Below are 72,089 nucleotides of genomic sequence, written 5' to 3' on the forward strand. Positions count from 1 at the left end.
CTGACTCACAGATATACCTGGGACATTCCCCTTATGCTGCCTTGTGCGAGGACATAGGCAATCTCTCATTACTTCATAACCTTGCCTTTGTTGGTCTGCCACTGAATGGCCAGACTACATCAGTATTCCATACTACACAGACAACTAATGTGCTGCTAACCTGTATGCACAATTCAAAAGGTGTGTGCAGTTGACAGCTACATTTTATGTACTCTGTCTAGGGTACTTTCACCTGTGTACTGTGTGTATGTCTGGGCCCATATTCATGGCATATCCATCTTTCAGATGGTGACAGATATTGACATCTGGACAGTGAGTATGGATGACTGCTGACATAGGTATTGCTGAGAAGCATTGTGGTTGGCAATGCAGTTGTCAGAACATGGCCCTGTCAACCACAGTACTGCACATACGGACACCTGCATATTGTACACATGCAACAATCTATCCTGTAAATTGGGCCAGCTCAGGTAATCTGCACTCCACTGTTATTAAACCCACATGTACATGTTACTCCATTTCTACATAGGATTGTGGGGGAGGGGGCACACCTGATGACTTTAAACATTTTCTATGACTGTACTGGTATTTCAGGTACTCTTTTGGCTTCCATTTTGTTTTGTATTCTGACCTATCATGCAGACTAGAGACATATCAATTGAGTACAGATCTTAGGTTTTATTGACCTACATTTCAGGTTCAGACTTCTTACCCTTCTGAACTAACATACAACTGCCGGACCTGTTGTAGTCTGTTTGTGTAGGTCTGGGGGGGCTGTTCACCATTGCCATCAACCGGAGGCCTTAGCACAGCCTTTCGTTATGGTCATCTACACCTGTCCTGCTGGCTGAGGCTGGTGTTGGGTATGTGAGACTCACTGACATGCATGTGTGTGTCCTATGGACACACATTTGGGCCACCACATGTACTGCAGTGGGATTTGTCACCTTGTCTAGTGCTGCCTACTTTGTTGACACCAGTATTTGTTATGGATTTCATGCTGCCCATATAGATGTCCACTATCTGCTGCCATCCCATTCAGCCACCCGATTCCCTTGCATGTTCACATCCATACCATAGATACAACTAGCAAAACATACGACTCCATTCAGCAATTGATAGGAAGAGTGAATTATGTCATGGCTGTGCCAGTATTGAGGATGGTGCTGGAGGGCTGACTATGTCGGATGCCCATAGTACACTCCCTATACATGGTAAAGCAAAGGGAGTGTCATGTTTAGCATCCCTTTTACTGTGTGTCCAAGTCAGCGAGAGGTGTCATCCCTGGGTCCCTACCATGTCAGTGTATATGCTATGCGTTGCCTCTTTGCCAAAGCCTGGGCATACCGGGCATGCCTCCTTCTGCCTACATGGGCAGGCTCAGGTTGTTCCTCCTCTAAGTCCCTCTGTGCCTGTGATGGCCTTGGCAATAGTGGGGGCTGTGTGGCCTTGCCCCGTGCTGTTCCTGCTGCAGCTGTTTCTGCAGGATTGTATTGTGTAGCATGGCACATACAATGAACATTTGTGTACATGTAGATGGAGAGTACTGCAAGGCTCCACTGGATATGTCCAGGCAGCAGAACCGTGGCTTGAGTTTCCAAAACACGCGCTCTGTTATGATTCTGGTTTGTGTGTGTGCCTCATTATGGAGTTCTTGTTTGGGCGTGGGTGCATTTTTGATGGGTATCATCAGCCACGGCTCCAGTGTGTAACCAGCATCCCCCACTAGCTGGCCATATGGGATGTCCCCACTGGCAAATGTCTGGTACAGCTATGTCATATTTCAGATGTGCAAGTCATGACAGCTTTCATGCCTGTCAGCACACAGATTCAAGATAATACCCTGGCCATCGCACATGACCTGGCAGTTGATGGAGGGGAAGCCCTTCCGGTTTATGTAGACGCTACCCAGCTCGCTGGGTAGTGCTTTGATGTGTATGTGCGTGCAGTCTATAGCACCCACTACCTCAGGGTATTCTGCTATTTGTTGGAAGAGATGCATATTGCTGGTCAATGCCTCATGGGTGTTGAGGAAATATATGTGCTCACTGGCATGTGCTGACATGGCAGCCAGGAACTGGTGGAGTACCCTAGATGCTGATGCCTTTGAGATCCCCATGATATCCTCATTTGGCCTTTGGAAGGTACCTGTGGCTGGTATTCTTAAGCCTACACATACCTTGGTATCCACTGGGATGGGTTCCCCTCTGTTGGTTCTGTGTGTGAGGCGTGGCCGGCACAGCTCAACAATTTGCTGTAGAATGTCCCTGTCCAACCTATAGCACTCCACTATCTCCAGTTCATGTAGCCCCTGGTAGGTTACTCTGGGTCTATAAATTCTTCCCCTTCTCCTCACTGTGGGTTGGTCATCAGCATTCACATCCTCAACACCCTTAGTCTCTTCCACATATTGATGTATGAGAGCAACATCAGCCCCTAACATTTTGTTAGTTTTGTCAGGTAAACATTCCCTGTCTGTGTACACTGGTGGTGTAGAGTTTGTGGGAAAAAAAACAGAGTGAAAGTTGTTTGCATAGTTTATAGTAGTGTGCTGGGCTGGGCTGCTGCCTGTGTAATTAGCTGATTCTGATAAATTTCACCTCCCAGCTATGCTAGTTCTCCTTGATTGCCTTCCACCTGCTGTTTTCCCTTCCCGTTGCCTTCCTGTTTAAGCCCCTATTCGTGGCGTGCATACCCAGTGCTCAGATGTGAACAGAGGTGCTATTTCTTGTTTTTTTTTTTTTTTTTTTTTTTTTTAAAACCTGGTGAGTCACCCGCAAACCAATTTAAGCAATGTAAACACTGCTAGGCACACTCAGACACACCCCCTTCCTTAGCTGTGCTTAGCTAAGAGCAAACACGGGCCACAGAGCTCCAATAAGCTTACAGTATGCATGACACTCCCCCTTATGAAGTCATTTACCTCTTATACCATGGTGCTGCTGCACTTATATTGTTGGGTGCAAGCTAACACTGAGAGGAATTCTGTGATTCAGTATCAGTCCCCTCACTTGCATAAAACAGAATGCTAATTCATAGTTACCACAGTCACACTGAGCCTTACCCCTTAGCAACCACTATTCCCTGGTATTGTCTTATGCATGCCCTTGACTATCATGACAAAATGCTGATTTGGGTTTAAAAGCTTATTTCCAACTTTTTTTCTTATTTTCAGGCCGATCCCATTTGCGCACCACTTCCCTATGATTAAATGGCCGAAATTGCCGCCCCCCAAAAAAATCAAAGTTATTTTTTTAGAATTTTGCAACTATGGCCCATGCCAATGGCCATATATTTGGCCATTGGCATGCCTACTACATTGAATACATGCTTTCTTTGGAGATGTCATGCCTCCATTTTGTAATTTGCAGAAATGTATTCAGTTAGTAACCGAATACATTTCTACAGGTTACACTGTTCCTGCACAGATGCCTGCCTGCTTTCTGGATCACTAATTCACCTCATTTGCATGGTTTTCACCAGAAAAATGGGGTACTTAGCATATAGCAGTGGTGTCCATGCAGGAATAATGTAGGAGCGCTCGTGCATGTCCAGGGAGCTTGTTCCTGGATCGCTCGTCAGCCATAATGCCTGCAGTAGCTCTTGCACTATTCCTGCACTCTGTGCAGAGCTTGCTGAGAGAGGAGAAGCAGGTGAGGTAATTCAAGCCAGTTTAAGTATTTTAGGGAGAGACAGTGGTGGGATTTATAAGTTTGTTTAGCTGCAAATCTAGCTATCTGGTAGGTTGACTCAAGCTTAGTAAGTACGGAGGAGTTAAGATTAGTGAGAATTTGGGAGCAGTAGGTTAAGCAGGGTAGAATGTAAGCATGTTTGAGAGTAATCCTAGCTTCTGTGGTGAGAATTTTTTTTTTGTTTCTATACAGAAGTCCTAGTTTCTGATGTTTTTTTTTTCTGGATACAATTATTTATGTGAAGGTCGAATTTTAGCTGATCGTCAATGGTGACCCCAAGGAGTTTTGTGCTGGATTCGACTTCAATAGGGGTATAGTTAAGGGAAATTATGGAGAAGGAAGATTTGATGTGGTTGACTGTTTTGGGGAGAAAGCGTAGCAGTTTTTTTTTTTTTTTTTTTAGGGTTGAGGATAAGTTGATTATTGGAGAGCCATGTCTCAAATGAGTTAATGGATGACTGGGTAGCAGATAAGAGTTCAAAGGGAGAGTTGGCAATGATGATGACTGTAGAGTCATCATCATATTGGACTATGGAAGACTGTTGGCTGGAGGGATATAACTGGTTAGTGAAGATATTAAAAAGTAGTGGCCCAAGTATGGATCCTTGGGGGACACCCATTTTGACTGGATTGGGAGTATATAGTGCAGAGTGCCATCTCACTGATTGCAGTCTGTCGGTGAGATAGCTAGAGAACCATGCAACTGTATCTTAGGAGAAGTTGAGGTCAAACAGTTTGTTCAATAGCAGGGAGTGAGAAACTGTGTCAAAAGCCTTTGAGAGGTCAAGGAATAGGCAGGAGATAAATTTATGATCATCTCTGTCTAGAGGAATAGTGTTGAGGAAGGTTAGTTCAGCTGTTGTTTAAGTCAAAAACCATGCTGTGTAGGAGTGAGTAGCTTTTCCTGTATGAGATATTGCATAACTTGTTTGTATATACATTTCTCCAAGACTTTAGAGAGAGGTGAAAGGATAGCAATACGTCGAAAACTGGAGACTTCTGAGGAGTTACCTCCTTTATGAATAGGTAGGGTGTAGAATTTATTTATTTTATTTATTTATTTTACATTTGTTGACCAGGCTAGTCTAACTGTATATATGTCCATTTTCAGTAGAGGCCCGGGGAGAAAAGCTCCTGCAAGTTACAAAGACAAGTATACAATATAACAGTAGACAAGTTTACAGAAAAATCATTAGATACAATAAAAAAATGACATGAAATAAAAAAATAAAAACACTTAGTAACAATTTTAGTAAGGGGTACTCATAAAAAAGAAGACCTTTTTTTTTTTTTTTTTTTTTTGTTATGAGGTTAGAAGATAGGGAAAGAGCAATAGTTATCAGATGAGAGTAGAAGTTCACTTTTATCAGGGAAGTATACACTATAGTAGAATGAGCAATAGGAACCAAGTTTAGTTATGAAATTTTTGTATATTGGGTATAATCAGTCAGGGTTGGAGCAGGGACAAAGCCAATGATTCTTCAGATATTCTTTAAGATGCTTTTTGAATAGATGTGTGGAGGCAAGTGAAGACAGTTCAGTTGGAAGTTGATTCCAGCTTTTACCTACTGTGTTGGAAAAGAGCAAGTCCCCTGCTTTGTTGTTTGATTTGACATTAGAAACTAGAGGTTTGCTTGCTGAGCGAAGTGTAGGGAGATTTTTGTATGGGGCGATTAGATTAGTGAGGATTGGTGTATTATTGGGGTGATAGAGGATTTTTTGGGTTATCACAAGTTGCTGATAGAGTAGCTTATTATGCAGTTCAAACCATCCCAATTGTTTGAGGTTATGACAGTGGTGAGTTCTATAGGGGGAACAGGTAGCAAATCTAGCTATGTTATTATGACAGGTGGAAAGTTTATTAATGTTATTTCTAGATAGATTAGTATAAATTGCAGAAGCATAGAAGAGGGTAGAGGAAAGGTGGGTCTGCGCAAGAGTAATTCTGGCTGGAGGGGTAAGGAAGGGCTTGATTCTATAGAGAGCGCCTAATTTTTTGTTGCCAGTTTTTATTGTTGAATTAATGTGTTCATCAAAGCTAAGGGAGTTGTCAATTGTAACTCCCAGTAAGCGGGTAGAGGTATCAGGGACTATATTAGTGCCATTGCTAGAGGTTACTATGAAGTTAGGGATAGATGACTTAGGAGTAGGAGCAAAGAGTAGTAGTTTTGTTTTTTTGGGGTTCAGAAGGAGGCAGTGTTGCATGAACCCTTTTTCAACAGTGTTTAATACTAATTGGGTTTGGAGTTGAAGAGAGTTTATGGATTTGGCAGAACAAATTAATGTTGAGTCATCTGCATATTGGATGCAAGTGGCTTGTGGAATATTGGTATGTAGATTGTTAATAAATAATGAGAAGAGAAGAGGACCTAAAATCGAGCCTTGAGGTACACCAATTTTCACTGGGAGGGAAGAAGAAAGGGTATTATTCCAAAAGACAGCCTGCTGTCTGTTTTCAAGATAGGATTTAAACCAAAGAAGTGATTGTGAGTCAAGTGATTGGGCTTTTAGGATTTCAATGAGTAAGTTGTGATTCACCATGTTGAAGGCCTTTGAGAGGTCTATAAATAGGGCAGAAGAGAAAGTATTGTTGTTGTGATTTTCATTAATAGAGTTGGCGAAGGATAGTAGAGCAGTAGTAGTGCTGTGGAATGGTCTAAAGCCATGTTGACAATTGGCAAGCAGATTATTGTGGATAAGGTGGTCAAGTAGCTGTCTATGTATGCATTACTCCATTATTATAGCAATGGGTGAGAGTAAGGCTATAGGCCTAAAATTTGATAGCTCAGTAGATGTGCCACCTTTGTGTAGGGGGGTGATGTGGGAAACTTTCCATATGGATGGGATTTTGCTTTCAGAGATAGTTCTATTTATAAGGATGGAGATGGGGTAGGCAATGGCTTTAGCTGCTATTTGTAGGTATTCTGCTGGAAGGCAATCAGCAGAAGGGGTGCAGGGTTTGAGTTTTTGAAGGAATTTAGAAATGAGGGATGTAGGAGCAGGTTGTAAATGAAAAGTAGGAGTTGTAGGATTAGGGGTGTTTAGAGGCAATGTGGTGCTTGGTGGTATAGAATATGCAAGGTTTAGAATGGCTTCAGTAAAATAGTTATTGAAAGCATCTGGGATCTGGTTGGAGTTATTTTGGAATCCAGAAGGTGAAGGAGTTTTAGAGTGTCCTGGTTGAAGTAGTTTGTTAATGCCTGACCAGAATGTTTGAGGTTGTGCTTTTTGGGATTGAAGGAGTTTAGAGTAGTAGTCTTTTTTTATCTCTGAGAATGTCTTCTTGGTGGCATTTCTTAATTGTTTGAAATAAAGGTGATCTGATGGACTTTTAGAAGCTCTCCAGAACTGTTTCCAGATAGATGGGACTTTAGATTCAGAGATGGAGTGATTGATTATGATAGATACAGGCAGAGCAAAAGAGTGAGCTGCTATCTGGAGAAAGTATGATGGAATGTTATCAGCAGATACAGAGCATGGTTTTAGCATAGAGAGTAGAGTTTAGATGTAGGTTGTAGGACCAGGTTTAAGGAAGAATGTGTTTATAGAATTAGTAGCTGACGAAGGTTCAGAGCAGTTGGAATCATTGGTGTTGGAGAGGTTAGGGTTTGGGTTAAATAGCTTGGAAATTGATTCTAGAAAGTATGTGTTGAAGGTATTGGTTGTGTCTTCTGGTGATTTGTCTGGGCATGGGTTGGGAGAAGTAGGATTGCCTCGGTGTAGTATTTGGTTTAGAGCATTCCAGAATTTTTTGGATCAGCTTTTAGAGTTGTTGGGGGGGTTGCAGTAGAAATCTTTTTTGTCTTTACTGATGAGCAGTTTAGTCTGATTTCTTAGTTCTCTACACTTTTGCAGATCTGCAGCATGCTTTGTTGTAGCCATGTTTTCCAGGCTCTATCTCTAGTTTTCATATGGATGCGGGTAGTTTTAGATAGCCAGGGGGATATATTGGCTTTTATCCTTACTTTCCGGAGAGGGGCTAATGAGTATAAAATGTTGAGGAAAGTTGAGATGAAGGCTTGGACTGCTTCTTCGAGTGGGAGCAAGGTTAGGAAGTTCCACTTCACTCTGGAGATGAGGGTTTTAAAAGTTTCTCAGTTGAAGTTGGAAAGTTTATGACAGGTGATAAATCTGTGTGGTTTGCTGAGATGGTAAGTATATATGAGCACTTTTATGGGTGAGTGATCACTCAAGGAGTCACGGAGTACTTCAGGATTATGGTATTCGGAGGGGTTTGAAACAAGTATCCACCACTCTATCAAGGTGCAAGGAGAGCCAGAGTTATTTGTATGGGTTGGTTGACAGATTAGTTGTGTGAATCCGTATAGGTTTATATGATGTGAAGAGTTTGGATTACTGAGGGTTTGCCAATTAATATTTACATCCCCAAGGAGAATAGTTTCATTAGGGATGCTTTCAGAGAAATATGAGAGAATGTTTTCCAGCAGGGGGATGTTATCACCTGGTGGAATATAGATGGCTACAACAGTTTGCTTCCCTGATGTCACAGTCTCACATTTGCCATGTTGCACTGTTCTTTTCTCCTGCAGATGCTTCGAGCGCCGAGGAGATAAAAAAGGCTTGGAAAATCTGCTACTTTCTTGATGGTGAAAGTCTCTATTCTCTCTAACAGCTTCTTCCTTTCCTCTTGCAACGTTCTGTGGTGACGTCAGCTCACCGGAGGTGTTGCTTGCTGATTCTGCCAGTTTTTAGGTGGAATAGCATTTCCTTTCTTTGTACAGCCTGCTATCTCTGTCTACTTTCTTCTTTTGCCTCAAAGAATTGTGTGAGGCGTCAACTTTAGACTGTATTCACCTTATAACATCATCAATTTCTTTTGGTAAGACAGCTAAATTAAGTTTGTCTATAAGTCCATCGATCCACTTAGCAAGCTTGCTCTCTTCTTCTTCGTGGTGTTCCTTAAGCACTTTTAGGAACGCCAAACCTGTGTCCTCACAGATCTTATGCCATTTCTTAAGAAAAGTGTTGAAAAGAAAAGCTTATTATAACAAATGTAAATAGTTTATATGTTTGTTACAAATGTATGTTTTATTTAAAATGCATTTTTATTTCAACACATTTTAAATAGTTTTTACATTAAGTTTAAGTAAAATGAGATTTGATTGGTGTGATGTGTATTGATGATGGTATAAAAATGAGACAGTTTTTTAACACTTTGTTCTGATGAAGGCCGAATTCTTGGGCTGAAAGCGCTAAACCAGAGGATTAAAGCTCATTTTGTGTGATATAGTGCTCCATCATCACTTGTGGTTTTCTTTTTATTTTAGTAATTGTAGTGCAGTCATTGAGCTTGAGATACATATATAAGACACACACACACACACACACACACACACACACACACACACACACTACATGTCTATGAAACTTTCAGTGACTTTAAGACTTTAATAACTTTCTGCGATGTATTATTTGTTTGGATTTTTTTCTGGAAATGTTGGCACTAGGTGCTAGACATACACCAGTGTTGACTCCATGTGTTGAGTTCCATGTTGCCTGCTTATGCATCTTCTTTCACAATATATGTTAGGGCACCAACATTACAAATGCTTATACTTTCATATACTTGTAACCATTTTCACTTCTATCTCAATTTTCAGCATCTCCTGATTATGCCAATTTGCTACCATGAGCAGTGTCTTCTCTGTACTCAGTTTCATGTGACTTCACATTTGCATTCTACTCCCCTATCATTTGATAAAGTTCCTTTTGCAGTGTGACATCATTTACATACAGCAGCATTGCTGTTCTGTCTCTTGAGATCTATTTGCTAACGCAGTCAATCACTAGTATGAGCAGCACTGAGCTCACAGTTGAACAATGATGCTCAAACCCATATGTGAGTGTAATCAGTGTTTTTACTACTGTCATTCAACCCTTCTACATATCCTGCATTCATTCTACTAATGTTTCCAGAACTTAATCTTCACAGAATTGCTCAAATAAACTTACTTTTGACACTATAATATGCTTTCTTTATGTTTGGAATTTGCTCACTTCGACTTTTCCCTCCTCACCAGCTTCTTCTTCACAGTCTGTTTCACTGCAAACATCATGTCAGTTGTACTGCATCCTGGTACTAGAATGCTTATTTTCTGGTCATACTGGATGCCTTTTTCTCCATACTGTGACAAGTACACTCAGGAGCCATTTATCCCCTAACACACCCGACAGCTTGATCATATCTACTGTTTCTTCATCTCAGCATGTAACTCAGTTATCTGCTTTTTCCTTCTCTCATTGTCTTGCATCCTGCTAGATCTTGTTCCATCTTCTGATTCTCTTTCCAGAAGCTAGTACAATTTATCTGGTGCCATGTACTTTGCCTTTGCGAATGCTTCCTTAGCCACTTTGTTAGCCAACAACTAGTTCTTCATAGGCTGGTCCATCTTTTCTATCTCCCAAATCTTCTTCTACTCCTTCTTTCTTTTAAAGACTTTTTGAACTTCTTAGCTTAGCATAGCTCTAAGTCTACCCTTTTTGATATTCCCAGTTCTGGCATATTTAATTACCTAGGCCGCAAATTCATTTTATCTAGGATCTTGCTGTGAATGGATAAGTCCTCAAGGAGAGGAAGTGTTTGCCAAGAATATTTTTGCTTTAGTTCAATTGTGGGCTATGCCACTAAGTAAATACAGCACCACAGTTTGTTTCTGTTGGCATCCAGGAGGTCCTGCAGTCTGGCCATAGCCTTGTTTTACTGTTGAGACCAGAACTTGCTCTGTTGGCATTATTTTGACTACAGCAGCATGGAGGATAATTTCTGATGCTCACACAGGCTCTGCTTCTGAAGTACTTAGAACTTTTTTTTTTCTCTTTAGGAGATTTTTACTTATTGTCTACCAAGTATGTCTGTTGACCATTGAGCTCTTTGGTGTTGAAAAGTTTATCCATGCTTTTCTTACCTTTCTAGTTGATCCACCTGTTTTGACTTGCCTGTCTATTTGGTCTGCAGGTAGCAAAATGTGAAGGTAATGCTACTCAATGCTAGAAGTCTAAACCTCAAAATGCACTCTCTCGAGGCACTCCTAAAAATGGAGAACATCGATATCTGTGCAGTAACTGAGACCTGGTTCAAGGCTCCAGAGAGCACCCCTGCAATACCAGGCTACAACTCTTACCACACTTTTCGGCCACCAAACCAGGACCGAAACACTAAAGGTGGAGGAGTGTCAATATTCACCAAGGATATTCACACCACCAGGCTAGTTGGCCAACACAATGTGTCTGAAATTCTCCAAGTGCAACTAACACTAGGTAAGACTGCAATCCAAATTGTAGCTTGCTACAGATCCCCACCATACCCCAAGATTCTCACTACACCTTTCTAAACATACTGGAAAATATTAAGATAGAACCAAACACCCTAATACTGGGTGATTTTAACTACCCTGCCATTAACTGGGAAAACTACTCATGTCCCAACACCTTTGCACAACGGTTCTTGGAATTCATAAATTCCAACGCCCTGGATCAACTAATCCATAGTCCCACCAGGGGCTCCAATATCCTAGGCCTGGTCATTACCAACATGGGAAATCAATGCTCCATACCTATGGTCACCCCCTTGTTAGTCAGGTCTGACCATAAGCTAATCACCCTTAACATCCACATCCCACCCCCACCCCCAGTAAAGAAACCACCATAAAAAACTTCTCTAAAGCCAAACTCATGCTACTCAAGTCAGAAGTGACAAACTTCATGACACCCATGCAGACGGGAACTGAAAGTTCAACTGCTGAATCCTACACTACGGCACTGTACGAGCACATCCACTCATGCATGAATCGTGCCATCCCAAATAGAACCAAAATGCTCTCATCCAAAAAGGAAGCCAATCTGGTGGTCCCCTGCCATAAACAAACTTTACAACAAAAAGGAAGAAACTTTTGCAGAAAAGAGGAAAATCCCAGGATGCAAAAAACACCCTTACTAGCCTCAGTAAAAAACTGAGATGCCTCATAAAATCCTCCAAAGCTAGTTACGAAATAAAATTGCCAAAGATTCCAAAGACAACCACAAAGCATTCTATAATTATGTCAAGAATCTAAATGGCAATGCTCAGATCTGCTCTGAGCTAAAACAGAATGGCATTAAATATACTGATCTGAAGGATATTGCCAATATCCTGGCAGATCGATTCAGTGCCAACTTCACCCCACTCTCACCCCTAAATGGCCCATCTCAATACCGGAAGATTGCCAAATTCCAGTAATAACGGCCACACAGGTACAAAACGCACTCTAAAGCCAAGAATACAGCATCCATGGGACCAGATGACATCCCGGGCTGTGTACTACATGAACTACAATATGAACTGGCACCTCACCTAAGTGTCATGTTTAATCATAGCCTCACCTCAGGTTTCGTCTCCACTGAGTGGGGCAGATCTATAGTTATCCCGAATCACAAGGGGGGATCCACCTTGGATCCCGGAAACTACCGTCCCATCAGTCTGACAAGCCTTATCTGCAAGGCCATGGAGCGTATTATCATGGAACTTATAAACAAAGACATTGGCAACCTTCAAACACTGGACCCCACCCAGTTTGGGTTTGTGAAGGGCCGATCTTGTCTCCTGAACCTGATTGACTTCTTTGAATCAGTCTCCAGAGCCATGGACAAGGGTAAGGTGGTCCACACAGCCTATCTAGACCTTGCCAAGGCCTTTGACACCATCCCCCACTCTGGAATCATAGATAAACTTACTAAGTTGGGCATTAATCCCTATGTCACCCAATGGGTTGCTAAATGGCTTACTGATAGAACCCACACTGTAAAAGTAGCCGACTCCAAATCCAGCTCCAGACAAGTGACAAGTGGAGTACCTCAGGGTTCAGTCCTGGGGCCACTCTTGTTTGGCATCTACTTCTCTGAAGTACAGGTCAACACTAAGGAACTCTGGCTAACAAAGTTTGTAAATGACTGCAAACTGGGAGCCTTTACTGAATCCCCAAATGATGTGGATACTCTACAAAGGGCCTTACAGAAACAGATGCTTGGTGCCAGAGCCATGGGCTCAAGCTCAATGCCAAGAAATGTATTGTTATCCCTTTGGGAAAAACATGTATCCATGAATTACCATATAGGTGACAGTACACTAAACACAGAAAGTGTGATAAGAGACTTAGGGACACAGGTGGACAGTGGTCTCACCTTCGATAACCACATCGCCACAACAGTCAGGAAATCCTTCTATGTGGCACACCTCATCACGAAGGGCTTTTCATCCAGAAAAAGGAGGTCATTGTCCCACTGTACTCATCCCTCATTAGACCCATTATAGAATACAATGCCCCATTTGGTATGTACCTCTCAAGACATCTGCAACAACTGGAAAGGCCTCAGAAATACTTCACTAAAAGAATCACAGGCCTAAAGCAGATGCCCTATGCTGACCGCCTTAAAAACTCCAGCTATACTCTGTCGCATATCGTCTACTCAGAGGCGATCTCTGCTTAACATACAAGGCCATGTCAAACCCAGAGCTGTTGGACATGCTACACTTAAAGAAATCCCAATCCCTCAGAGCTACACGCTCCAGGGATCTAAACCTTGTCATCACAATAAACAAAACATGTTGGAGGGATAGGTTCCTGACCCAGAGACTCCCCAGACTCTGGAATAGATTGCCCATACATGTCAAGCAGAGTGCCTCTTTGGACGTCTTCAAGAGGAACCTTGACGATTGGATGGGAGAATGGAAATTCACCCCAGGGATCACGTCAGTCGCCCTGCTAGACAGGGGTCCAGGAAAGTAAATAATGTGGGAAGAAATATTCAGGGAATTGTTATGGCTAGGCTTGTATAGGCCCTAGGGCTGATAGCCTAGTATTAACCTATGAACCTATGAACCTATGATTGCCTCAATATTCTCTCTGTAAACTTCTCTTCCTTCAGATGAGGTGTTCTTCATCCCTCCATACGTCCTTCTTTGCCTAATTCCTGATAGGGGTATGAGCCTACGTCCTTCTTTGCCTAATTCCTGATAGGGGTATGAGCAAGTTGCAGTGCCCCGCAGTCTTTGAATAGGGGTCTTCATTATAACTGTCCTGATGAGGATGTATTAGTTCCTGGCTCTAATCAGCTTTGGAACATTATTCTTGACCATTGTCAAGTCCAGTCTCTTTTAGAATTGCTAATTCTAGTGTTTATTTGATTTGGCTTTAACAAATTTGACCAATGAGTATTTGGCAGAACAGGATATTCCCTTCCTATTATTCTTTTCCAACAGTGGTTCAGAATCAGAACTTTTGGCCACATGCTTTCCAGTACTCAGCATTCACATGTGTCTTAAAGTATCTATCTGGCTTCTTTTCAAGAGTGTTATCTTGCTTGGGATTCAGCCTGTTCATGAGACTCATCGAGGATGATCCTTGATGTTAGACATAATAGATATGTTCTTACCATATCAGGTAATTCCTGGAGAGGACAACACATGTTAGGTCAGGGATAAACATCATCGGTCTTTCTGTGGATGAGCAGTCCTCCCAAAACACAATGAATTATACATTTCCCTATATTTATTTACTGTAATTGTTCTCAATCTGATAAAAAGTTAAGTAGGCTGGTATTCATTCTATCCACATGGCTCATTATGGAAGATCCTTGATGTTATATATAACAGATATGTTCTTACTCCTGGAGAGGGACATTATTGATGGGTCAGGGTAAACATCCTCTGTCCACTTATAAGTGAGCAGTCTTCCCGGTCAACCATGAATGATACATTTTCCTGCACTTATTTTATTTTATTTTAATAATTTGTTAAGTAGGCTGGTTGACAGGGACTTTTCATCTACAACCCAGACCAAAATGGCAAACAATATACATTAAATGTTGGTATAGGATATAAACAAAGTACAGCATTATAAGATAATTGTAATTATATGCTAAAATAAAACAGTGATTTGAGAGACAAAGTACACTAAAATAGTGATATACAAGCCATATATACAGCATAGGTGGTATGATATTTGAAATGTTTGCAATATTTACTATTGACATGAAGTGCACTGTTTATGGAATTTGACATTTACAGTAATCACAACTTTATGTGCATTGCTTACAAAAATTACATGGTTGGCACTTATAAGTCATAGGAACTACAGTGCTATTATGCTTACTGGGAAACATATACATGTATTTCCCTTTTTAGCAATATGGTTTTGAATATGATACAAACTCAAAATTTTTCATGCATTATTCTTTACAATCTATATAATATATTTTTTATCTAATGTTCTCATCATTATATCTTCTGTGTTTACTTGAAATTGTTTTCTGTTTCAAAAATGGATTATTATTTATATAATTTTAATTTTGTTATAGTTTTATATATGAAGTACTTTTATATTTTTGTTTTTTCGGAGCTTTTCTCCCAGGACTCCATTGACTCCAATATTTGCCCATTGGACTATCCTGTGGTGACAACCAACTGCAAATAAATAAATAAATAAATAAATAAGTATTCACCATTATTCATTATTTGTAGGAAAATGTCACTAGTGGCAAGAGGGTGAACATGCAAGCATTAAGAATCACCACACTTATGTTGTCAGACTGTCATGTCACATAACCATTGACATGAGATTGCATCTGACACAGAATAAGGCAACTTCTAGTGAACTGTGTTTACTGGAAAGAATAAACACAAAGACTCATCAAGCAAATTTTTATTTGTAGATCAATTAATATGGTAAGAACCTACCTGTTATACCTCTGTAAAGTGTATGTGTTGTTCAAAAAGTATTAACAGCAAAATTATACGTGACAAAAGAAGTTTGGACACAGTCGGCTGCGGCCTGTCTTTTCCTTCTTTAATGAGAGTGCAGACCTGTTTAAGCTGCTTTAATTGGCAAGTAAAGAGAGTAAGGGACTGTCTTTGAGCAGCAGGAAGGGATGAGTGAGTTGTTCAGAGTTGGTACAGCTGGAGAGATCAGTAAGCTAAGTATGTAAAATAGGAAGATCAAGAGCACTTAAGACTTTTTTACTACACACAGTAATATATATATATATATATATATATATATATATATATATATATATATATATAGCTAGATAGATATACAAAAGGTGGCTAAACATTGTACAAGGACATGTACTTCCACAGGCAGATATCTTTCATTGAAATCTGTACTTGAGTTAACATTCTTGTTGTATCTTTCGGATTTTCCCGGTTAGGGGTTGCCACAGCGGAACTCCAGTCTGCTAATGATTGGCAGTAGATTATTACATACTGAGTTGCCAGCCCTGACGTACAACCTTCAATGTTGGTACGCCCACTCATGCATGTCTCCCACACACAAGACGCTTTAGCTGTGAATTGGACAGGACAACATCTTACTGTGAGGCGACAACACTACCGCAGCACCACCAGCGCAGTATCCACTTGAGTTAACATTCTGAAATGCACAAAAAGGAGCAACATTTCTGTAATCAGACATCCACCTTTTGAAGAAAGTGAAAAAATAGTAGTATGTGTTAACAGGTTACAGTAACAAATAGAAATGTCAGTAAAGAATATGAAAATAATCTGTATAGGTAACTCAGCAAATCTATTAGTAATGTTCAAATATGAGTAATGCTGACTGCATAAAATACAGTTATGAAATAAAAGTTGAAATTCACAAACACCAACAACAAACTGTAAAATATACAATAAAAAGTGTCAGGACCCAGAAACGGCAACTAGTTCAACTTTATTCACTAAAACAACTATGATTAGTCCTTTTGTCTGTGATAAACAGACTTCACCAGATGAAATACACTTGAATACTCCACCATATTTTTAAGTGGTTCTGTTAGTATTATGTAATGCATTACTCACTGCTTATAATTGTGCTTGGGCTCTTTAAATATGATACATTGGAAGTCACATGATGATGGGAAGTGTTTTAAATATGGTGGAGTATTCAAGTGTATTTCATCTGATGAACTCTGTTTATTACAGACAAAAGCACTAATTGTGGTTGTTTTACTGAATAAAGTTGGGCTAGTTGCCGTTTCTGGGTCCTGCCGCTTTTTATTGTGGATGAAATAAAATGTGCAGTTACAGATGTAAAGAATTGTGTAGCATTGCAGGGAAAAAGCTGTAAGATATAAATATTATGTGAAGACAGTTTTTAGGTTCATAGGTAAGTACTAGGCTATCTGCCCATGTGGCATTTATAAGTCTAGCCACAGAGTGATGGCTTTCGCCTCCCCATTAGATTAGTAACCTGGGCCTCTGTCAACAGGGCTCCTGAAGTGATCCCAGGCTAGAACTTACGATTACCCATCCACTCATCAAGATTTCTCTTGAAAAGGGTCAGAGAGGAGCTCTGTTGAATATGGATTGGGATTCTATTCCAGAGTGAGGGGAGTCGCTGGGACAGGAATCTATCCCTCCAGCATGTCCTGTTTATTGCTGTACATAGGTTCAAGTCACTAGAACGAGTGGTTCTGAGGGATCTCATTTTTTTGAAGTGAAGCATGTCCATTAGTTCAGGGTTTGACATGGCCCTATAGGTCAGGCATATGTCACCTCTGAGCAGACGGTAAGCAACTGAGAAGAGCTGGAGATTTTTCAGATAGTTCATCGGGTAATTGTTTAAGGCCCTTAATCCTCTTAGTGAGGTACTTCTGTGGTCTTTCTAGTTGTTGCAGGTGTCTAGTGAGGTACATCTCAAATGGGGCATTGTACTCCATTATGGGCCTAATGAGTGAGGAGTAAAGGGGCACAATCACTTCCTTGGATCTGGATGGGAAAACCTTTGTGATCAGGTGTGCCACATAGAAGGATTTCCTGACCATTTTGGCTATGTGGTTATCAAAGGAGAGCATGCTATCTACTTGGGTACCCAGGTCCCTAATTACTTCTTCTGTACTTAGTGGATTCCCATCTATGTGGTAGTTTGTAGGTACTTTGTTTTTCCTAAATGGGATTACTAAGCATTTTTTGGCATTTAGCTTGAGGCTGTGACTTTGACACCAGGTGTTTGTCTCTGTGAGACCCTTTTGCAGGATGTCTGTGTCAGCTGGAGAGTCAATTATTGCACCCAATTTACAGTAATCTGCGAACTTGGTTAGCCACAGTCCCTCCACCTTTGCCTTTTGTGAGAGATACCTAAATATAAGTAAAGACAATTGCTTAACATAATTGTTCATAAGTTTTTCTAGGTGCACGTACGACATGGCTGAAATGACACTCACTACACCCCAGTTAGACTGCCTACTTGGAGAGGGAGTGGGGGTTACTTTGGTGAAAGACTGAGCAGTACACACGCTTTCAGAGAACATGCTGTTTTACTTCAATATTATTTACTATACTTCAGACAATGTTATACAGGAAAGGAAATTCAGACTTCATTGACTTGATAAATTTCAGGCTTTGCAGTTTACCTATTCCACAGAGTGTTACATACATTTTTTTAAAGCAAAGAACAAGACTCATTTCATATTTCTGTACTGTAGGTTCATAGATAAATACTGGGCTAACTGTCCAGAAGAACCATTTTAAGCCATGTCAATAACCTGAGGCTAGAATCAGACCCTGTACCTTTAGTCTATGAGTTGAAGACCTTAGACAATATGCCAAACCCACTCTGTATGCCATCTTACACAACTCAATATAATAGTTAAGTACATTATTGTAATAATACACACATGTATGCATAGAACAACTAAAATGAGAAAGAAAAAGAGAAATAAGAAATGCTCACAGAGAATATAAGACTTGTATGTGCATTCTCCTATTAACCTGGTGAACTTGGGCATCCTGAGGCAATGTAGCAACTGCCTCATGTACACTTACAACCCTCTCATCTTACCTCCCAACACTCAGAATTGCGAGAGATGCACTTATATCTCCAAAATGTAAGCCACACACTCTCCAGCCAAGACTGGAATAGCTAGTCAAGTGGAGAAGGTCAACACTTGCACCACACCACATGGAACACATAGCCCTCCAGAACACACACCAACACTGCCTTCACATAAAAACACTAACTGCACACCCACCTTCGCAGAGGCTCTCAATAAAAATCTACCCAAGCAACAGAGACCTCCAAGGCAGAAATGCATTCGACCACCACAACACAACACTAATCATGAGACACATAACTCTCCTAAACAGTGTGCCACTCAACCAAAGCCCCTAAGGCAAAACAGCATTCTCAACAGATTAATCATAGGTGACTTGATAGTGAGGCACACTGATGTCTCACTCACTATGCTGAATAAGGAGAAAGTAACAGTATGCTGCCTGTCAGGTGCCAGGATCCACCATATAATGCACGCACTCAGGTCCCTCAACAACAGGTACAAATATGACTCTGTCATTGTACATTTGGGTGTGAATGACCTGAGATGTACCTCCCTGGACTACATGAAAAGAGACATGGAGGAGCTCTCAGATTATGAAGACCAGGTGGGTATGACCCTAGCCCTGAGCAGCATCCTACCATCACCCAGAGTGATACCACAGTACAAGCAGAAAATGATTGATTTCAACAATTGGATACTTGTCTGGTGTCATTCTAAGGGGATCCAGTATCTGTCTGCCTGGGATGACATGTGTGACACCCATGCACTGGCCCAGCAATCAAGGAGCCTCAATCCTCACCACTAACACCAGTGAGGGGCGTCCATATAGGGAAAGGATAATAAATACACACACAGTAAAGTACAATTTCCCCTTAAGAGCACATAGAGATCACTGTCAGTCTGAGGCTGGTTTCTCCCTTTCTTTCCAGATCCCCAATAAGACTCTCCACTGGCACAGCTATAGGGTCCAGATCTCAGCCTAGTGGGCAAGCTAAACCTCCAGCACCCTCTCTGTCCAACCAGTGCTTCATGTCCCTGCCCAAGTAGCTGACACACACACACTTTGAGATAAGAGTTATATATGACCACACAGACACTCCTGGGGAAGGCTGGCACAGGTTCTACATCTGTGCCTGTTTTACCCAGACTATATGATAGTACCACTTGCCACCACCCACTAATATTTATCAGCTACTAAAAAGGACCTTAACAAAGGGTGTCCAATTATTAATGTGCAATATTATTATCCAAACGGTAAGTGCAACTGAACAATCAAGGCATATTGCAGTGGCTTGGGCAATATCACTAAATACATGCAATGTACTCATAGAGGTTAATATTATTTCTACACAAAACAGCCACCATTGAAAGGTTTAAAAATATTTAATATTAAATAATAAAAACACAAGACAATACTTTTTACTACACAGTGCTAGTCAAGAGTTCAGAGATCACGGAGAAATCGTTAAAATAATACAGTAGAACATTCTGACATCAATACAGAAAAAACAAATCTAATCTTTCTAGTTCCTAGCTATATCTAAGAGAAAACAGAGTTCTAAAATAAACTTACATATAGAGCAAGACAGTGCTGGTGATGTTGGATGTTCTCAAGACAAATGCAAAATGCCCTCATTCTTTCTGCCCTTAAATTGATAACACAGTACCACCGATTCATTTCAGATTACGTCATTTCTTTCTGGTTCCCAGGCTAACAGAAACTCAGAGGTTAATAGCCCTTTTGATCTTGCAGCTTATCAGGAAGCCAGAGCAATAAAAGAAATTATACATGTAAATTCTAGCCATTAACTCTGGCCTCAAAACAATAGGCAGAATGCCTCCCTCTAGACATCTCGGCTCTGTGTTTTAGATCAAAGAATTTCACAATGCTTGACTTATCAGCTTTCTTACAGCAGAGTGCACTGTTGTTACATTTTTTTCAGTTCAACATCCAATACAGTCTTTACACATTTAAGACAACAAGCCTGGAGTTTAGATTAATATTTACAAATGACAGAATTATGTACAAAACTATATCTAGCTAGACTGGCAGCCTTCACCTATCTTCACAACTTGACTGATAGACCATGATGCTTTGCCAGAGATGGTCTGCATCTGTCACCCCTGGGCTTCCGGATACTGGCCAAGACTCTTGCCAATCCTATAGTGCCTTTTCAGGTGGTGTTCTAAAGACCAAATTACCAACATAACAGCTACAAACAAATGCAATCTGAGGGTCATGCTGCTTAATGCTAGAAGTCTAAATCTCAAAATGGACTCACTCAAAGCACTTCTTAAAATGGAAAACATCGACATTTGTGCCATAACAGAGACCTGGTTCGAGGCAGCAGAAAGCACCCCTGCATTACCAGGCTATAACTCATTCCACAACCTTCGGCCCCAGAACTTGGACCGAAGCTCCAAAGGCGGTTGTGTTTCTATATTCATAAAGGATGTGCACATCTCCAGTCTAGTAGCCCAACATAATGCATCTGAGATACTTCAGGTGCAGCTAACATTGGGTAAGACAGCGATTCAGGTCGTAGCCTCCTATAGGTCCCCAACCATGTCCCAAGACTTACAATTCATGCTCCTAAGCACCCTGGATAATATTAGGGTCCAACCTAACACTCTCATACTATCAGCACCATGACCCACAGATTGCATTTGTTTGTAGCTGTTACGGTGGTAATTTGGTGCTTGGAACACCACTGAAAAAGGCACTAGAGGGGTGGCAAGAGCCTTGGGGAGTATCCAGAAGCCCAGGGGTGACAGATGCAGGCCATCTCTGGCAAAGCATCGAGGTCTGTCAATTATGTCATCCCAGGCAGACATACTGGATCCTCTTAGAATGCACCAGAAATGTAACCGATTGTTGAATTCTATGTACATATGGCATCCTTGTGACTTGTGTTATCAGTAAGTATTGTTATATGAGACCACCATTTGCCCTCACAAGGAATGGAATCAGTAACAGAGGAAGCTGGTCTAGTGTAGCTTTATAGGAGTATATGCTCAGTATTAAAATTAACTGCTACACTGAGTTTTCCTTCTAGATCTATTGTTGTAGGCAATTGCCTCATACAGCTGTATTTTATTCTGCCTGAATGAACATAAAAATTATCCATTAGTCTTGTAATGTGTGGAACCATTATAGACACATGTTTCTGACATGATTTAATAGTTTCATAGTTTCAGAGTTCATAGTATAGTACTAGGCTATCTGCCCTGGGGCATTTGTAAGCCTAGCCATAGTGATGTGGCTTTTGCCACCCCATGAAATGGTATAAAAATGTACAGAATAAATCTAGAATACTGTGCCTCTGTCTAGTAGTGACACAATGAAGGTCCCCTTATATAATAGAATTAGTTTACTGTGCCCAAGTCTAGCAGTGATACAGATGTGACCCCTGGGGTAAACTTACGATCTCCCATCCACTCATCAAGATTTCTCTTGAAGAGAGTCAGTGAGGGGCTCTGCCTAATACGAACTGGGATCCTGTTCCAAAGCATGGGAAGCCTCTGAGTTATGAATATATCCCTCCAGCATGTCCTATTCATACTTGTGCCGAGGTTTAAGTCTTTAGCTCTCGTGGTCCTGACGGATTTGGATTTTTTGAGGTGGAGCATGTCCATCAGATCCTGATTGGACATGGCCTTGTAAGTCAGGCAGAGATCACCTCTGAGCAGGCAGTATGCTACTGAATAGAGCTGAAGTTTCTTTAGTCTGGCAGAATAAGACATATGTTGGAGACCCTTGATCCTTTTGGTGGGGTACTTTTGTGGTCTCTCCAGCTGTTGCAAATGCCGGGTGAGGAACATACCAAATGGGGCATTGTACTCAATCATGGGTCTGATGAGGGAGGAATATAGGGGTACAATGACATCCTTGGATCTGGATGTGAATCCCTTCATGATGAGGTGTGCAAGGTAGAATGTTTTTCTAACCACTTTGGCAATGTGGGTGTCAAATGAGAGGTCGCTGTCTACTTGGGTCCCTAGGTCTCTGATTACTTTTTCCATACTCAGTGGGTTGCTGTCTATGTGATAATTTGTGGGTACTTTGTTTTTCAAAAGGGATGACTATACATTTTTGGCATTTAGTTTACCAGTTGTCCTTTTCAGTGAGGCCTTTTTGTAGGATGTGTGTGTCTGCTGGTGTATCGACTATCCTCCCATGTTTGCTTTAACATCTGAGAAATAAATGCCGAACAAGAGGGGTCCCAGGACAGATGGGACACCACTTGTGACTGGCTTTGAGTCTGACATTGCTCCAGCGATTTTAACTTTATGGGTTCTGTCCTTTAGCCAGTTTGCAACCCATCTAGTGACATAAGGGTTTACTTTTAAGCTGTTTAGCTTATCTATGATGCCTGAGTGGGTATTGTGTCAGGTATGCTGTATGGACTGCTTTGCCCTCATCAATGGCTCTAGTGACTGTTTAAAAGTCAACCAGGTTTCTATGTCTCTGTTTATGAGTTCCATAATGATTCTTTCCATAGCTTTGCAGACCAGACTAGTTGGGACCACTGTTGCTGTACACCAGTGTTCAGGTACATATCCGTTAAATAGCATTTTTATGTGTGGGTTTAGCTCCTCTTGTCCCATTGATGCTGTGTTTTTGCTTTGTTTAGGCGGTTCTCACTTGGACATCTGAGATGACAGGAGATTACATTCAGCTGGGATAAGTAGGGGTGAAGGAGGGAGAAATTTGCATTGAACCTGTCAGCCAGAATGTTAGCAATATCTGTGGGTTCAGTGTATTTTTGTTGTTGTGAACCAACTCTGAGCATATCTGAGGGTTTCCCCAGGTTTCTAACATAGCTGAAGAAGGCTTTGTGGTTATCTTTAGTGTCCTTAGCGATTTTTCTCTCAAAGTTTGCCTTGGATGTTTTTTTCTGCTAATGTTGATCAGAGATGTCTTCCCTTCATGGGATTGCAGTAGCTTTTTGTTATACAATTTGTTTATGGCTGAGGTCCACCAGACAGGACGCTTACATTTGGTGGAGAGGGACTTGGATTTGTTTGGGATTGCATGATCCATGCATTCTTGGAGATGTCCATAGAAAGCATTTGTGAAGGATTCGGCATTGTGGGATGTGGTATCCACTGGCACAGTGGGCTTAAAGGATACCATCTCAGTCTTAAAAAGAGTGAAGTCTGCTTTTGAGAAGTTTTTCACTGTGGTCTTTTGTGCTGGGGTGGAGGTGGGATATGTATATCCAGGGTGATTAGTTTGTGGTCAGATCTCACTAGTGAGGGGTATACGTGGAGCATTTTGTCCCCATCTTTGTGATGATCAGGTCTAGTATATTATCTCCCCTAGTGGGAGAGGTGACTAGTTGTTCCAGTGCATTTGAATTTATGAATTCCAGCAACCTTTGGGCTAGGGTATTAGGGCTAGAATAATGTACCCAATCTATGTTTGGGTAGTTGAAGTCTCCCAGTATGATGGTATTTTGTGATACCTTCATATCCTCCAATGTCTTCAGGAAGGTTGAGTGGGGTTCTTGAGATTGGGAGGGTGGTCTGTAACATGCTACCAGTTGTATAGCAGTTTTGCCTATGGTTAGTTGCACCTGTATGGTCTCTGATGCTTCATGTGTTGCTACTAACCTGGAGGTGTGGGTGTCCTTTATGAATATGGACACTATATAGCCTGGTAGCGGTGCTCTTAGGAGCCTTGAACCAGGTTTCAGTTACTGCACAGACGTCGATGTTCTCCATGCTGAGGAGTGCATCAAGTGCCTGCATCTTGAGATTTAGACTTCTGGCATTGAGCAGCATTACCCTTAGTTTTTTCCATTTTTGTTTCCTAAGGAGGTGGGTTTGTCTTTTGAACCTTGCCTAAAAAGCCACTATGGGGCTCGCAACCGCCTTAGCCAACATCAGGAAGCCCAGTGCTGCCCGGTGCAACCCATCCCTTGCCAAGGTGGCTTGTCCAACATATCATCCCAGGCAGACAGACATTGGATCCCCTTAGAATGACACCAGTACTTGAGCCAATTGTTAAAGCTGATCATCTTGTCTTTGTATTGTGGTATCATTCTTGGTGAGGGCAAGATGCTGCTCAGGGTCAGGGTCATACCAGCCTGGGCTACATAATCAGAGAGCTCCTCTATGTCTCTTTTCATGTAGTCCACAGGTCAGTCACACCAGCATGGACAATGACGGAGTCATATTTGTACTTGCTTTGGAGTGACCTGAGTGCGTGTGTTATATGGCGGATCCTAGCTCCCGATAGACAGCTCCCAGTCACCTTCTCCTTGTTCAGCCTGGTCAGTGGGACATCAGTGTGTCTGACTATGGAGTCACCTATTACTAGTGTATCAGGCAAGATGTTTGGCCTTTGGTCTACACACTGATTTATTGAAGTATGTGTTGCATGTGTTTTGTTTTGAGGTGGTGGATTTTGGATGTCTGCTTTGGGAGCCTCTGTTGTTTTGGTAAGTTTTTATTAGAGCCTCCGAGTATGTCTTTGTGTTTTTATGTGTTTGGTTTGCAGTTGTGGTAGGTCTATGTGGGACTGGGATTGTTGTGTGTGTGGTTGCCATCTCCTCCTGTCTGGTCATGCCAGCCCTGAGTTGAGAGAGTTCAGCCTCCAGTTTGGCTATATAGTTGCATCTCTCACATGTATTTGTGTTTGTTGGGAGGAGGAGAGGGTTGTTTGTGTACATGAGACAATTGTAGCATTGTCTCAAGATACCCAGATTGACCAGCTGAACTGGAGACGACACCAGTAATCTACCACTCGACATGCTAGAACAGTATAAGGGAGTGGTATACCTTTAAGGGAAGTGGATATTCACAGGGGTGGTAAGTAGATGTAGTGCTTTACTTAGTGCTTACTTAGTAGAGAAGTATTGAGAACAAGTGCTAGGCTTATAATAAAGTGAGTAGTCTGGTTATACTAAGAGTAGAGCTTCCTTAAGGGAAAATTTGAAGAGCAGACTTGACGGAGCCAGAAAAGTTTAACCTTGTTTAACTTTAAACAGTGAACTACAAAAGAGCTAAAAATGGTCCCAAACAACCAATAACTACAGCTTCTTGTGCTGAGGTCACTTCCCCCAAGGACAGGTAGGCTGCTCAAGGCTCCCCACTCCCACTGGTGAGCAAAGAAACTTCCTTCTATCCAAGTAAGGTAATGGACAACACAGGAACTACACCACAGCCCAGAATACAGCAATGCCTGTAAACTGGTCTAAACTAGTCAAGGAAGGCGGGAAAACAAGGATTTTTTTTGTTTTTTTGGTAGAAACACACAGAAAATGCAGAAACAGTGATAAATTAGTTACACAGGCTAGCACACTTTAGTGGGCAGCCTCCACAGTTAAATTAAATAAACAAACAAGCAAACTTTCGATCAAATTCGACTAAAATGTAACTTTAAGTGCAGATTTTAAAATAATGCAGCAATCAGTTAAAAAAACAGTTCAGGCTAGTTCAAGGTAAGCTACAGAAGCTATTTCAAGTGAAAAAAAAGCAAAGATACTTAAATCCAGAAGACAGTCGCTTTTCTGAGTTCCCTGCTGCTAGGACCACTCTGTAAACCCACGTGGAACTTGTCTGAGCAGTATACCCTGAAAAAAACGCCCAGAGGCGGATTTTAAACAGTGAACTACAAAAGAGCTAGAAATGGTCCCAAACAACCAATTACTACAGCTTCTTGTGCTGAGGTCACTTCCCCCAAGGACAGGTAGGCTGCTCAAGGCTCCCCACTCCCACTGGTGTGCAAAGAAACTTCCTTCTATCCAAGTAAGGTAATGGACAACACAGGAACTACACCACAGCCCAGAATACAGCAATGCCTGTAAACTGAATTTCACGCATTATCAAACTGAATTTCATGCATTATGAAGCCCTATTGCAACTGGATAATAGATTAAAAATAACATAGTTCTTCTATGATAGTAGATGTTATGATTTTTGCTTGACTAGCACTGTATCCAAGTTATGGAATACCCTACCCATTAATGCAAAAGCAAGCTGCCTTTAATTCTCTAGTCTGCAACTAACTTCTCTCAGATTGGCCATGTAAGTGCATTTAAACTGGAATATGAATCAGCAGAAGTTGGCACTTTATGCAACAGACTCATCTGGACTTCTTCCCATCTAAAAGTAATCTCAGTGGTTACTATATGATGACAGCTTGTGAAATGTCATGCATTTTAAAAACAGTTGGAAGGTTTGCAGCCTTACATCATTTATATATAGCTTATAAACTGTCTGTTGTGGATTTTTAGTTTGGTGCACCAATGATATGATCCAAATCACTTAAGTAAGTTTTCATAAGCTGTCAAAAGTTTTTCAATATTTTGCACGCCATGTATATTAGCATCTGGGGCAAATGCTTTGGTCATGTCACTCATGTAGAATAACTAATTAAACTAATGGTCTATCATCCATTCAACCTCAAACGTAAACAAGCAAGCTCAACCTTATAAAAACTACTCTGTTGGTTTGCAAACCTAGCAATTTCACCCTCTTGCCCTATTTCCCCAAATATAACATAACAGATCTTCAGCATCCCACAACAGCCTCATATAAATGCCACTTACCCCCACACCCCATATACTGTGTTAACTATAACCCCTTATCATGTAAATGAATAACTCCTAACAACTGCATGAAAACATCTGTACATATGCAATACATGCTGACCTGCCCTTTTTATGTTTTCTTTCTTCTTTTAACTAGCTTTGCACTGAGTTATTTACCTAATCTGTAAATACTTGTGTAAAGTGATAATATAACTTAAATGTAAATATTTAAATATTTTCTCACAGCCTTGTCATTAAATATAAATATTTCCTCACAGCCTTGACATAATATGTTAACAATAGTACAAACTTTGAATAGCTGAATTTTAAAAACAAATATATAAATAATTGTCAGGCATTATTCTGAAGCATTTGTCCCTGAACTCTGATGTAAAAGGTTCTTTCCTAGTCAGGACATGTTGGTAAACAATAAATAAATAAATAAATACATAAATAAATCAAAAATAATAATTCTCAAAACTGGCAATGATATATAATATTTTTAAACATTATGAAATTAGTCAACACATCATGAATAATCTTTACTTCTCAGCTCTACAATTATTGAACAGCAGGCCAGACACTCATAAAATACGTGACTGTCATTACAAAAAATTATTTTATAGCTGCCTCTCAGACAAAAAAACATATTCCATATTGCATATCATAGGTTACCTAGGTATTTTAATAAATATTTCAAAATTATTCCCTCTCTCTCTCTCTATATATATATATACATATACATATCTAGATATAAATGTATCTATTTCTCCCCACACACACACACACACACACATATATATATATGTGTGTGTGTGTGTGTGTGTGTGTGTGTGTGTGTGTGTGTGTATATATATATATATATATATATATATATATATATATATATATATATATATATAGAGAGAGAGAGAGAGAGATTTACATGTCATCATTGCTTATTTTCATATATGAACTGTGTTTGCCCGCTCCATGCTTCAGACTTTAGGTAAGGCAAGAATAAGCTGTCATTTTGTAGAAATAAAGAAATGTATTTCCTAGTTTATTAATGGCTGTGTTTTCTGCCTATGTGTATAGTGCAATTAAAACACAGTCAGTTCAATGCAAATGTTGTATTCATTTGTAAGGATAATTGGTATTATTCGGCTAGTGAACGTCTTTCAGAACAATGTCAAAAGATTTTTGTAAAACAGTATCTTTTAATCTTGCTCTCTTTTTCAATTACTCCCAGACCCAATTGTGGTTTCCTGCTTAAAATGATATCCTTAAGCACACTGATACACCCTTTATAATACAAACAGGGAAAAAGAGCAGTAATTTGAGACAAGGAGCTTTGCATGTACCTCTAAATATTGCCAAGAGACTTTCAATTATTTTATCTCCATTCACTAAACACATTTTCAGGTGCTACAGAGTAAATAAATAATATTTTTGTATCATTGTTTAGCCTTCATTTTGAACTTTATGTGCACTAGTTGAACTCTAATTGCATCTTTGATTTTTTCAGTGCATGTTTTTTATTCAAAGTGAAAAACTTCCATTTAATTATTGCATGTAAGTAATTCCATTTTTAGACAAATAAATCAACCAAGGGAAAAAAAAGGCCAGACTAATTGCTATGTGTATTCTGGGTTTACTGCTCATGGACCACACCAGTGCTAAAGGGCTTCCTGATAATCTGTATAATGTATATAAGCTGGAAAAATGTTACCCTGCCTTGTGAACTCGAGAGACTCCAACCTTAGATAATGTGTTATACAGAGTAATGAACGGTAAGGAAGTTCTAAAGTGATGGCACATTATGTCTGACAGCAGTGCTTCCTCTAAGCTAATTAGACCTGCTTAAGTGTAATTTTCTTTTTTTTTTTTCATTTTGTACTACTTACAGGACTTCCTCTAGGTGGTGACTACCCTAATTCTTTGCAGTCCAGACCTTGTTACCTCCTGTTGACCCCCTTTACCATAGCCCCCACTCTGAGTTTTTCCATCCCTTTTACAGTTGCCCTTTTGCAACTGTGAACATAAATTATGTGCAATATACAAAGCAAAAGCTCCCAGATGAAAACAGTAGACCCATATTTAGGGAAATATATGCAGTAATTATGACAGTTATGTTAGGTTTTGGGACATTATGGTTGTATTCTTTTTGTTCAATCACTTTTGTCACTTAAAACCTTGAAAAATATGTAACATTTATCATTTCAGAACTATTTTATTTTATTTTTTTTTTCTGATTGATCAACTGATATTAAAATTATGTTACTAATATGTACACTTGAAAAGTTTATCTAACAGTTGTTGTTGTGGTTCTGGTAATTCTTGTCTCAGTTTTTGTTGCTTATGCTTCACTACTGACCTGCAGTAGATTTCGTAGCCATGAGTATAATAATTCCTTACATAATCTCTTGCATCAGACTTGTTCAGTATAATTGCTTGTTCTCTGTCATAGAGGGACTGATTCCTGACTACAATTCAAATGATCCAGGTTTGAGTAGTGACATAGTTACAGAAGGAGAAGGAGGAAGTGCAGGGACTGCTCACCTCTTCTGTTGCATATGCCCCCTTTCAAATGCTCACATGACACACTGAGACAACATAGGACAAAGCATCAACATTTCTCTAATGGACACCTGGGTGATGGTTTCAGTGAGATTAGTTCATTTGGGGAATACATTTGCAGAATCCTTGCAATTGCCTAAATAGTCAGAGGTGTGGGGAGGGGAAGTTTACAGTCAAATTTCAAACACATATTGCCAAAAATGAATGTGAATGTGATGTTGTGGTTAGACTGTAATAATGGTTGTTAAAGCTATGAGATAATGAATTCCACCCTGAATTTTGTAAAAAAAAAAACACACTGAACAAATGGAGAAACAGTCACCATCCACATTTACTGTGTTCCTGGTACTCCAGCATCAAGCCTTCCAGGGAATAAGCATGCACAAGAATGGTGTACTTTATATACATTTCACTACATTCATTATTCAGTTCAATTATACAATAATTGATCAATTAATTAGTGAGTCAATAAAATTAAAATCTAAAGTGCATCCTGAGCAGTAAAGTGCTTCAGAAACATTCAAAGTGTATCAAAACATATAAAGTGCAACCCCTTACATTCCTATTGCATTTAAGATTATGATTTAATACAACCTAGGCCTCTATATCTTGTTACTTTTTTTTTTTTCATAGTAAGAGGATAAATTATAAATACTTTACTCTGTTGTGCAATACCTGTTTTGTTTTACTTAGTTTAACTTTTAGCATAATGTCTATCCTATAATTTTATTACTATATTATTTCTTTTAACCAATGCTACCACTGTACTGTTGTTCATACATGTCTTTCTTATATGTTGTTAACTATGTTTTATTGTGCATGCTGGAGCTTTTCTCCCCGGGCCTCTACTGAAAATGGACAAATATTCAGTTAGACTAGCCTGGTCAACAAATATAAAATAAATAAATAAATTTAAGAAGTTAATATAAAAGCACTTCTGTATATCTAGGTTAACAAATACCAAAACATTTTACCCTGCAATGGTGGATCAATTAATCAGTGAGTCAAGAAGGTTTAAATCTAAAGTGCATCCTGAGCAATTAAAGTGCATCAAAAAACTTATAAAATGCAACCCCCTTACATTCCTATTGCATTTAACTTAATAGTTTAAGAAGTTCATGCCAATGCACCTATACATCTTTAGATTAACAAATGCTTAAATATTAAAATATTTTACCCTATAAATATAAATCATTCATCCTATATATCTATGCATTTATAAAATAATGCATACTAAAACATTTCATCCTATACATGTAAATCTAACTCCATATTAAGCCCATGGGGCCACAAAGTTCCAAAATGAATAATATATCTATCTACTTTCCATCCTTAACAAAATGTGCCCATATTCCATGCCTTGTACTGTGTAAGGTTTGTTTAAAACAGATCAACTATTGTAGGGAAAAATGTTGTAGTATTTGTTAATCTAGAGATGCATAAGTGCTTTTGTATCAACTTCTTAAATCATAATGTTAAATGCAATAGGAATGTAAGGGGGTTGCACTTTATATGTTTTGATGCACTTTGTTTCTGAAGCACTTTACTGCTCAGGATGCACTTTAGATTTTAATTTTCTTGACTCACTGATTAATTGATCAATTATTGTATAATTGAATTGAATAATGAATATAGTGAAATGTATATAAAGTACACCATTCTTGTGCATGATTATTCCCTGGAAGGCATGATGCTGAAGTACTAGGAACACAGTAAAAGTGGATGGTGACCATTTCTCCGGTTGTTCAGTGTGTTTTTTTTTTCTTTGGTGAGTTGGTTCGTGGAGTGGTGTTTTTGGCATGTGTGTGTTTTGCCTGCATGTTTAGGTGGATCTCTCAATGGAATTACACTCCACTGAAGATCAGGTTAACTATCTTCCACTTATTGAGTTACTGAATGCCTAAAAATTCTCTAGCTTCCTTGATTCCATTAACTGGATTAAGGGGGTTACTACAGAATGAAAGAATGTGTGTGTGTGTGTGTGTGTGTGTGTGTGTGTGTGTGTGTGTGTGTGTGTGTGTGTGTGTGTGTGTGTGTGTGTGTGTGTGTGTGTGTGTGTGTGTGTGTGTGTGTGTGTGTGTGTGTGTGTGTGTGTGTGTGTGTGTGTTTTGTGAAAGTGTGTGTGTGTTTTGTGAAAGTGTGTGTGTGTTTTGTGAAAGTGTGTGTGTGTGTGTGTGTGTGTGTGTGTGCGTGTGTGTGTGTGTGTGTGTGTGTGTGTGTGTGTGTGTGTGTGTGTGTGTGTGTGTGAGAGAGACTGTGAGGATATTTGCCTTTGCAGGTGTGTATATGTGTGTGCTCATGTATGCACATTGTGGGGATATGTGTCTTTGTGGGTGTGTATATGTGTGTGTGCATGTATGTACATTTGTGTATATGTACATGTTAGCATGCATCCTGCAGTGGGTAGGCACTTCACGGAAGGTCAGTTTCATTATTTTGCATTTACTGACCACCTGATTATGCTTTAACTTCCATGAAACCAAGCACTGGATTAAGGATATTATCAGAGAATGACTGAATTCATGCACTGTGTCTGTCTGCGTTTGTGTGTATGTGTGCACACGTGTGTTTGTAGGCATGCATACACATTTGTGTGCTTCCTGCAATGAGTTCACACTCCACGTAGGAAGATCAGTTTTACTCTTTTGTACTTGCGGAGTGCCTGCATGTGCTCTGACTTCCCTGAGAACATGAACTAGATTAAGGGATTTATCAGCAAATAAAGTAATTCATAGATCACATATGTGTTTATGTATGTGTGTATGTGCATGCACATACATTTATGTGTCTCCTCCAGTGGCATTAAGGGAATTTATTTTATTTGTATTTTTAACCAGGGTAGAGAGCTGAGCTCTGTTGACCTTTTTCAGAGTCACCTTGGGAATGCTGTCTAGTTAGGTGAACTGCTCAAAGTCACACAGTTAGGCAATGGTGGCAGATGGAATCAATCCCTGGTCCATTGTACCAGAGGAAACATCTCATTAACAGCTCCTTAATCTTCTAGACCAACTGTCAAACATGGGAGAAAGGGTGAATTAATTCATGGTCTGTGCTAGATTATCTTTTTTCTGTATGATTGTTATTGACCTAAAAGGTTATTCAAGACATACACTGTTGTGCCAAAATCTGTCCACATATGAAGAGTAATGTATGTATGCAGTCAGAATCATCATTCAAAGATTCAAACTTGACTTTCAAAGTTTGTACATGGCAGTGCAAGTTATAACCAAGATTAAGGGTAATGCAGAAAGTAAACCCACTCACAGTATAAAACAAAGCATACAGTGAATTAATGATACAAAACACCCATGATATAGCCAAGAAAACTATGCAGCTAAATAAATGACATACCCTTCCCCATGCATCAAGTGAAAAGCCTCTTCTTTGTCAGACATTTCCCTTGATTATTCCAGCCATTTTCAAATACTTCATATCTTCCACATTATCTTTTTCAACTTATCACCCCAGAGCAGCTATTCTTTATTAGTTAATCATATCTACTCTCTCATGACATTTTCCATTCATTCTTGCCTTTCTTCTCTCTCTCTCATTTCTGTTGGTGGTAATTTCCAACTTTGGATAACATTTGTCTGTCTACTATGCCCCTTCCCATATATTGCTTGACCATAACTCTAATGTTCTGTTGCTATCTCCTCATTCATCACATCACTACATACACTTTTATACCCAAACTCTTCCTTAATTCAGTTCCCCAAGTTCCTTTTAATAATCCTCTACCTACCTTCCTCAGCCATAGCTGGAAGTCTTTCTTACATAAAACCTGGAATACCTTCAATTTCTGGAATTTTGCATTCTCTTTTCACCCAACGTACTACTAACTGCAATTTTTCCCTCTCATCCATAATCCACCTGTTTCCCTTCCTTAATGCCAACCAAACAAAATCCCATCTTTCTTTGGTATTCCTCCCATATGCCACAGGCCACTAAGTAAGAATTTCTGCTGATAATTGCCATAACTTATCATGATAGTATGACATATGGAGATTTCTACTCTTTCTTCCACAAACTAGCTCATCCCATCACCCCTTCTTTATCATTTTGGGTGTTGTATACCAGAGGTACAGAATTCATAGTTGTATGTTGTACAGCAGCCTGTCCCTTAAAGTGTCTTCACTGTCTGTCAAATTTCCTCCGGTAACTTATCCCTATCCCATAAATCAGTTTATACAATCCAAAATCTTTGTTTTGTCAAATCATTTCTAATGCATTTTTCATAGGTCTCAACAGATCACAGTCATTCTACCTTTTTGTTTGCAAATCATCCTTCTTTATTTACGTTCTTTACTTTTGATTATTTATTCACCCAGCGCTTTTCACTAATTATCCTTAACTTACTTACCAAGACTTTGTACTATATAGCCAGTCTCCCACATCCAAATCAAATCTATGTCATGCTGTCTGAGAAATGCAGAAAATCCTCTGTTTCCCAAAATCAGTTTCTCAATTTCCCTGATAACTTTCTTAGCCACTTCCCTTACTTTGCCCAATAACACTTCAGAAACAATTTCTCGCCAGACAGTGCATATGCCACCCTTAAAAATGAGTCTCAACACCCAACTCTCCATGCACCCAGCTACCTACCTCTCTAATCATAGTCTTCTTCACTTCCAGAAAGACCTTTCTGCCTCATTGGGTTCTTTCCAAGCATCTTAAGCTGTTGTCTTCCATTCCTATCATTCTTTTTGCCATGATAACGGCAACTGCATAATGACAAAAATCTGACATTCCACATCCTTTTAATATCTTCCAACCCCCTCATGCTACCCTTAGTGAAGCTAATCTTTTTCTCCTGACAGCAAACTAGATGCAAAAATGTTGCAAGTCACCTATAATTCTGTCCAGGAGGCTTATGCATACATTCTGCAAAAAATACAACATCAATGACAATGTCATAACCTTAACCACTTCTGTTCCACCCCATAATGTACTGAACTTTTTAGACCATCTGGACCATCTGTCTGATATATTAATTTTTTTTAATACATTTGCTAATTGGATAACCCTAGTGGACACCTAATGGATGACCTCAGACTACTCCCTGGTTTAGTGACTTCCTCAGAGTCGCACAGCAGGCAAATGAAAAGGAATGAAATCAAATCCTGTACCATGGGTACAGAAAGCAATTCACAGCCTTAATTCTCTACATTATCTGCCAGATTCAGTTCTCACTTAGCTCAGACCAGATTCTTTCCCTAAGGAAAAATATACCTTTATCTCCACATATTTATCTCCTCCTATAAATAGGTTAGCCTTCGTTTCCTTACTTCATTCTTTTCTACTGTGGATTCCAATGACTTTTTCAGTGAAATTAAAGACCATCCCCCAGAATTACTATTCCCCTGTGCAGCTTGCCATGCATAGTAATGAGGGGCACTGCCTGAGCACCTAATCTTGCATGGAATGTGTAAGAGTGCAGGGGGTGTGTTTGAGAGCAGAGCTCTCGGAATACACATGCCCCTGCAATGAAGAACAGCAGAAAGGGGTAAGAAATGAGCAAGACCACTCATAGGTGTCCGCATATCCCCACCAACAGTCCCCCTCATGTACAACAGCAAAAGTATACAGAAATAAAATGACCAAACCCGTTTATTTTTTTTTTAAATCTGATTAAAGCTAACCGTAGGTGCGTGGGTGTACCTATCTCTTAGCTACGGTTAATGCAGCTTAAATGGCTGAAGAGGATAACAAGGAATATATAAGCAAATGAAGCATTATAGCAATAGTGTAGTGGGCAGAGCATTTGCCTTACGAGTAAGCATTCCTGGTTCAAGTCCCACTGCAGCACATTCCATTTTCCAGGCAACGCATGTTATGACTAATATTTATGTTGCATATCCCACTAAATAACATATATTTATGAACTGGAGTACTGCAGTAAATGCACATGTGAGGTGTCAGTATCATTATGAATAAAGCACTAGTAAGCAGGTTTAAGCACCAATAAGCAGTAGTAAGCATATTTAAGCACTAGTAAGTGGGGTTAAGCCATTTTGCACAGGGGTAAGCAATGCACACACAGGTTAAACAATTCTGAGGCTAACACTCTGTAAGCATATGTAACCACAGGTTAGCATTGCTTACCCTTGCGCAAACCTGTGCAAACCCGGGTACAAATGCTCAAAAGTGACTTAATCACTCTGTATCCAACGGCCCTTGTTCTGTCCATAAACAAAATAAACAGCCACACAGGTCTTGAACCCAGGACCCTATACACCATAGTCACAGTAGTTAACCACCAAGCCATCATAGAAGTGCAGAAGAATGAGGTATCAACAAACAAATCTTCACCATAGTAAAATCAAACTGAACCTGTGAAGGGAATCAGCATACAGACATATGTGCCTTAACCCACTTGTTGTTGTGTCTTTTGGCTTTTCCCGGTTAGGGGTCGCCACAGCGGAACTCTGGTCCACTAATGATTGACAGATTTTTACGTGCCGAGTTGCCGGCCCCGATACACAACCTTCAACGAAGGTACGCCCATTCACGCATGTCTCCACACAGAAGATGCTCTAGCTGAGAATCGAACAGGACACCGTCTTACTGTGAGGTGACAATGCTACCGCAGCACCACCACCGCATTCTTTAACCCACTACATAACATAAATATGTGAATTGGAATACAGCAGTAAGCCCAGAAGGCATGTGTAATTGTAATAGAGTGTTGAAATCCCCAATAAAACAGAAGGACCCTATACAGTGTACGTACACATGAATCATGGACACCAGGCATACATATAAGGTGTAATGAATAATAAAGCAATGCCAAAAAGGAATTATAATGCAAAGTCTAATGTAAGCAATGCTAAGCACTGCACAGGGCAGCTTAGGTGGTTTAAGCAATGTGTAGACTAGCTAACTCAGTGTGCGCAGAGGTATACCCCTTTAAACAATGTCGACCCTAGGTAAGCCAGTTTGTCCATAGCCTAGCCTTTTCAAAACCAGCCAATCATGGAAAAGTGTGGGAAATTGCCCCTATGTAAACCCAAGAGGTGGGAATACATCTCATAACTGGTTGTAGCTTCACCTTGCAGGCACCATGTCAGGAAGGGGAGAAGGTGTGTGCTTTGGGTGCAGCGCTGGTGCATCCAGGAGTCCAGAGTCATGGCAGAACTCCTTGTCAAAGACCATGATCAGAGACTGCAGCAGGGCCAGTACCAGGGCTCCCAATATAAGGCAGAGGCCTGGGACCATCTTGCCCGTGACCTCACCAGTGCCACTGCCATACCCCAAACTGGTCAGCAGGTCAGGCATCACTATGCTGACCTGAAGCGGCATAAGGGGGACCTCTTGGAGCAGTGGATCCAAGAGGTTAGAGCAGCAGCGGATGTTCCAGTTGAGTGTAAGTATCACTCCACTATGTGTGTAATAATTGCCAGCTCATGCATATCATGGATAGGTATGGCTAAATATTCCTCTTATGTCCCCCACAGCTGCAATGGAGTGGGCCATGAACCAGGAGGCCCATGTCAGTCGCCTGGCAAGGTTGTGACACGAGGCAGGTCAGTAATACTCATGCATTTGCTGTCATAGAAAATAAAACTAAAAGTAATAATAAATCAGTTGCCTATATAAAACCTGTATTGTTCAAGGCAAGTATTGCATACACCGGAGAATATGGCAGGAAGAGTCTCATATACTTTGTATATAAATAAAAGTGTAACAGCCTGACAATAAAGGTCTAACTGCTGGACTGCATGTGCATACTCTAGTATCATATGGTAATGTAGATTTGCAATCGTGTAATAGTACTGTTGTATTAAACACTGTTACCCACTCCATGCACCATAAATTGAATGTGTAGGAATGCCTGTATATGACTGGTGTAATCCCCAGAGGCCATTTAGTACAACTGAGAAACACATAGACAGAAAACAGGGAAAAGGCAGACAACAAAACCCAAATAGCACATGCAACTGAGATGTGAGCTGTTGTTTTTTTAGCACACACAGCTATGGTCATGGTCCGAATCCTGGCAGTGGTAGTAGTCTGCATACAGAATCATACCCCACAACTGTACAGATATTCCAGAATGTCCAGTAAAGTGCCCCATATCTGTTGCCTATCAACCTGTCCCCCTGGGAAATCAGTAGGTTGATCCCAGACATATAGGCAGCAAACAGGAAATACAACTGATTGACACACATCCATGAGAACAAAGCTGGCACACTAGCAGCTCCCTAAAACCTTATGAGACTAAGAAGTTACGTATGTCCCATTTACACTCCAACTTGTCAAGCTGTGGCCAGAGTGTGTACAGTAACAGAGTGAGATGTATGTGCATAATAGTAATGTGGACACTGGTACTGTGTGTGGGAACATTCAGGTAGTGCTAACAAACATTTCAACCACAGGTCTGCTAGATATCAACACTGTGCCCAGAAATACAAGAATGATACCCTGTACTGGAACTGTTTACATTGGTATTGTATGGCATTGCAACTGATGCAGTTGCTCTGAATAATGAGGTATTACACATCACTGCCCCCCACACTGTCCTACAAAATATTACAGTCTAGGAGATCAGTATAAGAGTGTTGTAATACAAGGTCAGAATGCAAAAGCACAGGGGATTAATCAGATAGAAAGCAGATAGGAGATATACAACAATATCTATATAGCAGACACAACTGTGATGGACAGTGTTTAAGTTGTAGCAGACACAGCCATGGTCTGAATCCTGAGAGTGGATGGAGGCTGCATACAGAATCATATCCCACAACTGTACAGATGAAGCCAGAATGTCCAGTATATGGGCCCATATCTGCTGCCTGTCCCCCTGATCCCCTGTCTCACTGGTAAGTCTGTGGGATGATTCCAAATGTTTAGCCAGCAAACAGGGGAATACAAGTGATTGTCAAACATCTATGAGAACAAACCTGTCACTGTATCAACCCCTGAAACCGATAGGAGAGTAATATGCCAAGTATGTCCTATCTACATCCCCATGTTGTCAAGCTGTGACCAGACTGTGTACAGTAACAGAATGAGATGTATGTGCATAATTCTAATGTGTAATCTAGAAGTGTGTGTGGCAACAGTCAGGTAGTGCTAACAAACATTGCTCCCACAAATACATCAGATGCAAACACTGTGCTGAGAAATAAAGACCATTATAACCTGTACTGGTACAGCTCACTCTGGTATTGTAGGGAATTGTGAGTGTTGCTGTTTATCTGAATAATAAAGTATCACTGATCACTGTCACCCACACTGTGCTACATAATATAACTGTGTAGAAAAGCATGTATATGTGTGTGTCAGGTCACTAAAGGTTGAAGAGGGCAATATTCTAAATATGTCCCGGCACACCTGCATCTGGTCAACTCATGGCCAGAGTCTGTGCAGAAAGAGTTGGATAGCTATGTGCACAACATCAACCTGAAATCTAGGAGTATGTGTAGAAACAGTTAGTTAGTGTTAACAAACATTCCCTCCACAGGTACACCAGGTAAGAGGTGTATACTTCTGGTAAAACCAGTTCATGTCTAATGATGATGACAGCTATATCACTGTCCAAACTAAGGCTATAGGGTAGTGTAGTAAGACTTGTAAGGTACAGATAGCACTGACTAGGAAAGTAATGTGGACTACAGGAATATACTAATTGTTAATTGACATCTTTCTCTCCCCCCACCATATCTCCAACAATAATCAACATACCCACCCCAACTGGTATGTAATGACACCTATGTTCTGATAATGTCCATTTGTCTGATAAATATTTTAATTGTTCCCATGCATGTGCTATATTGAATTATTCCAACAATGGAGGCATGTTGCCATCAATGTACATGCATGCTGTTCTTATTACCACTGGGGTCCCATATATGCATGTGTTCTGTTTGCTATGCAACTGTTCCGTATCAGGTGTCTGGGTTAATGGGAATATCTATGCATGCTGTTATACCTAACCCTGGAATGTATTGACTATTCCTAACCCACATATGATGATGAAATCTAAACACTATAGCACATTTTGGAAGGCTGGTCCCAGCGGACCCACCTGTCCCACCTCAGCTGGCCGTAGCATCGGGCACCAGCATGTCCGGGACCCAACCCGAGACCTCCTGTCTGTTGGTCCTGCATCACCTTCGGATGGAGCCACCTCAGGGGATGGGACTTACCTCCCCTGGGAGTGGACAGGTACCCATCACCCATCACCAGGTCAGGGTTATGGTGCATAGAGAGATCAACCAGCAGCTTGATGATCAGCTCGAGGGCCACATGTCACAACTAGAGTGTCAGTCTGGCTCTGTGACTCAGCCCCCAGCGCAGCTACCATTGGGGCTGTGAAGGTGCAGTGATGACTGCACATAGGTGGGGACCTCAGTCCCATTGTTTCCACTAATGGGCTCATGGGCTTCTGATTTCTCAGCAACCCTCCCCATCAAGGTGTTTACCTCCCACATGTGTCATATACCACCCCTGTATGCGTCTTGTTTGTCTTGTCTGTTAACCTACCCAACCTACCTCCCCAAATATACCTACTACCCCTCCCGAGCATTCCACTTTCACCTGAAAAAAAAGGGCAATCTGTTCCCAAAAAAAAATCTCGCCCCATACATAGCTGTCCATTTCACACAAGTGTCCACTGGACACATGTAATTCGGTCTTATTGGCAACGCAACTTATTATTGTTGCCTCACCCTCTCCCATGGGTTTGAGTGTCCAAATCTACCTCCATATTCAGTGTATATGCACAGCTGTTGCTGTAGTAGAAATGGGCAACTATGGACCTCCTAACCAAATGCTCGCAAGTAAGGCAGCCAACAGCGAAGACAAAAGCCTGACACTCCAACCAAACACTTGCAAGTAAGGCAAATGCCCTTTATTTTGTTTTCTCAGCTATGGACCTTCCCTACACCCTTCTTGCACATCCCTGTCTATTTTCCCTACTGTCTTTCCCTCATTGTGCCCCTTTTTCATCACTTTCCTATCAACCTATTTGTCTTTTTTTTTAAGAAATAAGCACATGGGTAGGAGGAGTAAGCATTTTTAAGCAGCAGTAAGTGGGTTTAAGCCTGTTTGCACAGGAGTAAGCAATGCCTACACTGGTTAAGCAAATTAGAAGCTGAGTATAAGAAATTGTAAGTGGACGCTAGCATTGCTTACCTTCACGCAAACCTGCGCATATCCACTTACAACTGCTCAAAAGTACCTTAGTCACTCTGTATCCAATGGTCCTTGTTCTGCCCAGCAACAAAATAAACAGCATCTACAAGGCTTGAACCCAGTACCCTACACACCACAGCCAAACTGATTTACCACTAAGCCATGTCAGATATACAGAACCCTCATATATTCACAAACATATCATCTAGCCCAGTCATTCAACAGTACAGGGAATGTATTCCAACATGTAGATGTATCGTGTGTGCATATATCTAAACAGATAACACCATATCTATACATGTATATATATATATATATATATATATATATATATAAACATATATACAAACAAATGCATACATCTATAGATATATACGTCTACATCTATATGCCTAAATATATAAGTATATATATATATATATATATATATATATATATATATATATATATATACACGGACATACATCTGTAGATAATGGAAACATAACAAAAACATATATGCTCACATGCACCATTAATGTGGTTGAGGGGCCCCAAACAACATATGTCTTGTACGAATAGGTATACCTCCCCCACAGCCAAACATGTCCACCTTGCAATACACTACCAAGTTTTACAGATACCATAACCAGGACCTGACACAACATGGGCACAAGATGTTAACAGTACTCCATCCCACCTGTATGATGTCAGTCTGGTATCGGTAACATATCATGCAGTACAGTCTGGCTCCCATAGGTAATGTACAATGTGGAAGCTATCAACACCCCTAGGATACATATACATCGACACATATATGCAGATATATATATATATATATATATATATATATATATATATATATACGTGACTACACGTACACATGCAGAGATATGTATAGTAAGATACATATGTAAAAGGTGCACACAATATGCAGCAGCCACTATGCCTACAGTTAACACCTTAACAGATGGACACTGTATGAGCCACCCATACAAATGACAGTCTTTGCCTGCAACATATACCCACAGAGAGGTCATAGGATATAACACCACACAGAGGTTTGCTTAAATGGGAGACTTTTATTTGTGTATTATTACAGTTGTATATGCCATGTCATATAGCTGTTTAGACACTGACATCCATATAAACAGAGTAATGCAGCTATGAAACAGTTATACTAATACAGTAGTCTGGAAAGGTTTAGAAATGTTGCTGTCCAGGCTGAGCCCTCCAAATAGTACTATAGTAAAGACAGACTGGGCCACAGGATACCAAGCAATCAACAGTAAGTAATGCAGATGTATAGTTCAGCAGCCTCAATCTACACTCTGTACACAATCACTAGGTGGTAAAGACCTCAGCTGACACAATGGGATGCAACTGTTGCATAACAAGGCATAAATGACACCATCACAAGCACACTGACAAACAGAATAGTCTGTATGGCAGGAGGCTGTAGACCTGCATTAATCCAATGTATGTAATTAATGTCATATAGGTGAATTATATGGTAATGTACATTAAGATACCTTAAGGCTGCTCACCCCTGATACACCCAAATGTTGTAACAGCCTAGTTTAGTTATGGTGCATCCCCCCTAGACTCAATAATACAGTGTCATATTCCACTGTTACATACACTGGCCTCTGGAGTGCATAAGGGCACACAAGTATTGTGTAGGTGAAGCCCACACATATTTGGCCCCAGCCCCACCATATGTGTGGGGCATACAACAGCAGTGGACTGATGGCAGGAATGGCAGTGTGACATACTCACAGCCCACTACAGAACAACCCCTGACAGCATGTCATATGTGCAAAGCTTGGTATGTAGGTTGAAGACAGAGGATGGAACACAGGCCCATATGTGGAAAACTGTTGTCATACACTAAGCAAGTCACTGGTGTCACAGGATAGTCTGCAACATACCCTTAGTCAGGGATTTGAGAATGCTGGATGTGCAGCAATCCCAGAGCAGCCATACCACTGGCATATATGGAACCATAGTGGCCCTGACAATGGCATGCAGGGGAATAGTCTGTAATAGGCCAGCAATGATAGTGCCTACACAGGGAACATGGCTACAATCACTTAGAAAGTGTGGTACAATACACTATCTGTCCCACTGGTAGGTAAGCTGTAGCCATACCTAATGAGTTGTGTGTACAGTTTGTTGAAGCTGATATGGTTGGGTGTGTGACAGAGATGTGTAATATGAACTGTGGTAACCATGCTGTATGAGTTGCTCAGACCTGTTTCCATCTTTATGTCTTTCAGCTAAGATGTCACATGCACGCTTGCCCAGCTATTCAACAGCAGAAAATAATGTGCTTATATCACACCTGATCCAGACCAGCACTAACCAGCGCTGTTTGGCAGGGCTGCCCATGAACAGCAGGAGTGGACCACCCTGTGCAATGACCTAGTCCACAGGATCAATGATGTCAGACTGCACAACCGCAGTTATGAGCATGTCCGGCATCATTATACTGACCTGCTTCGCAATGCCTGTCAGCATCTTGCTGCAGTCTGGGGGGATCACCTCGCCATGGGGGGGCCATGTCATCCACCCCCCAACACATGTGGAGGAGCTCCTGGCCAGCCTAGAGGCACCTGCCCAACCAGCCAGACACCAACTGCTGGACACCTTTGTGCAAGTGGGTGGCACCCACACACCAGCTGAGGAGCGTGCAGGTAAGAACACAGGGCACATCATTAGACCACTGTTGTGTATACATCTCCATCGGTACAGGTAGATCATGCATATCTGATATGTCATAGACATATTGTGTTGCTGCACTGTAGTGATAAACAGATGTCCAGAAGTGGTAGTATTGTGGAAATGTACCATTGATGCATTGTAATACTACACCCACCCTGTAGCACTGCCAATGGTGTGGCCACTGACATTACATCTCTCACTCTTATGTAGGTCCCTCCGAGGATACCACTAAGGCAGCAACCTGTATCTGGTGAGTATGGTTTATGTAGATGCTTGCCAACACACCGGGCATATAATGGTGTTGTTATATTCCATGCACACATCTAACACACCTACCCTGAATGCATGCTGTACATGTGCACATATTGTTGCTATGAAACACACGGCATCACAGGGGTGACCATGATGGGGTATTGGAAAGGTATGTCAGATACCTGCATGATAACTAACATCCTGTCATTGCAGAATGTGTCCACAGGGAGTAACATAATGGTGGGTGACATGGCCTATAGTAGGAACATATTTGGACCAACACCCATATACAGTGCAACACCAGTATATATGCCTGTAGGACAATGGCAACTGCTGCAGAGATACACTATGGCATAAGGCATTACAGTAGTCCACATTATCAGCTGAGTCTAGGCTGTAATATGTGGTGTTCAGTGTGTGGGACACTGCAAAGTGACACACATGTGTAGGGCTCACTTGTCATGCATCTGTATAAAGGCTGAAGGAGGGGAGTGGTGTCAGCATGACACACCAGTGCACTGCAGAAGGGACCCTAAGGATGCTATGAATGGCTCTATCTGCACATAGTCAGGTTCAGGACCCATGGCAGCCATAACCCTACCCCCACAGCAATAGTGACGGCAATGTGTGAACACCATGGGATGTGCACATGAGTAGACCTTGCAATCATGCAGAATAGGGGGATTTGTGTAGGGCAGACTGAACATACACTGGCAAATGCAGATGGCCCATGCTGGTATACCACTGTCGGGAGTAGTGACTGCTGTAGTACACACAAGAGGTGCGATAAACCATCATGGTAAGGGTGTGCACACATATGCCCACACGGTGTGTATACATAGCGGTCAGCAGCCACATGCCTAACACAATCTGTACACACTGCATGTGAAAGAACAGGACATATGTCACATATCAGGCTTGTGTACTGCTAAGATATGTGGTGATGTGGTCCCATGGCAGATCAAGGATGGGTGCGTCAACTCAATAAAGGTGTGTATACCCCCCATAGCCATGGTATGCTCTGATGGTTGTCAGTGTAAGAGTGTTGGATTGGTCATAGATGGTCCAGTGATGTTGAGAGCTGTAAATCAGGCATCAGGCATTCACCAATGACAACTGTCCACATATCATTCCAGGTATGTGTTGCTGAAAAACATAGGGGCTGAGAGCATTAAAACTGACATAACTGATACAGTACTACACATTCTGTAATGGGTTGTACACCTGTGAGGTATGGTGCACAGTACATGGCAGGGTGCAGAACAGGTGCACAGCAATACTGTGTACATTGGTGCAGTGGTATCCAGGGGAAGAGGCATCCCCTAGTGACACAGGACATGCATCACACACATGTATACTGTTGCTAACATGGATTGACTATAGCTGAACTGCAGGCTGTTCTATACCCTATGTTCTGCATGTATCCCAGCTGGATATCCCTTCCATCTGCACATCTGTACAGGGACTGACAGTCATCAGCTTGGCAAGTAGCTATGCAGTAACATGAGTGTGTTGACAGACAGACATCTGACAACAATATGTATGCCATAACTACATGTCGGATGCCCTCACTAACATGTGCTGTACAGACGGCAGTCTACAGTTACATTCCACACAATAGATCATTACACAGTAAGGGGTATATACTGTGACACAGCTCACACACCATGGATACAACGGGGAGGCTTCAGTGTCCAGCCATGCCCGCAGGTGTGCCTGTTGCCAGTACTACATTATGCATTCTGATCTTGCCTGGGTTAGCACTGTCAACAGTAGTACTGCCATGATACACTAAACGCCAGTGTGACAGCACGTACCCTGGGCTACTATGCCTGTATGTAACACATTCACATAGATAACAGTGCTGTGCAGGCCTCATATATGTCTGTGTCCCACACATAACACTCACACCTCTTGCTACTGTAAAGAAAGCATATAGGTGCATGTATTGTGCATGGCATTACATACACTTATTGCAGGTTATCAGAATGGGTGGTGTGTTCTGGTTACCAGGGCTAAGCTATGCTTAGCAAGTAACAACATTGCTACAATATAACAGCTAAGCTAATTTATGCACTGGTAAGCGCTGCCTACACTGTGTAAGTGCCCGTACATTTACCCATAGCTCAGTACTGCTTAGCTTTGTGCAAACCCATGCAAACCTGCTTAAAGCAGAATTAAACTGCCTTAACCACTCTGTATCTGACAGCCCTTGTTCTGCCCAGCCAAAAAAATGAACAGCCCTTTCAGGTCTTGACTCCAGGACCCTGTACACTGAAGTCACAGCACTTAACCACTACACCATGACCACTGTGAAGAGAGCTATTGTTTTACCAATATAACTGTCAATACACATATTGAGTAGTATTGAACAATTGCCTTTAGTTCCTAAATTGTGAAGTCCTTGTTATTAATATGACTGTTGCATCATATATGTTGTTTTATCATAATGTGCACATAGCAGATACATACAGTGAAATACATCTGGGAGGGTATACACAACCGTGATGTTTACTCATGTCCGGAATATGGTCGGATACATATAATAGGTCTATAAATGTCTACATGTACATACACATGGCCATGTGTACATCTCTTCTTATGTATATACATACACACACACACATATATATATATATATATATATATATATATATATATACATATACTTATATATATATATATATATATACATATATATATATATATATATATAAGTATATGTATATATAGATATATGTCTATATAGCTATATATGTATGCACATCCTACGTGTGCAGATATGCCTAGTTTTGTTGATATGTATGATATCTATAACTATATGTGCATACATATCTATTCTGATATACCTACTACTATCAATATATGTGTAGATATCCATGCATATATGTGCATATGTATCTCTAGCTGTATTTGTGTAGACATATATTGCTCAGTATATGTATATATATATATATATATATATATATATATATATATATATATATATATGTATATATATGGGTGTTTATATGTATCTATATGTATATATACATATCCATCTATATATGTTGATATGTATATGTGTATATAGATATATCTATATGGATAGCTGGATAATTATATAAACATATATTTTCACCATATGTCCTGAACATGTAGAGTAGACCTCCTCAGGCCCTATAGACCCCCAACTCTGTAGTGCAAGGGGATGTCAGGTGTGTATAGCAGGTATATTTGTAAACTATTGCTACTGTAATAGGGATTGTCTTCAAAGACATGGTGTGTGTGGGAGGTCACATCTGCTTTTAACATGTGCGCCATTGGCTACTGACAGGCATCCTAAGGACATCATAGTACAGTACCGCTGCTAGCATACAATGCTCCTGTGGACTACAACACAGATATTGGCTAATATATGTGGACATTCTGACACACTCTGGACAGTCCAGAGGTGTAAACAGAACCCTATAGTGCAAGACATGTGGACCAAGCCTGACAATGTGGAAGTTAGCCATGTAGATGGGTGTAACATGTAACGACTGGTATACATTTGCCCCGATAGGTTATGCATTCACTCACCCCTGTCTGTCCTGACACATACTAACCACTGGTTCAGAGGTGCCATGGCCACATACTAACCACTAGATATTGACATACATCTGCACAGCATCCCACTGCTGTATATGACATACATGGCTGTTAAGGGAGGACCGGCAGCAGTACATCTGGCAAGTATATGGACATGACAACTCACTGGGTACGTACACTAAGCTGCTAGGCATGTAACAAAGCACTGTGCAGGCTACAGGCAGCCTGGCTCAACACTGGCCTACATTTCCTATGGGGGACTGCACATGTACCTGCATATATAGCAGGCTCTACTGCATAACCACAGTCAATGTGAACACAGCCACAGGCACATATGGTAAGCTAGCTTTATATTACAGTATATGGACTATTTTTTCATCACCATCCTCATATGTGCAACTCACACTCTAACCCTACATATACTGAGCTGCTACGCAGTGTGGTCCATTGCCTGTCTGTGGTATCGGACATGTGTGTTTATGGCCCTACAAATATGTAAGCCAATAGGGTAACATACAGTGGAGCAGCATGTAATATCAAATAGAATTGGACCAAGAACAATGACATCTACCACAGTCTGTTTACAGGCCAAAGTACATATTATCAATACATACACTGTCAACATTCACCTTACATATACAGACCTCAGTACTGTACACTCAACCACAGAATGTCCAGGTGATGTCATCAAATATAACCCCATACTATGCATAACATGTGTAGTAGTCTGATATCTCACAGGCTTGTTATCAGTTATGATGTCACTAATTATGGTGTACAGCACATATGCACCTCTTACTGCATAACATATGTACAAAGGTTGACAGAGTTGCAGCTGGAGGCACATACACAGGACCAGTATTGATGTGCTGCTGTGATAACCTCATAAATTTACTGTTGTCACAGGGTTTGTTGCAACATATGTCCTATGAGGGAGATGAAGTCAGTAACTCTCATGGCTGTCACCATCTCCAGACTGCAATCCTCACACTACCTTCTGCAGTCCAGAGATAGGTGCTCTGTGGTAACACATTAAACAAAAGGCACCACACACTGCCCAGTCTGCAGATGACCCTACAGATGGGGTTCCCTCATAAACATAGCTCTGACATGGCCATTATTAAAACATGTAGGACAGCCATATCCACACACACACCCTGTTAAACCAACATTACTCCAAATGCAGTATAGCAGCACTTACAGTCTGTAGTCAGGTCAGGCACATCCACCTTCTGTGTGTTGCCCTGTTTCCACAGTGTATGTTGTTAGAGATAAATCCCCAATCCATCTGAGATGCTGTTTGCCAAACAAAAGAACGAGTTCCTGCTCACAGTGAAAGAAAAGGCCCAACACCAACATGATGTTCCTAGATATTGGAGTGTGTTTCCAGGCAATTGGCAATGGGAATGTTACCACAGCTGTTCCACATGCAATTAGCTAAAGGAGGGCTGCAATTCATGCAGAGGCCATCAGCTGATCATGAGCATCAATTAAAATACACATGCTGCTGCCTAAGCAAAGTATGTGTAGGTCACCGCATCCATCAGAGAGGGAGTTAGAGAGGCAGACAGAGGCAAAGTAAAGTCAGGGAGGGGTGGGAGAGTAAAACTTAAGCATGTTTGTGTCACACACCTACCAGCACAGTGTATCAAACCCCTGATGACTATGTAGTGCTATCACATTTCTATGCAGTTATTGGATGCTCCACATAGGGTACATGTTAAGGAGCCCTCAAAACATATATGTGATGGTGAGTGGCATCTGCAACAGGGATATGGTAGCTATGCAGTAGGTGTAGTACAAGTGCCTGTCCGCATGCACATGTGCCAGTATCAACACAGCCGCACTCTCACAGGGAAGCACACACATTGACACACTTGCAGAGCCAGGAGTACAACTCATCACTACTGAGATTGCCACAACATATTACTGTGCAGGTATCACATGCACCACAGGGATCATACAGAGGTTATATGGGCAAAGGGTATGTGGAGGTGTCTGACATTATACAGCATGCTTCAGTATGCCAATAGGGGTTGTAGTGAGTTTGAATGTGATCATACTCATCATACAACGCACACACACAGAGTGACAGTACTGACATGCATGGGTGCATTGCTTCACGGGTGTGTAGTGGTTGACTGTGCCAGACAGCTATACAAGGCTAGGTGATGGGTATACCTTGGCATCAGCCCACATGACAATGGTCTGCATCGTGGCTCAGGGATGTAGTTTCTGGAGTTGCCCACACAGGTGGGTATTGTATTCACCATCCAGTCACCTGGGTGACTATTGCATCTGGCCAATGCTGTGCATTGCTTGCCATGTATGTGTTCCTTAGTCTATGACATGGACGGTGTCTAGGATGTGCACACCTCCCACATGAATGTACAGTGACATGTGGAACTGTGCCTGGGGTGTCTGGCCCATGTTGTGTACACAGATTGTTATCATCAGATGTGCCAGTCCTGGCCTCATGTGGTGGGAACAGGTAATGGATAGCAGGTTTACCCTGCACCTACATTGATAGCATGATACCGGCATGCCCTGGTGTCAGTGGCATCTGTCCATACAGGGTATGTTTCAGGCATGGTATGTCCTTTGTGGGTCACATTTGATGGCACCACAGGTGTTGCAGGTGTCCAGTGGGGAACATGGGGAAGGTGCACTGTTGGCATGTCCACACCTATTGGACAAATGCCCTCTGTAGCCCACTGCAATCACATCATGGTTACTATCAGTGGGCAATATGCAGGTACTACCAACATAGTGGATGTTGCCTAGGCAAGTGTGTCTGTGTGTGTATGACACATGGGTTGAGAGTGTTCTCTGAGTGATACTAGGGTTGCTAACTTTGTTTCCCTGGCCTTGATGTCTCATGTAGGGATATGGATTTGCACCCCAGCCTCTTGGCTATTTCACATCTGTTATCCCTGTATGGTGGACATTGTGATATATAATAAGGCCACCATTTAAGAAATATGCAAAACCCACTCCACCTTGAGTCCAGTTGATACAAAATCATATCCCCCTCCACGCAGGATACGACTTACAGACACACACCTGTCATGTCTGGGATTAGAACTTCTACCAAGCTAATATATTACAATACAGCACTATGCAGTTATAGGACACACCACAGAGATTACTTGAGTACTTCTTCCCCAAAGGTGTATTTCACAGTGAATGATATCAGCAGTATTGCCATACTAGGGCATTTGAATTGTACTGAGTGTGACTAGCCTAAAATGCATTGCTCCCTACACAGACATAGAAACACACACAAAACATCCACAACTACCATGTGTGGGAATAGAACCCCCTACCAGAGTTCTATATCACACTACAGCATGATGCAGTTATAGGACACACCACAGGGATTGCTGGAGCTCCCCTTCCCCAAAGGTGTATTTCACAGTGAATGACATCAGCAGGATTGCCAAAGTAGGGCATTTGAATTTTAGTGAGTGTGACTAGCCTAAAATGCATTGCCCCCTACAGAGACAGAGACAGACACCCACACTTGCCATGTCTGGGATTAGAACTCATACCTAACTATTTTATCACACTACATCACCACGCAGTTATAGGACGCGCCTCAGAGATTACTAGGCTCTAACTTTCCCAAAGGTATTTCAAGGTGGATGACATCAGCAGCCTTGTCAAAGTAGGGCAATTGAATTGTAGTTAGTGTGACTAGCCTAGAAAGCATCACTTTCTACACAGACAGGGACAGACACACACACACACACACACACACACACACACACACACACACACACACACACACACACACACAGTTGTCAAGTCTGGGATTAAACTCCTACTTAACTATTTTAGCACACTACAGCAGTGCACAGTTATAGGATGTGCCACGGACATAACTATTCTGCAACTTTGCCAGAGGTGTATTTCAAGGTGGATGACATCAGCAGCCTTGCCAAAGTAGGGCATTTGAACTGTAGGGAGTGTGAGTAGCCTAGAAAGCATTGCTCTCTGTACAGAAGGGACAGGCACACACACTTGCTAAGTCTGGGTTCAGAACTCCTACCTAACTATTTTAGCACACTATAGCAGTACGCAGTTATGGGACACACTACAGAGATTACTGGGATGCCACCTTCACAGAGGTGTATTTCTAGGTGGATGACAGCAGCCATACCAAAGTAGGGCATTTGAATTGTAGGGAGTGTGACTAGTCTAAAACACATTGCTCTCTACACAGACAGATACACACACACTTGCCATGTCTGGGATTGGAACTCCTACCTGACTAGTTTATTACACTACAACAGTACACAGTTATAGGATGCACCATGGAAATTACTGGGCTACAACTTTCCCAAAGGTGTATTACACAGTAGATGACCTCAGCAGGCTTGTCATAGTAGGGCTGTGGGGAAGGCAGTGTGTGTGCATGGTCCATCACCTGCTCATCTAGAGGTTGACACACCACATGCAGGCACAAGCAAGGTCATATTCCACAGGTACGTGTATACAGTTGCTAGATAACTACTTCCTTGTACAGTTATGTTGCACTGCTAGCACTTGTACCAAATAGTCTGTAATGCTGACAGATACCAGTGGCTAGTATCTACAGTGAGTGACATCTGAACCCCATGTGGTTGTGGCCCTTTGGCTGTGTGCTGGGTGGGACAGACCTGGATGGCTCCTTGTCACAGTCACCCTCTTCCACACATCTATCTCAATCTATGTTTGGCTTATTATAGTGTGTTGTCCTCAGATACATGTCTGTATTCCTATCCACTGTGTGTGCAAAGCATGAGTGGTGCATACTGAGGAGTGTCTGTACTAACATCTGTGACTGCCAGATATGTCTGGTCCACTGGTGTTTGCAGACATGGCTTTCATGTGTTTAAGTGTGTGAGCATGCCCAGTATGCCCATCTGTATTGAATGTGTGGATCTGGTCCAGGTAGTTTGTACTGCAGTGCAGACCTTTGTGCTGTACACCTACAGGTAGCATACTGTTTCTGCAGGGTATCCTTCAATCATGTGGCAATATGGGGACAAACCAGGCAGGGGATAGTGTGTGCTATAGGTGATTGTGTCTGTGCTGCTTCAGCTGAGTGGTACTTCTGTTAGCAGTGATATTCAGATGTGTACTGTTATACACAGTGATGTTTTCTGTCCTCATGTATTGCCAGGTGGACAATCTTGCTCACAGTGATGTCCTGGTGGACAAGGGTGACTGCAGCTGTGTCCAGTGTTGTGGGCGGACAACTAAGTAATCATGGTAAGGTATGCCATTCTGGAGGGGAGCTGCAGACACTTGGTGCTGGGTTTGTGTATCCGGTTCAGCACCCTGGTACAGTACTGTTAGACAATCCCCTACTTGTACAGCCATCAACATGACAGTATGGGCTTATCTTGCTCTGGCAATGCCTCACAGCTGTATAGATTCACACAGGTCAGCCAGGGGCAGGGGCCATGGGTCAGGGCATTTACCCTATTGTGGTATACGGGCAGGTGTGTAGCCACCCATGTATGTATTTGCAGCCAGGGATAGTGTATGCACACAGCTTGGTGCCAGACCCTGCACATTCCGTGCTGCCCATGCTCCCACCCCCCCTCTGTTATTCTAACCTCTTCCATACATTATGCATACATTCTCTGATACTTTCCCTAAGGGTATCACCCCATCACAGGTGTGTGTTAGTGCTGGTCCACAGTTCATACAGTGGGACATGGTGGACATATTACTGTGGTGTGCCCACATGGCCTTGCATATGGCTTATGTGGAGTGTGTTATGTTGTTATTTTGGTGTCCATGACATAACATGCAGTGGCAGTATGTCTGAGATACAGGTCTTTGGCAGATGCCTGTGGGGCATTAGGTGTTGCTGCATGCCTGATGTGGCAGGTCATTGCATTCTGTCAGTCCTACAGTCCCAGACCGCCAAACAGTATTTTCCCCTGGGGTGACAGGGTAGGTGTGATAGGTGTTTATGCCAATACCTCCTAAAAGTCTTGCTCAGGTGGTGTGGATGCTGGCAGGGTGCTACCTACAGCTAGGGGCACACTTGCATGGGACACCTGCACTGCATGCTGCAGTTTTCTGCTATTGCCATATACAGGTGGGGTCTTACTGTACCCATTCCTCACAGCAGGGATATGACCAGAGAGGTGCCTGTGGGTGGTGTTTGCATGAGCTGGGTGCATGTGTGCTATGTAAAATAACCAATGAGCAGTGCTGTATAACAACGAAGTATCCAATACACAAACTACTACACCAAAAAAAATAAAAATGTAATAATGCAAAGCTTTCGGGCTAACCACCCTTCATCAGCACATAAAAATAATACATTTTCATCTCCACTTTTAAATAGGGATTAGTTGAGAACACATGATACAGCCAGCCTACCATCATCAAGTAACAATTAAAACATTTAAAGCAATAGTGCCTGAATTTATATTTAAAAAACATCATTTATATACTAAAAATGATAACTTCGACATTAAAAAGAACTACATGTATTTGCTATATATTTTCTCTTTGTCTTTTTACCAGTATAGGTTTCAGGCTGACAGCATTATTTAAACCTGGTTCAGTGTCAGCCTGAAGCCTAATGATCCATTCATATTCTTTTAATTCTAGTATATTATTCATATCGCCTCCCCTTCTTCCCATAACAACTGTATCTATTCCTCTAAATTTAAACATATGTTTACAGTCATTCTCAGAAATATGCTTACTGAGAGAATTAGTGGCCACATTTCTTCTAATATCTGATTTATGTCCCACTGTTCACTCTCTTAATTTCCTGGTGGTCTTACCTACATAAAATGATGTACATGCTACACATGTAGCTAGGTATAGCACTTGAATTGTATTACAGATTGCAGAAGTTGTGAAGGTATACATTTTACCAGTTATAGGATGTTTAAATGTGTCTGCTTCATCATAAATATCATTACAGCAACTATAATTATAACATTTTCTTGTCCTTGTCTTTTTTAAGACCTCTTTCTTAACATCTCTAAAATCCTTATAACATAATTTTCTTTTTAATGTTTCAGAATTTCTGTAGAAATAACGTATGGTGAAGTTAGGAAATGTATTTCAGATCTAAATATGATTATATATGATTTGCAACTCTCTAATGATATAACAATTAATTTATTTAATTAATTACTTTTCTGTTCCATGTCCCAGGATCCCACAAATATATGGGATCCCGAAGATTTATAAATGCTTAGACAATCCACCCTGACACCTATTGTCTCAGGGGGTGGATGGTCAACTGAACCAATTTCAAAATACTTACAAATGGTACTAGGGACGTAGTTATGTAAATGTCCAAGTATATTGAAGGATGCTAACAACTTTTTGTCTGATCTACATGAATGGTATGAAAAATATGTTAGTGGAGGGTTTATGTTTGTAACATTAGACATCACGTCCCTCTTTACGGTGATTCCGAACTACTATGGAGTGGAGGCTATACGTAATTTTTTAAATACTGAAATCAACCTACAGGCTAGGGAAATAGAGAATATATGTATATTGCTAGAAGTAGTATTAACAAAAAATGTCTTCATTTTTGACAATATGCCTTACTTGCAGCTGACTGGGGTAGCCATGGGAACCCCAGTAGCAAATACATATGCTAATCTGGTATTGTATGAGTGGGAGAAACACTATATTTATAGTTAAGAGAATGCATTGAATAGCAAAGTTATGTTTTATAGAAGATTTGTGGATGACTGCTTTTTAATTTGGGGAGGTAACAAGGAAAAACTGGATAATTATGTTACATATTTGAATATGTCCACAGACTTCTTAAAATTTAAAAAGCCAGTATCAGATGAGAGTATAGTATTTCTAGATGTCCAACTTTATAAAAAAGAAGGTAAGATAGAATCTACCATGCATAAGAAAAATGTAAATGTTTGTAGATATATTAATAGGAATAGTATGCATGCACCGCATACTTTTGAAGGTACCTTGAGGGCATGATTGATAAGAGTGAGTAAGCTTAATACTGAGGATAATAATTTTGTCATTCAGGCTAAAGAGATGGTACAGGAATTTAAAGATAATGGATATCCCACTGAGATAGTAAATGAGATATATGAAGATATTGTTAACGGAAGGCAGGATAGGTATAAACCAGTTTTTAGTGCAAATATAGTACAAGCAACACAATTAATAGGAAGAAAAAAAAATGTAGTTAGACATGTCACTACATTTAATATTAATACTAAGGATATATGATATATAATATAAAAAATTGGACAATATTAATGACCACGTCTGAGATCAAAAGTATAGCAGGAAGAGACCGTCATTCTCCTACAGAAATTCTGAAACATTAAAAAGAAAATTATGTTATAAGGATTTTACAGATGATAAGAAAGAGGTTTTAAAAAAGTCAAGGACAAGAAAATGTTATAATTGTAGTTGCTGTAATAATATTTATGATGAAGCAGACACGTTTAAGCATCCTATAACTAGTAAAATGTATACCTTTACAACCTCTGCAACCTGTAATATAATTCAAGTGGTATACCTAGCTATGTGTGCAGTATGTACATCATTTTATGTAGGTAAGACCACTAGGAAGTTAAGAAAGCAGATAGTGGAACATAAATCAGAGATTAGAAGATATGTGGCCACTAATACTCTCAGTAAGCATATTTCTGAGAATGACTGTATACATATGTTTACATTTATAGGAATAGATACAGTTGTTATGGGAAGCAGGGGAGGTGATATGAATAATATACTAGAATTAAAAGAATATGAATGGATCATTAGGCTTCAGGCTGACACTGAACCAGGTTTAAATAATGCCGTCAGCCTGAAACCTATATTGGTAAAAAGACAAAAAGAAAATATATAGCAAACACATCATGTCGAAGTTATCATTTTTAGTATACAAATAATGTTTTTTAAATATAAATTCAGGCACTATTATTTTAAATGTTTTAATTGTTATTTGATGATGATAGGCTGGCTGTATCAAGTGTTCTCAACTGATCCCTATTTAAAAGTGGAGATGAAAATGTATTATTTTATGTACTGATGAAGGGTGGTTAACCCGAAAGCTTTGCATTATTAAATTTTATTTTTTTGGCGTAGTAGTTTGCATTTGTGCTATGGACACTACTTGCATCTGACACACAGATATGCATTGGGCATTCCAGTTATGCTTACATGTGCAGGTACATCAGCTGTTTCCCAATACATCAGTCCTACCTCCTTTGTGATCTGCGAGTGTTTGGGCAGACAACACCAGTATCCCCTACTACAGGACCAGATAATGTGATGCATACCTGTATGTATTTTTCCAAGGATGTGTCCATTTCACAGTGACACAATATATACTGTACGTCTGGGGTACTTTCCCCTGTGTACTGCTTGCATATCTAGACCAACAGCCATGCCATGTCAGTCTTTCAGATAGTGACACATATTACCACCATACATTTGCAATGGCTTACTGCTAGCTTGTGTCAAACTGATGGGTGTTGTGTATGGCACTGCAGTTGTGAAGACTTGTCCCTGTCATCAGCAGTAGTGGGCTATAGCCACCAGGTTTACCTCAACATGCATAAATACCGACCACTCTCACACTATATGGGACACACACCAACCTAACACACACATACCTGCATATTGTGCAGATGCTACAACCTAGCCTGCTACCTTGGCCATTTCTGTGCATCTGTGCTCCACTGGTATTATACCTATACATACATGTTACTAAATTTCTACATAGGGTTATGGGGGGGCACACCTGACTGTTACGATGTGGGTACATCACATTGGGGGGGCACACCAGACCATTACTACATAATTAAGTATAGTTGAGGGGAGCACACATGATTGTTTCTGCATTCCTACACAGAATTGGGGGGGCACGCCTGACTATTTCTACATATCTATACAAGATTGGGGGGGGCACACCTGACTATTTCTACATTTCTACACAGGATTGGGGGGCACATCTGACTGTTACTACATTTCTACATTGGATGGGGGCACACCTGACTTTTTCTACATTTCTACACAGGATTGGGGGGCACGCCTTACTATTACATTACTACGTAGGGTGGGTGGGCACACCTGTCACTTGTACACATTTTCTATGACTGTACTGGTATGTCACGTACTCCATTTCATTCTGTATTCTAACCTATCATGCTGAGTTGAGGCATATCAGTGTACTATATATCTTAGCTTTGATTGACCTACATATTAGTTTCTGACTTCCTACCCTTCAGAACTAATGTCCCACTGCATGACCTGCTGTAGTCTGTCAGTGTAAGCCTGGCAGGGGTTACCCATAGGCATCATTCAGAGACAATAGCACAGCCTTTGTTTGTGTTTGTCTACACCTGTCCTGCTGGCTGTGACTGTTATTGAGTATGTGAACCCCCCTGACTGGCATGTGTGAGTCACTTACCTTGCAGGTGTCCCAATATTGTGGGTGGTGCTGCAGGGCTGCCTATGTCGGATGCACATAGTACACTCCCTACACATGGCTGAGCACATGTAGTGTCATGTTTGGCATCCCTTTTACTGTATGTGACAGTCAGAGAGAGGTGTTATTCCATGGGTACCTCCTGTGTCAGTATATGTGCTATGCGTTGCCACTTTGCAAAGAACAGGGCATACTGGGGACGCCTCCTTCTGCCTACTGGGGCAGGCTCAGGTTGTTCCTCCTCTGAGTCACTCTGTGCCTGTGCAGGCCATGGCAATGGTGGGGGGCTGTGTGGCCCTGCCCCGTGCTGTTCCTGCTGCAACTGCTTCTGCAGGATCATATTGCACAGAATGGGACATACAATGAAAATCTGGGTACATGTAACTGTTGAGCACTGCAAGGCTCCACTGGATGTGTCCAGGTCCTGGAACCATGACTTGAGCATCCCAAACACACACTCTACTATAATTCTGGACTGTGCGTGTGCCTCATTATGGAGTTCTTGTTCGGGTGTGTGCATTTCTGATGGGTGTCATCAGTCATGGCTCAAGTGGGTATCCATCATCCCCCACTAGGTGACCGTGAGGGATGACACCATTGGCAAATCTCTGGTACAACTGCATCAGATGCCAGATGTAGGAATCATGATAGCTTCCAAGGCAGCCAACACACACATTCATTATTATGCCCTGGGCATTGCACATGACCTGGCAGTTGATGGAGGGGAAGCCCTTGCGGTTGATGTAGACTCTACCCCACTCACCAGGTGATGCTTTGATGCATATGTGTGTGCAGTCTACAGCACCCACTACCTCAGGGTATTCTGCTATTTGGTGGAACAGTTTCATATTGCCGGCCAACGCTTCACGGGTGTTGGGGAAATATATGTGCTTACCGGCATGTGCTGACATTGCATCCAGGAACTGGTGGAGTACCCTGGATGCTGATGCCTAGGAGATCCCCATCATATCTCCAGTTGGCCTTTGGAAGGTACCTGTAGCTAGTATTCTTAGGCCTACACATACCTTGGTATCCACTGGGATGGTTTCCCCACTGTTAGTTCTGTGTGTAAGGCATGGCCAGCACAGCTCAACAATTTGCTGTAGGAGGTCCCTGTCCACCCTATAGCGCTCCACTATCTCCAGCTCATGTAGCCTCTGGTAGTTTACCCTGGGTCTGTACACTCTTCTCCATCTCCTCACTGTGGGTTAGTTGACAGCATTCACATCCTCACCTCCCTCAGCCTCTTCCACAATGTGTATGATAGCTATTGCAGCCCCTATCATTTTGTTGTTTTGTTTGTTAAAAGTTCCCCGCTTGTATACACCGGTCGTATAGAGTGTAGGGAAAAAACAGAGGGGCAGGTGTTTGCATAGTTTATAGTAGTGTTCTGGACTGGGCTGGTCTGCTGCCTCTGTAATTGGCTGACTCTGATACATTTTACCTGCCAGCTATGCTAGTTGTCCTAGATTACCTTCCTACTGCTGTTTTCCCTTCCCATTGCCTTCCTGTTTAAGCCCGGGGGCACGCAGCGCAAACAGAGTGCTCAAATGTGCACAGAGCTGCTATTTCCTGGTTTAAATTTTTTTTTTTTCATTTAAAACCTGGTGTGCATGGTGTGCACACCCGCTTAGGCAATGTAAAGTGTGCTAGGCAGCCTCAGACATACCCCCTTGCGTAGCTGTACTTAGCTAGGAGCAAACCTGAGCCACAGGACTGCAATCCGCTTACAGTATGCCTGGCACCCCCCCATGATGTCAGCTAACTCCTAGGCTTGCACCAAGCTATTCCTACTCTTACACCATTGGGACCTGACTAGCATGCTGGGGAAAACTAGGATTCACTATCATTCCCCTCATTTGCATAGGATTGCCTGCTAATGCATAGTTACATGTCTCACACTGAGCCTCCCCCCTTAGCAACCACTACTTACTGGCCATATTGTCTTCTGCTTGCCACTGACTTTAATGGCAGAATAGTGATTTTAGTTATAATGCTTATTTTATGGGGTTTTTTTTCTTATTTTCCCACTATACTGTTTGTCCGCAGCTGCCCTATGCATAAACAGCCGAGATTGGCTAAAAAAAAAATAAAAGTTGATTTTTTTTATTTTTTATGCTGTTTGCAATGCCAGTGGCCTTATACTTGGCCATTGGCATGCTTCCTCACTGATATGCAGCCTTTATTTGGAGCTGTCACATTTCCGTTTTGGATTTTGCAGAAATGTACTTGGTTACTAACCGAGTACATTTCTGCAGATTACACTAGTCCTGCACGGCCGGTTTCAAGTTTCCTAGATTACAAATTCACCTCATTTGCATGGATTTCTCCTGAAAATGGGGTGATTTGCATACAGGGGCTTAGTCCATGCAGGACTAGTGCAGGAGCGTTCATGCATTCCCCTGCAGGCTATTCCTGGATCGCACTACAGACATATTGCCTGCTAGAGCTCCTGCACTAATCCTGCATGCCGTGCAAGGCTTGCAAAATCCGGGGGCATATGTCTTACTGAATTTACTAAACTTTTCCAGTATCCCAGGAAGCATCTTCTCAATATCTCCTCAATTTTTTTTCCATAGTATCATGCAATCATCCTGAAATACTTAACTCTACTTCTTACATTTCTCTTTTGGTTTATACACAACATAACATTCCTCTGTGCCAATCTAACCATTATAGACGTGGTGATATCAGACATTCTAGTCAAATGCCTTTTCCTAAACTCATTCCCTTTGATGTGCCACATTAGCCATAACACTCACCCATGGGTCCCTATACAATGCCTTTTACCCACTGAAGAAAGATAACATTATCTATCATCTGTCTAAAAATCTCAAAGAGAAATTTCTAATTTACTTAATCCAGTACTGTTATTTCTGCTTTGGCATATCTCTTTTTCTTTGGTCATGTTACAAGATTTAAGAAGAGCATCCAGTGGTTCACTGAAGAGTTTCCTTTAATATATCCTGATTGATCATCTTCTATCAAATTTAGAATATTCTCCTTCAGTCTTGCTACAAGAATCTTTGCAAATATTTTTGTGCCAGCAGGGAATAAATGTCATGTGCTTAAAACTGACAATATCTTCAGGATCCCCCTCCCTTTTAGGGAAAACCACAACCTCAGTTTTCTCCATAGATTCTGAAACATCCCCAGCCTAGAAAATAATTGTTGCTAATACTTCCACACCTCTGTGTCATTGTACAGCTTAACCCTGTCTGCTACTGCTGTCAGGATGGGCTCTGTCTAAGCTAAATTCTTTGTAGATATTGTTGTAAAAAATTTGAAAATTTCTGTAACTACTTTACTCAATATCAGCATCACTCTCTCCCTACCTTTTATAAATTTTACCCGTACTTGCTCATTGTCATCATTAAATTTCCATAATAATAATTTTCTGTCTCTCTCCCTCCATGCACCATCTAGTGCTTCTTCCCAGTTCTGCTTCTGTCTTCACTTTTCCAAGTAATTAAGATCCTCTCTTCTCTGCAATCTTTTTTCTATCTTCACTTCCCTTTTGATTTAATTTAGGTTATTGCAGTCTTTTCATCTTCTTTTCTCTGTCCCTAATTCTAATCCTGTCCACTTATCCATCCTTGCACCTCAACATTAACCCATTATCCTACCTCTCCATGTTTCATTTATCACATCCTGTTTCTACCTGCTTTTATGTCCTATATGTTTGCTCTTTCAAAATTCTCCTCCATTACCTTCCATAATATTCTTTTCAACTAATTTATCCTACTTGCCTTCCTAAACTTCTGTGGGTTTCATATCATGTCCATATTCATACACACCTGTACCACTGAAACCATTGCTACCATTGCAAATCCCTCTCTGCTTCTCCCTTAGTTCTTTTATCTGTAAATATCTGTTAGGTATACTGGCTTGCTTATATTAATCCCTGGAAAACATGAGCCTCCTTTCCCCTGCACATGTTTCTTGCCATACCGTATGAAAATGGTGCTAAATTCTTCATACTCCTCTCTACGCATCTTCATTTAAAAATATATAGCCCCAAACAGTATGTTGATCTTTCTTTAATCCGCACATAACATAAACACCTTCGCAGTACACCTTCCTTATCTCCATTTGGTACACAAAATAAGGTAATTCATATCCTTTTAATCTGCCAAATACTTCTCCCCACCACTCACCTATTCTTATATACTAGACACACCCTCAGATTCAGCAAACTCTGCATGGCATGCAGGAATAGTGCAGGAGCTGCTGGAGGCAATATGGCCACCGTGCGATCCAGGAATAAGCTCTAGGGATGTGCACGAGCACTCCTGCACTATTCATGCACATACACAGCTCCTGTATGCAAATTTCCCCATTTGCAGGTGAAAACCATGCAAATGAGGTGAATTTGTGATCCAGGAAGCTGGCAGCCGGCCGTGCAGGACTAGTGTAGTGTGCAGAAATGTACTCGGTTAGTAACCGAGTACATTTCTGCAAACTACAAAACGGAGCCATGACAGTACCAAGGTGTATAGTATATGTAAAGCATGGCAGTGACCAAATATATTGCCAATGGCATGGAAAACAGTTGCCAAAATAAAAAAAAAAAAACTTTTATTTTTTTTAAGCTGATCTCGGCTGTTTAAGCATACGGCAGTGGCGTGCAAACGGGATCGGGCCAAAAAAAAAAAAAACAAACCTGAAATAAGCATTGCATCCAAAATCACTATTTTACCATTATACTCAATGGCAGGCAGAAGACAACATGGCCAGTGAATAGTGGTTGCTAAGGGGGAAGATTCAGTGTGGGACTTGTAACTAAGCATTAGCAGGGAATCCTATGCAAATGAGGGGAATGATACTGAATCCCAGATTTCCCCTTAATGCTAGCCAGCACCCAACTGTGCAGGAATATCATGGGGGGGGGGTGTCAGGCATACTGTAAACTTATTGGAGCCCTGTGGCTCGGGTTTGCCCTTAGCTTAGTACAGCTAAACAAGGGGTTATGTCTGAGGCTGCCTAGAACTCTTTACATTGCCTAAGTGGGTGTGCGCACCACACACCGGGTTATAAAGAAAAAAAATAAACAAAATCAGGAAATAGCAGCTCTGTACACATGAGCACTGTGTTTGTGTGGCGTGCCCCAAGATTTAAACAGGAAGGCAATGGGAAGGGAAAATTGCAGTAGGAAGGTAATCAAGGAGAACTAGCATAGCTGGCAGGTGAAATGTATCAGAATCAGCCAATTACACAGGCAGCAGCCCAGCCCAGTACACCACTATAAACTGTGCAAACAACTTACCCTCTGGTTTTTCCCACACGGTCTACACCACAGGTGTACACAAGTGGGGAAATTTTACCAAACAAAAGCAACAAAATGATAGGGGCTGCAGCAGCTATCATACATTGAAATGTGAAAGAGGCTGAGGGTGGTGAAGATGAGACTGATGTCGACCAACCCACAGTGAGGAGAAGAAGAAGAGTGTACAGACCCAGGCTAACCCACCAGGGGCTACATGAGCTGGAGATAGTGAAGCCAATAGGGTGGACAGGGACCTCCTACAGCAAATCGTTGAGCTGTTCTGGCCACACCTCACACACAGAACTAACAGAGGGGAACCCATCCCAGTGCATACCAAGGTATGTGTAGGCCTAAGAATACTAGCCAGAGGCACCTTCCAAAGGCCAACTGGGGATATCATGTGGATCTCACAGGCATCAGCATCCAGGGTATGCTAGCAGTTCCTGGATGCCATGTCAGCACATACCGGTGAGCATGTATATTTTCCAACACCCGTGAGGCGTTGGCCAGCAATATGCATCTCTTCCACCAGGTAGCAGAATACCCTGAGGTAGTGGGTGCTATAGACTGCACGCATATGTGCATCAAAGCATAAACCGCAAGGGCTTCCCCTCCATCAACTGCCAGGTCATGTGTGATGCCCAGGGCATTATAATGAATATTTGTGCTGGCTGCCCTGGAAGCTATCATGACTCCCACATCTGGCATCTGACGCAGCTCTACCAGAGATTTGCCAATGGGGCATCCCTTAATGTCACCTAGTGGGGGATGCTGGTTATGCACTGGAGCCGTGGCTGATGACACCCATCAGAAATGTACACACACCCGAACAAGAACTCCATAATGAGGCACATGCACAAATCAAAACAATAATAGAGCATGTGTTTGGGATGCTCAAGTCATGGTTCCAGTGCCTGGACACATCCAGTGGAGCCTTGCAGTACTCACCAGCTATATGTACTCAAATTGTCATTGTATGTGCTATGCTAAACAATATGATTCCCTGGAAACAGTTGCAGCAGGATCAGCATGTGGCAGGGCCACACAGGCCCCACCATTGCCAAGGCCTTCACAGGCACAGAATGACTTGGAAGAGAAACAACCTGAGCCTCCCCCAGTAGGCAGAAGGAGACAAGCCCAGTATGCCCAGGCATTGGCAAAGAGGCAATGCATAGCACATACACTGACATGGTAGGGACCCAGGGAATGACACCTCTCTTTGACTCGCACATACAGTAAAAGGGATGCCAAACATGACACTATCTGTGCTTAACCATGTATAGGGAGTGTACTAAGTGCATCCAACATAGTCAGCCCTCCAGCACCATTCTCAATACTGGCACAGCCACAAGGTAAGTCACTCTTCCTACCAACTGCTGAATGGAGTAGTATGTGTTGTTATTTGTATCTATGGTATGGATGTGAGCATGCAAAAGAATTGGGTGGCTGAATGGGATGCCAGCAGATAGTAGACACCTATAGTGGCAGCATAAGATCTGTAACAAATACTGGTGTCACCATAGTAGCCAGTACTAGACAAGGTGATAAAACTTACTGCAGGAAATGTGCCGGGCCACATGTGTGTCCATAGGCCAGTCAGGGAGGCTCACATACCCAACAACAGTCTCAGCCAGCAGGACAGGTGTAGACAAACACAAACAAAGGCTGTGTTAAGGCCTCTGATTGATGGCTATGGAGAAAATCTCCCCAGACCTACATCGACAGACTACAATAGGTCAGGCAGTGGGATGTTAGTTCTGAAGGGTAGGAAGTCAGAAACTGAAATGTAGGTCAATCAAACCTAAGACCCGTAGTACATTGATAAGCCTCTAGTCAGCATGATAGGTTAAAATACAGAATTAAATGGAGTACCTGAAATACCAGTACAGTCAAAGCAAATGTGTACAAGTGTCATGTGTGCCCCCCCCCCAATCCTATGTAGAAATGTAGTAACAGTCAGGTGTGCCCCCACTCCTATGTAGAATTGTAGTAACAGTCAGGTGTACCGCCCCCCCCCCAATATTATGTAGAAATGTAGTAACAGTCAGGTGTGCCCCCCCAATATTATGTAGAAATGTAGTAACAGTCAGGTGTGCCCCTACAATCCTATGTAGAAATGTAGTAACAGTCAGGTGTGCCCCCATTCCTATGTATAAATGTAGCAACAGTCAGGTGTGCCCCCCCCCATCCTATGTAGAAATGTAGTAACATGTATGTGTAGGCATAATAACAGTGGAGCACAGATTACGTGAGCTGGCCAAGGTAACAGGATAAATTGCAGCATGTGTACAATATGCAGGTCTGTGTGTGTTGTATAATGTGTGAGAGTGGTCAGTATGCATGCATGGTGAGGTTTGTCCTGGTGGCCATTGCCCAGTACTGCAGATGACTGGGCCAAGTTCTCACAACTGCAGTGCCAAACACAATGCTTCCCAGCAAAACACGTTCCAGCAGTAAGCCATAGTAAATGTTTGGAAGTAATATGTGTCACCATCTGAAAGATGGACATGGCTTGAATGTCAGCCCAGATATACAAGCAGTACACAGGGTGAAGTAACCCAGACAGACAGTGTATAATATGTAACTGCCAAATGGACTCACTCTTGGAATTGTACATACAGGTTTGCAGCACATTATTTGGGCTTGTAGTAGGGAATACTGATGTTGTCTGGCCAAACACTGGCAGACCACAAAGGTCATAGGAATGAAGTATTGAGAAACAGCTGATGTCCCTGTACAAGCCAGCATAAGTGGAATGCCTCATGCATATCTGTGAGTCAGATGCAAATAGTGTCCATACCACACATGCACCCAGCTCACCCCACCACCACCCACAGGTACCTCTCTGGTCTTATCCCTGCCATTGGGAATGAGTACAATATGACCCCCACCTGTGTATAGCAATAGCGAAAGAATGTAGCATGCAGAGCAGGTGTCCCATGCAGGTGTGTCCCTAGCTGTAAGCAGCACCCTGCAAGCATCCAAACCACTGCATTAATAATGACCAAAAGTATTGGCATGAACACCTTGCATATCTACCCTGTCACCCCAGGGGAATATAGTGTATTGCAGTCTGAGACTGTAGGAGTGACAGAATGCAACGGCCAGCTAGAACTTGCCTGCATCACCACCAAATGGCTTACAGTCCTCTGACAAAGGTCTGTGTCTCACCCGTACTGCCAATGTATGTTATGTCATGGACCCCCAAATAACAACATAATACAGTCCACAGAACCCAAATGCAAGGCCATGTGGACAAATCACAGTAACATGTCCACCATGTCCTACTGCGTGAACTGTGGACCAACACCAAATTACTGCTGGGATGAGGTGATAAGTATAGGGAACATATCAGATAATGTTTGTATAATGTCTGGAAAAGGATTGAATAATAAAGGGGGGATGGGAGCATGGGTGGCATGGAGTGTGAATTCTGAAACTCAGCGATGTGCACATACTATCCCTGGCTGCAAACAGAAGAATGGGTAGTTACAAACCTGCTTGTAAACCACAATGTGAAGGGGTAATGTCCAGAATTATGACCCCTGCCTCTGGGTAACCTGTGTGAATCTGTACAGCTGTGAGGTATGGCCACAGCAGGATATGGCCATACTGTCATGTCAATGGAAGTAAAAGCATGGGTTCCTCTGCCACCACTGTACCAAGGTACTGAACCATTTACACAGACCCAGCAGCAAGTGTCTGCAGCTTTCCCACCAGAATGACATGATTGTGCAAGAACATGTAGGCTGCTGACCACAATACTGGACACAGCTGCATTCATCCTGTGTTCCCCATGACATCACTGCAAGCAAATATGTATACCTGACAGTACTTGATGACATAAAACATCACAGTGTATAACAGTACATATGTCTGAAAATCTCAGCTAACACCAGGACCATATAGCAGAAGCAGCACAGACCCAATTACCTACAGTAACTCACTATACTGTGTCCATTTTGACCCCATATTGTCAACCGATCTACAGATATCCTGCAGAAACAGTTTGCTAGCTGTAGGTGTAGAACACCAAAGTCAGCACTGGAGTACAATCTACCTGGAATGGATTCACACATTCAATAGAGAAGGTCATAATGGGCATGCTCCCACACTTAGACAAATGAAGGCCAGGTCAGACAACAAAATACTGAAAGGTGAGAAATGAAGGCCAGGTCAGACAACAAAATACTGAAAGGTCATACTGGGCATGCTCACACACTCAGTGAATCCCAAGTCTGGCAACAATAGTGGACCATACATATTTGACAGTCACAGATGTTAGTGCATACACTCCTCAGTACACACCTGTCATGCTTTGCACACACATTGGATAGGAATACACACACATATATTCAAGGACAGCACACTATAATAGGCCCAAAATACACATGCATAAATGTGTGGAAGACAGTGACAGTGACAAACAGCCTTCCATCATGAGGCCTGTCCCACCCAGCACACATCCAATTGGCTAAAACCACTTGATGTGCAAATGACAATCAGCATAGACATTTGCCTCTGGTATCCCTCAGCGCTATAGTGTCTGTGGTGCTTGTGATAACTGTGTAACATGACTGTACAAGTCAGTAGTCATCTAGCAGTTGTATACATGTACCTGTGGAATATAAACCTGTGTGTGCCTGAGTGTTAGGTGTCTACCTGTAGATGAATGGCTTTTGGCCCAGGCCCACACACACTGCAGTCCCCATTGCCCTACTATGGCAAGCCTGCTGATGTATTCACCTTGAAATACACCTTTGGGGAAATAAGAGCCCAGTAATCTCCATGGTGTGTCCTATAACTGCATAATGCTGTAGTGTGATGGACTAGTTAGATAGGAGTTCTAATCCCAGATGTGGCAACTCTGTGTGTGTGTATGTGTGTGTTTGTCTGTGTAGGGATTAATGCTTTTTAGGCCAGTAACACTCACTACAATTTCAAATGCCCTATGTTGACAGGGCTGCTGATGTCATTCACTTTGAAATACACCTTTAGGGAAAAATTGGCCCAATAATCTCTGTGGTGTGTCTTATAACTGTGTAGTGTTGTAGTGTGATAAACTAGTTAGGTAGGAGTTTTATTCACAGACATGACAAGTGCGGATGTTAGTTTGTTCGTAAAGGGATCAATGCTTTTGAGGTCATTCACAGTCATTACAACCTCCATTGACCTTCTTAGGTAAGCCTGCTGATGTCATTCACTTTGAAATATACCTTTGGGGAAAATGTAACCCATTGGTCTTTGTGGCACATCCTATAACTGTGTAATGCTGTAGTGTGATAAATTCATTAGGTAGGAGTTCTATTCCCATAACTGTGTGATAAACTAGTTAGGTAGGAGTGTTATTTCCAAACATACCAAGTGTATTTGTTTACCTGTGTAAGGAGCAATGCTTTTAAGGCCATTCAAAGTCACTACAACCTCCATTGCCCTTCTTTGGCATGCCTGCTGATGTCATTCACTTTGAAATACACATTTGGAGAAAAATTGGCATAGTAATCTCTGTGGCATGTCCTATAACTGCATAATGCTGTAGTGTGATATACTAGTCAGATAGAAGTTCTATTCCCAGACATAGCAACTGTGAAACTATTTGTGTGTTGGGATCAATGTTTTTCTACACACACCTACAAATGGAGAACATTGATAACTGTGCAGTAACAGAGACCTTATCCAAACCTCCAGAGAGCACCCCTGCAATACCAGGTACAGCACTCACCACACCTGTTGGCCACCAAACCAGAACCAAAACAATAAAGGTGGAGGAGTGTCCCTATTCACCAAGGGTATTCACACCACCAGGCTACTTAACCAACAGAATGTGTCTGAAATACCCCCGGTGCAACTAACAGTAGGTTAGACTGCATTCCAAATTGTATAGCTTGCTACAAATCCCCCACCATGCCCCATGATACCCAATACAGCCTTTGAAACATACTGTGAAATATTATGTTACAAGAAAACACCCTAATACTGGGTGACTTACACTACTCTGCATTTAACTGGGAAAAATACTTGTGTACCAACACATGTGCCTAATGGTTCTTGAAAGTCACAATTCCCAATGCCCTGGATCAAGCGACCTATAGTCCCACCAGGGGCTCAAATATCCTAGACTTGGTCGTTATCAACATGGGAAATCAATGCTCTACACCTATGGTGGTCAGGTATACCCATGAGCTAATCACCCTTAACATCAACATCCCTCCCTGACACCCCAGTAATGAAACCTCCATAACACACATCTCCAAAGTCAATGTCATGCTGCACATGTCACACATGACACATCATCGGCCCTCCTCGCTGCTGCTGAGCGTCCTTGGCTGTGTGCTAATATCTACAACTTTCACCCGGACATACCCTGAGTTTTTCGCCTGGGTAGAATCCCACAACTAACTCTGCTATTGCACTCTATGCCAATTACTCTTGGAACTTTTTAAAACCCTGCCATCTTCTGCAAACCTCTATCTCAAGATACCAAGAAACTTTCACCCGGACATACCCTGAGTTTTTGGCGCTGTAGAATCCCACAACTAACTCTGCTATTGCACTCTATGCCAATTACTCTTGGAACTTTTTAAAACCCTGCCATCTTTTGCAAGCCTCTATCTCAAGATACCAAGAAACTTTCACCCGGACATACCCTGAGTTTTTCACCTGGGTAGAATCCCACAACTAACTCTGCTATTGCACTCTATGCCAATTACTCTTGAAACTTTTTAAAACCCTGCCATCTTCTGCAAACCTCTATCTCAAGATACCAAGAAACTTTCACCCGGACATACCCTGAGTTTTTCGCCTGGGTAGAATCCCACAACTAACTCTGCTATTGCACTCTATGCCAATTACTCTTGAACTTTTAAAACCCTGCCATCTTTTGCAAGCCTCTATCTCAAGATACCAAGAAACTTTCACCCGGACATACCCTGAGTTTTTCACCTGGGTAGAATCCCACAACTAACTCTGCTATTGCACTCTATGCCAATTACTCTTGAAACTTTTTAAAACCCTGCCATCTTCTGCAAGCCTCTATCTCAAGATACCAAGAAACTTTCACCCGGACATACCCTGAGTTTTTCGCCTGGGGAGAATCCCACAACTAACTCTGCTATTGCACTCTATGCCAATTACTCTTGGAACTTTTAAAACCCTGCCATCTTCTGCAAGCCTCTATCTCAAGATACCAAGAAACTTTCACCCGGACATACCCTGAGTTTTTCGCCTGGGTAGAATCCCACAACTAACTCTGCTATTGCACTCTATGCCAATTACTCTTGGAACTTTTTAAAACCCTGCCATCTTCTGCAAGCCTTTATCTCAAGATACCAAGAAACTTTCACCCGGACATACCCTGAGTTTTTCGCCTGGGTAGAATCCCACAACTAACTCTGCTATTGCACTCTATGCCAATTACTCTTGGAACTTTTTAAAACCCTGCCATCTTCTGCAAGCCTCTATCTCAAGATACCAAGAAACTTTCACCCGGACATACCCTGAGTTTTTCGCCTGAGTAGAATCCCACAACTAACTCTGCTATTGCACTATATGCCAATTACTCTTGGAACTTTTTAAAACCCTGCCATCTTCTGCAAGCCTCTATCTCAAGATACCAAGAAAGTATGTTTAATTATTACATGGTCTTGTAATTATATAATCAGCTAACCCTGCTAAGTGTTCTGTTTGCTCCCAGCCAAGCTTGCCAGCAGCAAACCCCCTTACTCCTTTATCTCCTCCCCCCCTTACCTAGACCTTTACTTAGCTTTTGCTCATTCTCCCATTAGTCTAGCTTACTCTCCTGGAGCCCTAGTGAATCTTAGTGCAACTCTGCTATTGTCCACTAGAGGTCACCCTTTCCCCACCAGTATCTAATGTACTAGTATCTACTTCTACTTACTTGCCCCTATTCTAATTTCTATCCCTTTCTTCCTTTCTAAGTCCATCCTTATCCACTACCCCTAGGCTACCTCCACTTACCTTGTGACAGTCAGCATTCACTGATAGTTTTTCCATCCTCTATGGTACACTTTGTGTATCCGGCTCCCTCTTGGTCCTCCTCCTCCCTACCCTGCCTGCCCCCATTCCAACCCCAGTACATCTAAATTTATACCCTCTTAGCCACACCCCTCTACCAATCATCCACTCAGTGACTCACTACTAGCCACACCCCATTTATATACATCACCCTCCCTTACATTCCATTTCTCTCCTACTTCTCTATCTTAGCTAATACCTATACTTCTCCTAACACATATAATACACTTTTCCCTACCATGCCTCACAAACACCCTTGTTTTCTTGCCCTCTTACTCCTAATCACTCTCAACACAGCTTACTTCTTCACCTCTTATGAACAGCCTCTCCTATCACTTGTTACAATCCCTTCCAAACATACACTAATACCTTTTCCTGCTCTATCTATAACCTTCCCAAATGCCACTATTATACCTAGTTTCTTTCAAGCTAAATACCATTGACTCAGTCATATTAAATACTCCTTTTTATGTAATAAAAAGTCACTATACCAATATCTCAAACCCTCACAAGACTATAAATTCAAATTTCTTCACTCATTAAAAGATGGAGACATCCACCCCAACCCTGGCCCAAGCCCTACACCAACCCCCATCAACTACAATCTTAACCTTAAGATCCCACTACCAACAACAAATCCCTCCAAATCACTCTCAATAGTGCATCTCAACATACGTAGCATATGTAAGAAAATACCACATATTCATGCACTCTTGGCTGTCCAAAAATTTGATATTCTCTGTTTAACCGAAACATGGCTTAAACCTTCAATAAAAGACACCGAAATTATCCCCCCAGGCTACAGCATTATTAGACAAGATCATTTAAATAAAAAAGGTGGAGGTGTTGCAATTATATATAAATCAGGACTAAAAATCAACAAAATATACTATAATCTACCCTGTGATGGCATCATTGAAATAATTATTACCAAACTAATACTTATTTCCCATAAATCAGTTTATATTATCTGCTCCTACCTTCCCCCAGGAAAAAATCTGACTATATTAGAAGGCCTCCTGAATTGGCTTTCGACTAATCTCCCACAAGAAACAATTCTA

Source organism: Protopterus annectens, chromosome 1.part1 (genome assembly GCF_019279795.1).
Source record: "Protopterus annectens isolate FY-2018-M chromosome 1.part1, PAN1.0, whole genome shotgun sequence".
NCBI classification, from domain to species: domain Eukaryota; kingdom Metazoa; phylum Chordata; order Ceratodontiformes; family Protopteridae; genus Protopterus; species Protopterus annectens.